Below are 72,089 nucleotides of genomic sequence, written 5' to 3'. Positions count from 1 at the left end.
GAGAGATTGTTTTGTAGCTTTGTTGTTTTATTAACACTGTTCTGTGAAACTCCATGTCCAGTACTCTATTCAACTGTTTGGGGTCTCAGTAATTCATTATTCTAAATTATAACTTGTTGCTAGAGGTCTTTCTGATCCCTGATCTCAGGATTTTCTCCCCTCTTAATCCTGAAACTGGGTTTTAATTGGCTGGGAAAGCTGCTTCTTGAAGACTTAAGACTGGAGTGAAAAGGAAGAGACCTCATTAGTTATTTCTTGTTCTGCACGTATTTGTTTCAGCAATGAAAGAGAGAAATAATGACTTATATGAGAACAATGTAGAATCACTTCTACCTATTAAATGAATTCTCTTTTCATCCTCTTCATTTGCCTCCATTCATTTTGTTGTGAGTTGATTTTTTTAAAGTAGTAACTATAAAGTACATAATTTCCAAAAGCAATCCTTATGTATGGTGGTCAAGGTTCAACACAAGATTAGCAGACCTCACTTTAAGCTGTTTTTCTCTGAAGGCTAGAACAGGATGTACCTGTCCCTCATGCCTGTGCATGTGTTCTTTCAGCATCAAACTAGTTCCCTGACTGTCTACAGACTATCTTCAAGGCAATCTTTGAAGGACCTCTCCATAGGAAAGTATGCTTCTGACAGTGACAAAATCTGTCCATCGTTCTAACTAAGCTTCTTTTCCCCTTAGGGCCACTAAGGAATTGATGCTGTTGACTCAAACATTATGGTCAGTTTGGTATTGCATTGGTGCCATTGTTTATCTTGGCTTGCTACCTCAGAAATAATTATATTCAAAAAAGGCTGATGCCAAGGTATCAAAAATGTACTGCAGGTAAATCCAGACAGATGGTCATCCTAAGTGTGTATGCCTGGACAGTGGAAATTTCAAGGCCTGTTTTTCTCAATTCTCTATCTGTATTAAAATATTGGCCCCCAAATAAATTTGGGTGTTTCAACGGTTTTAATACTTTGACATGTTCTCTGTTGTGAGATGCTACCTCCCTGACACTAGGAGAGAGGCAGCAAGGTGAATGCAGATTAATGATTAAAATAATTACTTGGCACTGAAGAGGAAAGTGTGACTTTGTCTACTTATGACTACTATTTACTTGATGATTATAAAATTTCTGACCTTTTGGACACACAGTCGAAATTGAATAAGGGGATACTACACAGGTGACAGGAAAGACTTTTGGGATGATAACTACAAGAAGCTATGTAAAGACAATCAATTTACAAACCTATGAAATTCTAAAGGCTCTGAAGAGCCATGAAAGTAGATGGCCTGAGTAAATCAGCTAGTGATCTACGTGGTTTTTATATAGTTGCATATAACAGAATTTGGTTTTATAATCACTGTAAATAACATACAAAAAGAAGAAAATTACAGTTGCAAATTCAAGCACATCAAAGGTGATGCACTCTTAAATCAGTTCCCATTTATTATATATCATGATGCAGCCTTTAATGACATGATAACATACCCCTACCTCATTAAGTGTGCAGAATGTACTGTGATTAAAGGAAGAATGTTTTACAGTAGAGAAAAAAGCACCTTCTGTTACAGCACAGGATGAAAGCCCAGGAAAGCTGGATGTACTCATGGTTCGATCACAGACTGCATATGTGATGGCTATCAGAAAGCAGATAAAAAAGGACTTGGAGTATGACTGCATTGCCGAACTTGTTAATTTCTGAATACTTTATATTTTCAGATGTATCCTTCTCTTAGCACCATTCTCTGTATGAAATATGAGCTACACACAAGCAAACTACAGCAAAGTTATGGGATGCTCATGTAGTCTTCTACAGGTGATAAATACTTTTTTATTTCAATGACATTAAAATACGTAACAGTTCTTAGGAATGGTAAGCTAGGAAGAGTCAATGCAAATTAAATTCTAATAAAGGAATGTAAATTGTTGAGGAAATTTAACCATTCTTGCTCTTTTAGCTCATCTGATACAGATTTATACATTGACTCATGAAATAATGGAATTTTATAGTATTCAAAATACAAATGCACTCAAACATTTGTTCTGTCCTGTTAATACTTTTCTGTACAAAGCATTTTGTTGGTAGACAGTCCCACTCTGCACAAATTCTAATTCTAGACTTAAAAATACCGTGGTTCAAAGTAAACGGTGCCTTCCATAGCTAAGCCATCTCAGATATTCTCCAACCAATTTTTCATTAAAACACTTCCTTTCATGTTTGTTTTCAAAGTATTGCAGAACTTGCTTCTGAAAAGCCACACAGGAGAAGGCATTGTTTCAGTTGTAAAAGATACTTCTTATACATAAGAGCAAAGATAAAGAAGATGTGAAAGAGTAATTAGTACACTGAATAATTCACGGTCATATGTTACAACATATAGAAACTTACAAATTTATATTCTCTGACTCACTACTATCTAATTTTATACAGGAACACATACATTTTTCAAAATGTTAGATGAATTGTAATTGGCATTTAAAACAAAAGTGATAGTAAAAAATTTCATCAACTGTTAGTGCAGCTTAAATGATAATAATATAGTAAATATTTTAAAACAATACAGGGCTACAATTTGAAAAATTATAAACCAGAAAAATCTGTTTTGATACGAATTAAGTTTCTCCAGAAGACTCTTGTTGCTCCCTGAAACTTAATGCTAGTCCTTGAGATCACCTCTATTTTTTCTACAACCCAAAATGTACGTAAATGCACACAAACACTGATTACAAATCTGAAAAATAGATGTTTTCAAAACTGTAATACTAAGGCTTTTGAATGCTGAAGAAATCTTTTTAGTAATACTGCAAAAAGCAAGAATTCATCACAGAAGAATATTAGAAAACCCCATGAACTAATTTCTGATTTATCAATTATTTTGGAGTAATATGATATGCAACCTGTGATCTTCAATTATTAATGCCCAAATAAATTGATCTACTAATAAGTATTTTTGTTCCACTTCAAATATCCTGGCTTTTATTGAGTTCATTATCATGTTTTAAAACTCATTTTAGAACACTGGTGTATATTTAATTTATTTCAGAGTTAAATCCCTAAATACCTCTGATTTTCTTGTAATTGTAATTCTATATAAATTAATAACTTCAGTCAACAGAAAGGAGTGACTGTTCTTTGAAATGTGGAAAAGAATATAAAGGCAGTACTCAGCAAATACATTTAACTGTACATTGTCAGTTGTTAATTTTAGTTAATGTGGATTTAACAGGGTTAGGAATTGTAACTTGAATTTTGAGTTTTCAGCGTTAATGCAAAATGCAAGAAAGATTTAGCACATCTTGGAATATGGACTTTAAAACAAGAAGTGCAGGGAGATATTCAGTAACAATTTATGGAAGATCCTAAGGTTAAAAAAACATCTAATTATGTTATTATTTCCACAGAACAAGTTGTTTTACAGCCCAGATTGTCTGTTGTCACACTAACAGTACACTTATTTAATCCTTTTTCCTGGTTTATAGCAAGCTTGAATTAGACTTCATCAGTTATACCATCCTAAGATGAATCAAGCTCCTTGACTTTATATTTCCTGTGAAATTGGTATTCAGGACACTTTCAGAGTTGAAGGCTGCCTATTAGAAGACAAAAGCTTTTCATTTCTGAGAATGGCTGAAAACGGATGAGATTCTGCAAACAATTTGTAATTTATACCTGAGGGGACCAGTTCATATTAAGTGGTTTTAATTGATGGGTCAGCAATTGGGCTCCACAAAACCATTTCTGGCACTTCTTCTAGCTGCCTGCCCTGCTTGTTCAGCATGCAGAAAGCAGCCAGCCATGGCTAGTGACCACGAGGGCTCCTTCCACAGTCCCTTGCAGTGGATGTTTCCAGGAGAAAGCTCTGCAGCTGGATGAAGCAGCACAGTGATGGCTTGTTTCAGGGTTGTGGGCACAGCAGGAAACGGATATTTGCATCCCCCACTGTGCACTGAATGCAGCTGAGCCAAGTCGGAGAATAAAAATCTATGCTGTACCTGCATCCATCCTGGACATCAGCAATGTTGTAAAACAAGGTGCAAAAATAGTATGGACAAATATTGTGGTTTTACATATAACAAAACGAGACTTTGGGAAGTCTGTTAGCATTTCAAAAGCTTTCAGTAAGGATTTGTTAGCAGCACATATTTTTTACTTAAAGAACCCAAATTGCTTCTTAAACAATGGGGGTGTCATCATTCCTGTCCGAACCTTTGTGGTACCTTCTCTGCCTCAAAGAGCTTGTAGCTTTGCTTGTAGCAAGTTATACAGCAAAAACTACACAGTATTAGGTAGGTGCGTGGGATCTTGATATTTTTTCCTTCTCAGGCTTCCTCTGGTAGTGAACCGAATGTCTGCCAATCTTTGGATGAGCACCTGCATGACAGAATGTTTCTCTCTGAGTGCTGAAAGTATTCTGAGACAACGTTTGTTTAAATCTTCCCTTTTTAGTAGAATTGCTGGTTGCTCTAGATTGGTAAATGTGTCTATACATTGAAACTCTAACTATTAATATTTGACCTGTGTGAGTTTGGAGATTATGTTTTTTCTACTAATCTTGTTTAATTTAAATTCCAGAAAAAAAATCTAAAACCTTGAAATTCTCTTCTTAAGCTCACATATCTGCTCAGCTGAAAATTAAGAGCTACAGGAGTCCTGATATCCACAAGTTAACTCATTGTATTTCCTGGAGATATGTCAAAACACACAGCAATGCCTTTCACTAAATAAGGTGGAGCCACAAAGCTTTCATACCACTTTTCCTTTAAAGTCACAAAAGCTTTTGCTCAAATCAGCAGTCACTATAAATGCATATAGAAATTTGTAGTCAAAGGCCATTCAGGTATAAACTAATCCCTAAATCTTCAGTTATCAAGCTCCTGAATTTCCATTGACTCTCAAAGGCTTTAATGACCTAAATGGCTTTGAATATATAGTTAGAGAGACTTCTTTTTTTTTTTTTTTTTTTTTTAATTGACACCAGTCCTCACAAGAAAGTGACTGTTCAAATGTACCTGTCCACCATCGGGTATTACTGCTCGATGCAAAGAAAAGAAAAAAAAAAAAAAAAAAGAAAAAGGAGACTCACGTATAATCAAGTATAATTTCATCATATAGGGAAGAAATGGAAAAGGAATCCTGCGGGATGGTTATGTCAAACCCAAATTTGTCACTGAGCATTCACAGTCAGCAGTGTGGAGAGTGGCTGCAGGGAAACCAATGCTAGATCTTTTCTGCACAAGTAACTCCAGAGGCATTTTGCCTTTCCTTGTGCAAGTGACACAAGGAGACTTTTAGCTTATACAGAAGATTTGAATCTATTGAAGTCTCAGTGTTTCCTTATTAAAGTTTTCCAGAATGGATGTGGCTGCTTGATAGACAACCATATGCAACCCATTTTTAACCAGTGTTCTGTTCTAATAGAAATTCCCTGTGTAACAAATTACGATAATTAATCTATTTTTATACAAAAGGCAGAAATAATTTTTTAGCATATCTAGCATGTTGGGTATAGACATGTCACAATAAATCTTTACAATAAAATAAATAGCAAAATTAATCAATACACTTATGCATACATCTTAGGTGGACACAAAAAAAAACAAAACCAAAACAAACTAGTTGTCATCAGTTCACTAACAAAGGTGAAAGATTACTTTTATATTTTTGCAGCTACATGCATGAACCTTCCTCACTCTGAGGTACCAGGGACTTCTTGGGAATGATTAGCAACAGAACTCACAGAGTGTCCCTTATTGAACACTCAGACAAAATGCCATACTTCAAAAACTACGAGGAAAAATATTTAGTGAATAAATAAAAAAGTTATGAAGCTGTAACTATAAATAGAGCTTAGAACATTTTACTTTTAGCTCTTTTTCAGCGATCAAGCAAAGCAGTTATTAAGTGCAAAGAAATTACCAGTTTTCAAATGTGGTTATTTTGAGTACACTTACTCAGTAATAGCTGTACTATTTAAGTTAAAATACATGCTAGTAAAATGACTATGAATTGCTAATAATTAACAGGAAAAATATAAAAGTAATCTTTTACCTTTGTTAGTGAGCTGGTGATAACTAGTTTTTATGGCATTCCAAATACATGTATTTAGAAACAATTGTGAAGCAAATGTTAGATAAATAGGATTATAGGAAATGTCAAAAGTCAGAAATATGCACCAGTTTAATCCTTTACTTTTTCATTGGATCAACACAGTAATGTGTTTTAAACATTAAATATTTTACAGTGTACTGCACACAAGAATACATAAAATTAAATGCCAAAAGATGATGGCTAATGATTTAACTTCTAGGATGTGATCTGCATTTAATAACATTGACAGCATCACTAGCAGCTTTAGGATAAGGAAGATCCGACTGCTAGCTATCAGAATTAGATTTCTTCCAGCTGTCAGGTAAACTAAAGTCTTAGAAACCCACATCCAAGTTGGCCAAAATTTTCATAGTGCAAATCTTAACCACGTAGTGTCTCTACAGACAGGTGCACAAAACTTGGTTGCAAGCATAGAATTGTCTCCCAGGTCTCAAAGATGACTTCTTTTTGTTGCAGTAGAATTAGGACTGGACAAATGTGGGAGCTCTGAAAATCTAAACTGATGAGTCTGTTTTGGAGCAGAAGAGTTCACTACCATAACTCATCTTCCATCAGACACAAAGAAAGTGGAAACAATGGGGAAGATGTATTTCCTCTTCCCCAACAAAAGTAACATGCAAGGCATTTAACAGTCGGTCTCAGTGAAATCTGAACAGCTCTCCAGCCTAAGAAAATGCATTTTATTATTTCAATCACTTCTCAAGAATGCTGCTCTTGTTAAAGACTCTAGTAGAGACCCTACTAACTTTTCTGCCAAATGGAAAGACAGTCTTATCCTTACTAATTCCCCATTAGATTGGTTTATCAAACCAAAAAAATTCACCCTTTTTTGTATGCGTACACAGATCATTACTACATTATTTAAGTACCTGAATTATTTTCACAGTTGGAGCAACAAAATTTCTACTGCTCAACTACTTCAGTGGTCTGTTTCCTGGGGCTGATCCCAATATCCCTCTGCACTCTTCTGTGTGCAATCTTTATTTAGAAGCACCAAGATTTTTGATAGAACTGATTTATTTTTTTTTTTTTTTTTTTTTTTTTTACACAGCTTTCCACACAGAATATTTACAGAAATGTAGGATTTCAGCTTGCAATTCTTGCACCTAAATATCTTGCTGTGAATGTATGGTCAGTAGAATAATTTGACCTATGACTGAAAGCATCTGAAATGATGGCATGGAAATGTTGTTATGGAAATGCCTAACATACAAAGCCATATGACAGTAATTTTAAACATACCTTGACTGAGAACTAAGGATGAATTCTCAGTTGCATCACCAACAGACATATGGTCTGAAATCTGTTCTGTGAATGTGAAAATTTTGCCAGTGGAATTTATAATTATTTTACAGATTGGATTAGTTGATAAGGCATTATATGTGATTTGTTCATATTGACTTTAAATCTGAGCAAAGAAAACAGCACCATTTAGACTATAAAGAAGTTATGACATTTTCAAATATGAGCCAAAATGTGAGTTAAAGATACACTGTAACCTCAGTTTAAGCAAATGAGTTGTTGTTAATAAGAGGGTGTGAATGCAGTATCAATGAATCTATGGGATACAGAATGGTCATTACTGAAGCAGAAATCACCACGTGGAAGCCAAGATGAGTTATTTAAGTAGTGAAATATATGTAGGTCATCAGTGAAAGATATTTGTATTCAGTTCCCCTTTTTCTTTTTTTTTTTTTTTTTTTTTAAGTAGAGAGGAGGATGGCTGAGAAAAAGGAAGCAGTGGCAACTCTTTCTGAGCTATTAGTAGAAATAAATCTATTCCTTACATGGGGGAGGTTCATATGCATGTTCTGTAATGGGGATGAAGTTAGAGGGGGAGGAGGCAGAGGCTGTGGCTCAATTTGCAAGCATTATGGTTTATTTTTAATGCCCACTCATCTATTGTAATTCCTGTCCAGAAGTGCTTGGAAAAAGTAAGAAGCCAGAATAAAGCTCTCCATAAATCTCTGCAAGATTGTCAATCACAGCCTGATATCTGAGACGACCTACTTTTGAAGTGGGAGAAGCAGAGGAAATAATTTCTCTCTTCTGAAACCCTCTTCATAGAGCTTCTGTTCTTGATCTTTTGTTCTCAAGACACTTGAGAGGTAAAATGTTTATTTGTAAATGTCTGCATGGGTAAATATGGACCCCTAAAGACAGATTTTTCAGGCAGCAAGAAGTCTCAAGCTTATTCACATAAGTGCTCTTTGCCACTAAAGTTATCCTGCATATACCACAGCCTCTTTTTTTTCTAGGTATCAGTGATACAGAAATTGAAAATCACTTCTCATGATATTTGGCACTGATCTTACTCTTAATTTGAAGCATGTGGTGCAAGCCAGAGATGTGCTTCTGTAGTCAGTCGCCCTTTAAACAAATAGACTTAAAGTTTATAGCAGACACTTTATCAGTAAAATTAACCATTTAATTCCACTTCACATTGATTTATTCCTAGGGGCAACTTATCATAGCAAATGTTAACTTTTCCAATTAGTGGAAGTGTTCATCTTCCAACAACAGTGATACACCCCCCAGATGCCTTCTCCTTTGGGCATGCTGTAACAGGCTGCTGCCTCTATCACAGGCTGTTCACTGCAACTCAGGGGAAGCACAAGCCTGGCAGAGCATTATCCTGATCTGCACCTTTCAAGGAACCTGTAATGGCTCTTAGTAATTTCTGAGAAACTCTCGAGTATTTTACCAGTCAACGAGTCTGTTTGCAAAGTGTTGTATGTTTGTATGCCTTTTCTTACATCATGTTGAAGACAACAAACAGAATGTGGCATTGTTAATTTCTCAAAACCACTGATGTCACTTAGAGTGAACAGTTAAAGGTAGTGAGGCTGATGAAAAACAAAGGAAATACCTCTCTTCTCTCGTCAGTATGTTGTTTTCCTTTTTAACAGGTTCACTTGCATGAGGGAAAAGATCTTGGAGGTTCCCACATAAAACATTTATTTCTAGATCTCAAATATACTATGGCATCTGGCTCACAACCTAAGGCTGAGGAGCCCAGTTTCATAGAATCATAGGATAGTCTGGGCTCGAAGGGACCTTTAAAGGTCATCTAGTCCAACACCCCACTTACCCCACCGCAAAGTCCCAGTCTGAAAACATTTCTGCCATCAACAGCCCTAACTACCTCTCCTTCCTACTCTTTCCCTACACAAGATGGGAAACCTCTCTGAGCCTCATTTTAATATCCCCAGACCTTTCCACACAACAAAGTCAGCTCCTGGAGCATTTCTCTAGCACCACACAACCTAGCTATTTCCCAGACAGAGCAGTGTCCCCCTGGAAATTCTCAAACTACTTCTGCTAGTACAAAGCATTTGCGATTATCACATTTCTACACACTGCGGGGAAAAAAAGCCTGCCTGGACAAATTCTATCAAATTACCACTGCTCAGTTCAGGTAAACTGACATCAAGATAGCAAGTATGCACATTTAGCCAAATAGCACACACAGAATGAATTTTAAACTAAATATTTGAATATTATCCTAACTGATTTACATCTAGTTAGATGTTTATATGGATTAACATTACCATAATATTAATATTAATATTAAATTTACAAAGCATACAAAATACAAAAGTACTCAGGAATAGGCTCAGTAATTGTACAATCAAAGTTTCCGTACTGCATCATAGGCAGTGTTATAGCTAGATATGTATGTTTTATTGTTTTGGGTTTCTTAATTCATATTTTTCTTTTTATCTCAGAGAGACATCATTTAATCTAAAGATACATTACCTTTTGGAATACCAGAAATGCCAGAGCAAAAGCATAATGTGTGACATGGTATGAAGCAGAAAGAACATAGGCATAGTCTTATCCACCAGATTTATTCTGTGAAACAGAATGCAATTGAATTACTTAACTATCAGATTTCAAAAGAAGTTATCAAGTACCTATTATTCTTACTAAGGTTACATATTTTCTTGAAAGAATTTACAATTCAGCAATTAAGATGCTTAAAAATGTTGCTTCTTACATTTTGCCTTTTCTTTATTGACATTTTTTATAATGGATAGAGAAATAGTTGCTGATTTGTATGCAATTTTTTCACCAGCTTTATATAATTCTATTTTCTCTTAAAGCCCAGATAACTTCACAGCAAGTTGAAAACCACTGCGTGATAACTTAGTTCCGCTTAAGTCAATGACAAATTAACAGAATTTCAATCACTGTGTAAGGGCATGCTCTTAAATTCAATGTTTACACTTAGTAGCTAGCAGAACTACTAGCTAGGTATATCATGGTGATAGTGATACAATATTACACATGTCAATGCAGAGTGGGTGTTCAAGGCCCACCTACACAACTAAATTGTTGAAACTTTGTGAGACAAGTTTATAATCTTTTAGACTGATAGAAATAACTTCCTAACCACATCTTCACATAAGTACTTTTTCTTTATGTGAAAACTGATTAACTAGACTTGTAGTTTTAAGCTAGCAATTTGATTCATGTATTTGGACCATGATTAACTTTCTCAGTCTTTCTCTAGCCACTTCATAATGAAGTTAAATTGTGAATTAAAAGGTATTCTTCTGTTCTTTTATTTCAGAAGTCCCAAGTTTGAAGCTATCATAATTAAATGAATTTTGAGTAATTCAGTACCCAAGCTAGATAAAGTACTAAACTGTATGAATGGTATCAGAAATCAGCAGTCATCAGTGTGTACTTGTAGTTTGACTCTGCACCTTGTATACTGTTACTTCATTAGAGGATTTACCATGTGCTATTTATTGCAATGAACAAAGACTGAGAGATCCTTCAGTGATTACAAAATCAGATTATATCACTGGGCAAAAAACTCAGTTAGATGTATAGTGGCAAAAACTATAGGTGTGTTCTTTCACATCTGACTTTAGCCATCAGAGAATTACATATTAGTTTCATGAAGAGGGAGAAACATCTTTGTATTTCTAAACTTTTCAATTTATATTAGGCACTTACAGATATTAAAGACCACTTTAGATAATTAAACTCAGGCAAAGGGAGCCCTGTGCCTAGTGTATGACTGACTCCAGAGCTGTGAAAAAAAATCTTGGGGAAGAGACCTCTTGTGGACATCTTACTTCCACAGATGTAGTGAGCTGTTGTGTGGAGTATCAAGAAATTCCATAAGGTGTCCTGCAGAATTCCAGTATTCAGGGTTTTATTTGTTTTTAGCTGCCATAGAGTACAAAAAACACCTCAGGAGTACCAGGTATTTGTATCATATCAAGGACTACATATTCTACTTTCACTTTGTAGAATCTTGGAAAATTGGATTAAATTATTTCATTTACTAATTCTCAAAACATGTTGAGGTTCTGTCCTGATAAAAATAATATATGAGCTCATATCTTACCTACAGATAATGTCAGCTGGCCTTAAAATAGAGAATGAGATACAGAGCTGACCATTATTGCTCACTTGAATAGAAAAAAGATTATATATTGGCCTTTTAGAGAAATTTACTAAATTAAGTTTTTCTTATCACTATTTCTAATTGCAAAATGTAATTGCACTTTGTTTTAGATATAATTAATAATCATATAAAAACCTTCTTGATAATTTGATAGTAAGTGGAACTAAAAGAAGCAATGCTCCTATTAGAATTCATTGAAAAGCAGAGTTCCTGTATTGTTCTCAAGTGTTATGAGTTCTATAATCCTTCCCTATAAAATTAGCAGCTTTATTTAATAGTCCCAAAGCAGCTTTTTTAAAGCTACATCAGCATACTAATTAGAGAACAACTTTGATACCTTTTCATCTTCCAGCATACAGGTGCTTCCTTGCAAGGAAGTAATTTCAGACCAAGTTGCTGTTATCAGCTGGGGTGCACACTGAGATGTATCAATAGACTATCATCTCCTTCAGAGACAGAGACATCTGGAGGGGGGGATTAGTGGCACAACAACCATTTTTAGCAGTTCAATGAGCTGACATAGTTTGGCTTCATCAGCTACAGTATAGCTGGGGGGTGTGAATCATCACCCCACCTTGGTATGTGCTTCTGGATGAAGTCTGGACAGATTTTCTTTCCTCTTCACTTTCTTTACTTTACTTTCTGCCCTGGACATCAAACATCTGGAAGCAGGGTAATGTTATGATGAGTCCTTCCAAAGCAGGGATGAGCTGAACATGAATGCCACCTCTCTAGAGCAAACACAAGAAATGGTTCTGGGGCAGGTTCTGTTGGCAGAGACGCACTGTCCAGAGCCCAGAGTCCAGAGCGACTGTCCCTTACTAGGACAACACGGCTGGTTTCCTCTCTTTGCTGGAGACTACTTTCAAAGATAATCAGAGGCTAAGCCCCCGGCTATGCACCTCTACTTTAAACTTGTTGAATTTATGGTGTCATACATCTTCAATCTTTACAAGAAACATCTTGACTAGTCTGTTAGTATCCAAATCAAATAAACAAATTTCATACTCTAAAAGAAAAAAATTAAGAACTTATTATTTTAAACTTAACATAATAGACCACAAATCAGTAAATAACATAAAAGGGTTTTTTTAAAGTAAAAATTTTAAACAGATAAAATTGTTGACATTCTCTATCTGTATCACTCTGATAAGCTGTTCAAGATGTCACCTGACATTATGCAGCTAAATTATTTCCAATTGCTCTTACTTCAGCTTTCTGGAGCCTAGAAATAAACTCAAAGAGGGCTCACTTGTCATTACCATTCCTTTTGCTTTTTTTTTGGTAAAAAGACTTTTCTCGGGATATGTTATTTATTTTGTAGTGTGCTCTGGTCTTTAGAATTTCCCAAAGACACCTGAAATTTCTGCTAAGATCAAAACTTTACCATGTCTGTGGTAGTTGGGGAGTGTTATACTGATTCAGCTTTCATTTCTAATCAATGAAAGTTCACTGGAGAAATTGTGCCAAGCCAGTGTTAATTCCCCCATCACGAACACTGTCAGAAGGCGATGTTTACACTTTGTCATCTAATTGTGCCTGGGGGTTGTCCCCAGAGCAGCCCTGAGGGTGGCCTGGCAGAGAAATCACACAGGAGCTTGAGTGGATAGGAGAAGGAACAGCTCTTTAAACCACCATCGCTGAATGTGTCAGGAAGCAGAATCCCTGCCAGTATAAAGTCAGGCAAGTTACACGAAGTAAGAAGAAATATATTGTCTAGCCCTCTTTTTAAAGTCTTAGATATCTTCAAGATGGAATGTTTTCTGGATTTATTTTTTTTCCTCCTTGTGTGTCTAGGACCATGAATAAGAATCATGCTGTTTAGGATAAGAAAAAAAAAAAAAAAAAAAAACATACCATTTGTTAAGGGGACAAGGAAAAAGGATTTGAAAATACCTTGGTTAGTTAGGAGTCTCCTATTGTGCTAGTCATCGTTAAAGAAAAAAAGTAAAATAACTACAAAGACCTGGGGCCACTCAGACAAGAAAATGATTGTGCATGAACTTAATGACTTTCTTTTATGGATTACATGAGAATACTAAAGATATATCATGGGAAAATATTCAACATATTCTATTTTTCTACCCAGCATGGGCAGTTTTGCAAAATAGTTCTTTTGACCAGCTTTAGATGTAGGACAAAAATTTAATTTCAAGAGCATCTTGGCACGTAGAGCAAGATTTCCAGAACAGACCACAACAATACTAATGTGGGACAGACTATCAATTTTTCTGCATTAAACTATACTGGTTGCAACTAAATTAGCTTTAAAAGCAGGTTTATTGTATTAAGAGCTTTGTGGAAGCCATTAGTAAAAAACTATTTTCCAAAAGTAGTAAGTAATATTTTCAGGGAGGGTTTTTTCCTCTGCTTGTTTTTATTTAAAAAGAAATACTCATGTGCAAATTTCTGTTGCTTAGGAGTACATTTGTTTCACAGAGATTTTGATTTCAAGTCAGGAAAAAGCAGTGGCAGCTGATAAATTCCTCTGTGTGCATTTTTATGAAAATATCTCTAGTAATCAATAGGGAAAAGTGATAAAAAAACATATATGCTCTAGAAACAGAATTATTTCTATATAAAATGTTTTCAGAATTTCCCATGAGAAGACAGCATTTTTTAAAAGTTGTAAATGCCATCCTTAATCTGAAAAAAAAAAAAAAAATCTAAAAATCTATGGCAAATTTTTCACAATATATTTATGAAAGGCATGGAAGTAAAGATTAAAGGGTGCACACACTGTCAACCTTGGAAACAGTGCCCGTTAATTAACTACATGCACAGTTCTATCTATTACATTGAAAATATGCTTCTGTGAGAGCATCTGGCATAGCACTCCCTGTCATCTAGTCACTAGGTTACTGTGAGGGAGAGCAGCTACTCCATCCCCCAAAAACTTTTAAGTCTTAAGAGCTTCAGCAGAGCCCAAACACTGCCCATGTTTTACTGCCCCTGCTCACTCAGGGGATGCTGCTGTGCTGGTTGGGATCCTCCCTCGAGTTTCCTCTCAAGGAGGAACAAGCCTTCCTGTCTTGTTCCTATCGCCTAATTGTTTTTCTCTCTCTTCCACTGTAACACAAATTTGTCCTTTCCCATTATTCCTGTCAAACCTGTGAGCTGCCTGGTTTCCACTTCAGCTCTCCAGAAAGCATATCATAAACATATAATGAATAGGGAAACAAAGCTAGAGGCAGGTGCACCATAGATTTCCATAATGGTTACATTTGCTTGCACAATTTCTTTTTGCTCAGAAAGATAAAGCCACCAAGTCATTCAAGAACAAATTTGCAGAAAACAGTGCAGTTCAAGCTATTTTAGACTTCTCAATTTAGCCATTCATGTTCAGGAATACATGCAAGAAATTCACGGATTGTCTGACCCATCTTTGAAGAGACCTGCAGCTTAACAAGCACACGTAGAAGAAAGGTTGAACTCTTCCTGTATGGCCTGTTCTCCAACTTACTTCCCCCCCACACACACATCTCTGTCACCTTGAGACTATTTTTCAAATTATTGCATTCAGTCCTGGTTTTCAGTCCAGTCCCTTTGAGGCACCTTTCTTTAGACTAGACACAAATGCACCTTATTCCACTGCAGGAAGCCAATGAGATGTACCCAGCTTTGACTAAGGTTTGATAGAGCAATTCCAGCTCATGGCGGATACACAGACAGGGGTATTCATCTGCACAACTTTAAGCTTCTCAGCTGCATACAATTTTGACCAAATACAAGACAGTTTTGAATCTAAGGCAATCTTCTCTGTCCAAAGAGCAAGAGTCAAAAAAGCTACGTTAAAAAATGAAAATGCATGCGCCCCTCCTTAACATATGTACCTTTCCTGTGCAACTGCACAGCTTGTTTCCCCTGCAGTCTGACTCCATGCCCCATCCTCCTCCAGCAGGTAGGTGCCAGATAAGTAGGAGGCTAAAGAAAACCCATATACCTTGAGTTTCTCCTCTCACAATGACATTTTGGCTCATAAACAACATATGCAGAGAAATAGCCCTTAGGCTGTCGTCCACAAGTACAGGGTGAACTGTATCTTTCTGATCTTAATTCCCCAAAAATCTGGCTTTATGTTCAAGTTAATGTTGAAAATTTCTTAATATCAACCTTAACTCCTCAACTGTATAGACAGGTTCCTTAAATAATTGTCTCAAGCCTGATCATTGATCAGGTCAGAGTGATGTTGGATTCACATCCTTTGTCCTTCGTCATTTGGGCAGAGTAGATAAGGTACAAAACAGCTCAACCTCAGACTATCTCCAGTAATAATAATAAAAAACCTTCATTTTGTAGCAATTTCAATATGTAGTCATTTAAAATATACACATACTGAAACTAATATATACTTGGAAAAGTATAGATTCTTTCAAAAAAATAAAATTTTAGGCAAGAAATTCTAAGACCAGTTCAATATCGATAGGAAAGTAATCAACACTGGGCACAAATAACCTCCTATCTTGACTTCTTGCATGCACTCTTTACATAAAAAGAAAAAAATCATAATATTCATAAACTTCCTGAACAAAAGCCCAAAGTAATAAGCAAACAGATAATCACCATTATGGAACCTTTACCAGGCATTTGACTGTAGGTGCCACACAGTTTTAGTGAGATGTGTCACATTTATCAAACATATCAAATAATCAGTTATTCTTTGGACTTAAAGACCATTGTTACTCAAAAAAAGAATTTTCTATTCAATTAAAATTTCAGATTGTGAAATGTCTTCTATTCAAAATTGGGTGAGGAAACTGTTTTAGCGATATTCATCTCCAAAGCTGCTTATGATAGTTAAACTACTGTAATTATATAAAATATAAGCAGCTGGGTTTGACTATTTTAATGTAATTCTTGATAATTTTTCTTTTCAAAGAGAAAAATAAAAATTGAAAATTCTAAAAATAAAAAATGTTAGTTTCATGTGTTTTTAGTATAAAATACCAGTGTAAACAGCTATTACCAAATTCAATATCATAATTTTGACCAATACATATCGGACCAAATTGTATTCTCTGATGGAAAATTGAATATCAACAAATTTTCTAATGGCTTTAAGGATCAGAAATTGGTCGAAAAAGAATGGAAGTAGAAAAATATTGTACAAATTGGATTTCAGTGGATGTACAGTTAGTGTAATTTACATGTATAGGAGACAGAGGGAAGTCATTAAAGGAAAAGCAAATTATGGGATAGTGTAAGTCAGAATCTGTTCCCTTAGAACTTGAATTAGCTACCCTCATCATTGCTTTTCTCTTGTAGGCATTTCTGCCACATCTCATTCACTCTACACCAGTCTACTGCAGCACCTAAATTCAGGGATAAATTACATGTTTTAATAAATACACCCATTCTCTGACAGGCTCAGTCTACAGCTTGTCACTCTTTATGATGTTGCTAAAGTTAGGCCAGCTTTGATGGAAGATTCGCTCACTTACCGCAGTCCTGATTTGTGCTTGGAAGCACGGTCTGAGGCAAGATCCTTACATTTTGTGGAAATGCAGTGAAAATTTTATAGCAGTAAATATTTATTTTTAAGGATTATTTTATTTGATTAAATGCAACAATGCATACTGTTGTGCACAGTATGATTTATACACTGTGTCTGATATTACATTTATTTCATATTGTCCATGCCATTTCAGCCTTCAATGTACCATAGGCTGTCATTTGTAGGTTTGAGTTAATAGTTCATTCATATGTGTAGGACACTTCATGTTCCTCAGCAATCATCCAGTGATGTCTTTAAGGTCTGGAAAGTATCACTACATCAGTTTACACTTGATTTATATTTTCAAGGCTGTCACCACAACAACAAGGTCTAGGATGTTGTTTATTTATTTGTCAACTGAAAGCTGTTCCTGGGCAAGAAGTGAAAAATATTTGGGACTGACTGTGTGCAAAAGTTTTTCAAAGGATGGCATTATCTTCAGCCCTGATCTTTGTGGCCATCTTCTTTGTCATTACCAATTTTTCTACATAATTTTTGACAATCCAGACTGGATGCATTTTCTTATATTGATTTTATCAATGCTATAAAGCATGTTATATTCCTACTCCTATCCCCGACTCCCACAACCACACATAGCCATTGTCTCACTCAGCCAACTCACTGTAACAGGCATTCAGAATTAGTCAGTTTTCTGCTCAAAAACATGAAACTTTCTGAAGTCACTCTTTGCCAGGAAACAAAGCTTCATCCTGTGCATACAATTTTATTCTTAAATATATAGATTGGCATTCAGAGTCCATTTTTTTGGAATGGCCAAGGCTACAGGATGAGCCAGCGTGCAAGTGTGGCTGGTGCATCCCTGCCAGGCTGGGCAGGGGCTGCAGCTGCTCCCTACACAGCAGACCCTGCCCCAGGGGCAGCTCCCAGTTGCCAAAGCCAGCATCAGCCATAATATCAGGAGAGGGATGCTGGAGCAGGTCTCACAAGGTATTTGTGAATGCACCAGTTTCCCTTTTAGCATGTATTAATAATACCTGAGGAGGAAAGACTTTGAAAAACAAATAATGAATTAAGCAATAAATCTCTTGCTATCTCTCTTTATTTTTTTTTTTTTTTTTTTTTTTTTTTTTCCCCTCACTGCAGTTCTCTCAAATAATCTATCAAATCACAGTAAAAACATTTGGGTCTGGTGACTATAACAACTATAATAACAATCAACAGTGCAGTTTTAATGTTCTCATATATGAAGACTGTTTCAACTTTTTTCAAAACAGCAGAAAAAATAGTAAAAGTCTTCTGAAGTGCTTATGAGACACAACCTGTTAACAGTTACTGCGACTCTTTGGCAAGTCACTTAATGTCCCCTTCTGATTTTCCTTTTTATAATAACTTATCTTCATCTTACAGAGTTAGATGTAAAGGTTAAATGTAAAAAACTGTACAGTACCTTAAGTATGGCAAGAGCTACCAAAAAACTCAGTGCATTTTTTGAATGAAAAATACATTTATATATCATAAAATTATTTGGTTATAAAATCATATAATTATACAATAAAGAACATACACTACAAATACTATCAATTGATTATTGAAGTAAATGAAACAGAACATTTTAACTGATTTTCTGTTAAAACAATTTAAAAATCAGCATGGTTTGTAGATAGGCTTCCCTCAAGGTTTTATATCTAAAAAATAAATTTTAAAAATGTTGTTCAACTTTTAAATTAATAGCATTTTACTGATAGTCCTATAAGTGTCTTTTAATTTCTTTATTCTCAAACCATAGGCAGTTGTTAGAACTTTTACGAGATCTGAAATGAGCAATATTTGAATATAAACCAATTTTAATCTCCTCTGTCCTAAAGTACTATATCGGGGAAACCTTTAACAGAAATGAATTCATTAGCTTAAGTTGTAACTACAATATAAACAGGGATACATTAAATGCCATAATCACCATGTTCGTGCAGTTACCTTTATGTTCGCGCTTGCAATAAGGTAAATTTACAGCTTCACAGAAATAGTAGGCAGCTCAAAGCCTGGAACCACTCACACTGTTAATCTAAATTTAGAGCAAAGTGGTGCAAGGGCTGACTTGCCGGAGCCCCGGTGAGGGGTGATGCCCGTGGCGAGCGTGTCCGGGGCGAGGCCCGGGCCCGGGCGGTGTGGTGGTGCCTGTGGCGGTGGCAGGTCAGCAGGGACGCGGCCTGGCTGGAGGAGGTGGGAGCCGAGTGTGCTGCTCGTGTCGCTTTCCCAAGAAAGCACCGAGACAGGAGGGCAGCCTGCGTATGGGGGAGAGAGGAGGGAGAAGCCCCTGGCCTGCTGCTTTCTTCTCCACGCTCAGCCTCAGACCCCCATTGATCGGGAACTACTCCACTACAGATGAGCACGAATGAAATTAAGGTCTAATTAGAAAGGAATCACTCAAAATTTAATTTCTGCTGTGAGGACCGAATCATGAGATGTGTTAAACATGTGCAACCACTTGGCCCTTTGTGATGGATCGGATGTCCTAAAACCTTATTGCTTTGTCCACAGCATGTTAAATCGAATGTGTCACAAATTGCAAGTAAAAGACTTTTTACCCATGCACACTATTGCCATGAGATGTTGGAGAAGTCTGACATAGGACTAATTATTTTTACTTGCTAAAACTTACAGAGCTTTTAGAAAAAATTTAGGGGAGGGGATAAAGATGTGGGGAGAAAATGTTGAAAGGAGAAATAGATATAATCAGGAATCACTAGGAAACCTTTGCTCACAAGGGTACTATTGCTTCAACTATGAAAATGTTGTTTAAATGTCTGTCATCCTCCCACTTTGTCTTTATTCATTGTTTCTTCACCTCTTCTTGGTGTGTTCGACCTTTATTATTCCCCCCTGCCTATGCCTCTTCATGGCTTCCTCTAACAACACAGAGGTACTTTATAGACAATGCCACTGGCTCATTTGAATTTAAGGTAATGGAAGCAAATAACATTTTAGTGGCAGAGAAATGAGTCCAGAACTCTTACAGCTTATGCTTTTATATATTACTATACTGCAGTGTTAACAATGATGGCCTGTAATTACTTTAAAATACAATTTCCACTTTGAACGTGCTAGCAAATGCTTTCTACTGGGCGAACTCTTAGCTCTTGACCTCTGTTCTTGTGCACAGTTGTGAATAGCCATCTGGAAAGGTTGTATGTACTGCTGCTCTTCCTGCCTGTGCACATGATTACTGACACCAAGGAGTACATAGGAGTGACCTTTTAATGCTCCTATGCTGGGGAAACTGTATTTCATTTTTAATTTAATATGGAATAGGATTTAATAATAATCTCAGAATGAATTTGGGAAGGAATATAAAGTCTAAATGAGGAGAAATCATTCACTGAAAACCATTCAGATAACATACAGTTTTATCAACTCTGGTAATTTTACTACTATGCAAATGAGGAATTTGCATGGTGATGTGTTTTTTGGAAAAATGATTTGCAGCACGCAGTCTTAAAAACATACCTATATAAAAGTCCTTACACTAATTTAATGAAAGTCTTTATTCATGTCATTGCTATTCATTTTAAGGGTATATGAAGTCACTTAAATACCTATGTTTCCTTCTTATCATTGTTTTTGGTGTATCCGGTGAAAGAATTTAAGACTGCATCAACCAAAATTGCTATAAAATATTCCACTGAAAATATTCAATCTAGTGCTCCAAAACATTTCATCCTCATAAAAACAGACTGCTAATGGGATCACAAAGTTCTGAATAAGAGCCAGAAATAAAATCAGACTAATCTAATAACTTCTTCATGAAAATTTTAACAAAAGACAAATTAATTTAGTTAAATTAAGTACGCTCATAGTCTAGGGTAAGAAACTTCAGAATGCTTCGTTCACTTTGTTCTAGTAAACTAAGTGGAATACACACATCATGAAATGTCTGAGGTTGGAGAGGACCACTGGAGATTGCCCAGTCCAACCTTCCTGCTCAGAGCTGGGTCACCTACACCAGTCTGCTCGGGGCTGTGTCCAGATGGGTTTTGAATATCTCCAAGAAGGGAGACTCAATACCCTCTTTGGGCAACCTGTGCTAGTTACCCTCACAGTAAGAGTTTCCTGATGCTCAAACAGAACCTCCTGTATTTCAGTTTGTGCCCATTGCATCTGGTTCTGTCACTGGGCACCACTGGAAAGGGTCTGGCTCCATCGTCTTTGGACTCTCCCATCAGGTATTTATACACATTGATAAGATTCCCCTGAATCTGCTCTTCTCTGGGCTGAACATTCCCTCAGCTGGTCACCTCATGAAAGATGCTCCAGTCCCTTAATCATTTTTGTGGCCCTGACTGGACTCATTCCAGTACGTACATATCTTTTGTGTACTGGATAGCCCAGCAGTGGACCCAGGACTCCAGATGTGTCTCACCAGCACTGAGCAGAGGTGAAGGATCACCTCCCTTGACCTCAGGGCAACACGCTTTCCTAATGCAGCCCAGGTGGCTGTAAGTCTTCCTTGCAATAAGGGTGAATTGCTGGCTCATGGTTAGCATGTTGTCCACTATGACACCCAGGGTCTTCTCTGTAGAGCTGTTTTCCATCAGTCAGCCCCCAGCTTGTACTGGTGTCTGGGCTTTTTCTTCCCCAGATGCAGGACTTGGCATTTCACCTTGTTGAACTTACTAGATTCCCATCAGCTCATTTTTTCCACCTGCTCAACACCAAACCCATCATCTCATCATAGAAGGCTATCAGGTTGGTTAAACAAAATTTCCTCTTTATAAAGCCATGCTAACTGCTCCCAATCACCTTCTTATCCTTCAGATGTCTGGAAATGGTTTCCAGGAAGATTTGATCCATCATCTTCCTAGGGACTGAGCTGATGCTGCCCATTTCAGGTTCTCCAGATCCTCCTTCTTGCCCTTCTTGAAGACAGGAGAGACACTTGCTTTCTTCCAGCCCTCAGAAGGCTCCCCCAATTGCCATGACCTTTCAAAGATGATTGAGAGTGGCCTCGCAGTGACATCAGCCAGCTCAGCATTCATGGGTGTGTCCCATCAGGTCCCATGGATCTGTGTACATCCAGATTGTTTAAATGTTCCCTAACCTGATCCTCCTCCACCAAGGGTACATCTTCCTTGCTCCAGGCTTCCCCTCTTGCCTCAGGGGATGGAATAACTGAAGATCAGTTTTACCAGCAAAGACTGAAGTGAAAAAGGACTGAGTACCTCAGCTTTGCCGTGTCCTTTGTCACCAGGTTCCGCTCCTGATCTGGTCAGTTCTGAAGAGCACAGAGGGGATTAGGTATGTGCAGTAGTGAAGGGGAATTGGTTATGTGCTAATGGGGAACCTGAGAAACCTTTTTATACCCATATTGAGTCTCTCTCAATATTTTCTCCATTGTGTCAGTTATGCCCTGGCTCTGGGGGAGATGAAAGTCCAGCTGGCAGCCGTCTTCCCCCTCCGACACCTCACCTGCCAGGGCACAGACTTTGCTTCCCCCTGTTGTGGGCTATACCCAACCTGTCATAACCCATTCACATTAGGGGCATCCTGTGAGCACAGTCCTGAAAAAAAAAGTGTTACAGAATGCAGATTGGTGGACTTAGTAGTGGCACCTGGTACAGGAGATGAAAAGCTGAAGGGAGGCCAGCTGATGCACAACTTGCTTGTGCTGTATTAGAAATACATGAGACGGGGACAGATAAAAAATATCTCATCTATTATGGGATATTTCAGGTCTGGTGACACAGAGAAAACATCATGGATGCTGCTGTCATCCCTCTTTCCTCCTGCTCCTCGTTGTTCCAATTTCTCAGCCCATCTTTAACCTGTTTTCCGTGGCTTGCTACCTACAAAACAGCTAAAAGGAAAAAACCTGTGGACACATCTATTTGTACAAGTTTCCAGCTGCTTTGAGGGGTTGTTTTGTTTTATTAAGGCAGAAAACAGCTCGTGTGGGAAAACCAGCATTTTGCACATATAATTAGGAAGGTAGGGCACTCTATTTCTGGAGATGCACAGTCAAGAGCTGGGAGATTCTGGCGCTTACTGAAACTAATAGCTTTTGAACATCTGAAATTACTCATGAATATATTTTGATTACAGTGTGAGCATGGTTATAAAGGAGTCCCTTGAGAGAGAAAAGATTTTGATTCAAATATTAATATAGTTTGGCTGGGAACTGATTATCTCCCAAGATAGAGCTGTTAGGTTTCTCATTGATAAACCTTTCTGCTGGCTTGTGGAAAGTCAGAGTTGGGGTTTCCTTCTGCAAACAGGGTGCTGAGCTTTGCTTTGGGCAGAAACAACAGTTGTTCCCACAATGGTCAGTGACAATCTCTCTTTCAGCCTCCAGTGTGACTTTTGATTTTGATCTTGGACCCTTTGCATTTTGCTGTTCTTTTGAATCCTCTTCTTGACTCCTGTAGGCATCGCTGGCATTTGTTGCTATTCCAGATCCTGGCACTGCCTGTCAGTTAAGATATCCCCGATACCAGTGTCAGATCTGCTAACACAGGGAAAGGATCTGTTTTATTGCACTGGCTTGTGGAGTTAAAGAGGAGCTGAACTTACAACCAAAAGTCTTTTCTTCTTTTTAAAGGGGTTTGGAAACTTCATTCTGCTTTTCTGGATAGAGACAGAAGTCTTTCTCTCCATTTTGTGCCTTGTGACCAATGGCTGGGTTTTTGGACGTAGTCAATATTTGTTAAACCATTGTTAATTCTGCCAGCTGCATCACAAGCATTTTTGATAACTGCATGAGTTTTTTGTTATTCAAGCCCACTTCTGGGGCCAATATTTTAAATATTTTATTAAAAAATAAACACACTGTTACTGAAAAAAAAAAAAGCTGTAAGGGAGAAGCCAGATGCCCTTGAAGTCTCAGTACTCAGTCAACACTGTCCCTCAAACAGCACACCCTTTTTTTTTTTCTAATTTCCTAAATTTTAGAACAATCTGATGATTTTTGAATCTTGGCACTGTTAAGGCTGATATTACATTAGTCTTTTAGAGCTTCAGGGATTTTTTGAATGCTCTCAAACTGCAAAACAGAAAACAGTTTCCCCATCCGTAATGTGAGTACAGTTCATTAAAAAAAAAAAAAAAAAAAAATCTATTAACATTAATGAGGTAGTTAAACTAAAAAAAAAAAAAAATATAAGAAAATCTCTAAAAATTATGTAGCTGTTTTTCTGTTACTAGTCACTCAGCCACTGTTTATAGAAATTCAATAAATTTATTTTCTAAAGCTAGAATCAGAGCATTGAAAAACAACCAGAGCTGAACCCTGGCCTCTGTTCTTTCAGAATTGTCTTTAAAAGAAAAAAAAGAGGAAAAAAATGAAAAGATTTGCACTCTAATCAGCTTCAGTAGCTTCTCTCTCCACAAGAGTTGGATAGTTTATCAAATATATCATGTAGCTTCTTCATCCACTCAACAGAGACAAATCTGTCTCTCATTTCTTAAACATTATTGGGAAATATTATGCAGAAATAATATAAAAATTAGAGAACATAGCAGCGCCACCATTTTGTACAGTCTAATACAAAGTGTACACTCTTATATAGTCAGCAATTAAATGGCTGTCAGCTGGTCTGAAAAATTAAAGCACCCTGATCCTCTGGATCACCTGTTTATCTACATCCATCTCTACATGTAGCACAGTAAAGCTCATTGTGTTCATCCAGGTTATAGACAGACATGAAGTCAAGCACACAGAAAAACTACGAAAGGGCTAGGACAGAGTTCAGAGTCAACTGAAATGATTTTGCCTTTGAGAAACAAAGCATGCATACCTAGTAGTAAAATTAGGATAGACTAGCAAAATGAAATATATGTAGGTATATGTATACAGTCTCATGCTAATAATTAATTTGTCTTGTAAAGGGTAAGCACTGTTGAAAGTACTTTAAAAAAATTACTAACAACCTCAGATGTAGGTTGCTGTCAAATAGAATAGAACTAACTGCGATTGAGATCTGTGGCAGTAATTGATATAAACATTGACATTAATGCTGAGATACTTACATGGAAGAATTCAGCACCTCATAAACCTCTTTCCATGCAAAAACTGACCTTTTAAGCTAATGACAGTCGCCTGTCTCTTGCACTGGAACTCATCCTACCCATCACTGCTTTTTCCCCAACTACCAGAACAAATTCCTTTTTCATCCTTATTCTATATCCTTTTTAGGATGGTTGCAGCTCATGATAACGATAAAACAATAACAAAATGGAATACAGTTAGTTCTTTAATCAATAAAATGTCCTTTCCTAAATCTTGTCTGAATAGTTTGTGCTAGAAATTGGCTGGGATCACTGCAAATCAGTACAATAAAATGATGATGACCAGTTCCTTCGTAGAAAATGAAGCAATAAAGAGCTTTTGTGTTCACTTTATGTTTTTATTGATAGATACCATACTGGAGACCACACACATTACTGTTATATATGAGAAAAAACATAGCTGTTTCAACAGACAAAAAAGAAAGTGTAGCTGATTCATCGGCTCCTTTAAGAGGACTGGCATCTGGACCACATGCACTTCAAAGTCAAATGCTGTACTGAGATGTGCTGCTTTGAAGTACAGCTGCTGATCCAGACAAATTTTGGAGCCTAAACCAGCATATGAATCTGCTGTACTCTGAAAAAATATCTATTTCAGGTGCCAGTTTTGACTCATTTTAGAAAATTGCTGTCTGGATCGGCTGAACTTCAAAGCAGAACATCGCAGTGCAGCATTTCTCTTTGAAGTGCAGCTAATCCAGATACGGGTTTTTTTCTCCCCCTTTTTTTTTTTTTAAGTAGTTAAAATTGGCATCTGACCTTAACAGTATTTCTCCTCACCCTCTGCACATTCTTCTTCCCTTCTTCCTTATTTCCTCTTCTTCTGACCTCTCCGAAAAATACAGCAATACTCACTATCTTGTTAGCTCCTGCATTACCAAAGCTACCATAAAGAGGGTTGTTGTGGGAATAGCCTACATCAAGTCGTGTAATGGACAGTGGCCATTTACTGCACATAGCTTGACACAAAGTTTGTTAATAAATAATGCTTAATTTTACCATCCAAGAAAAATAAAGCTCAAAATAAATCCCCTGTAAATGCTTGTATTCAGAGTATTCATGACCATATTTCCATGAGCTTAATAGTATTTCAACTTTAAGAAATGTTAAGCTTTTTTTGTCACAGAAAGATCTCCTTGTCAGCCAAGTCAGGAAGGCCTTAAGAAAATGGTTTTACTGGGGAAGAAATGAGATTACTACAGGCAGAGTTTGCACAGCTTCTGGCAAGGGGAGCCAAGGGTAAATGCAGAGTGCTCACCAGGACAGCACAAAAGAGGAGCTAAGACCTGGTTGGCCAAGCAGACCTTCGTGCAGTGGAGTGGACCATGTTTCAAAGCAATCTCTTCCTTACTCCTGTTGTTGCCGGTTCCACAATGAAAGGGAGGCTAAGCGGAAGGGATTTCCCTCTGGAAAAGTCAATAAATTATTCTTCTCTCTTAGTAAAGTGCATAAAAGTCAATAAATTATTCTTCTCTCTTAGTAAAGGCAAATCAGAAAACGTGTTCTTCACGTTGAATATAATCATGGTGCTGGCTGCTCAAACAACCACCTATTAAAGAAAAGTCTTGAACAGACTAAAAATATTCCCTGTTACACTGACCTGTCAAAAGGTTTTGATCTTGCTGAGGTACTGAATCCTGCTGACTCATTTTTGCAGGTGGCTTATTAGGTCCTTACAGGAGTAAATCTCTGAGGAGAAGGAAGTAGGCTGAACAGTCCTCAGGACAAACCCAGAGGAACGGGAACATCTGGTTTTATAAATAAAAAAAGAATCCAGAAAAAAATATGAGTAAGCTCTATCCCTGGGCAGTGTTTGTGAATTGTATTTGGAAGAGGCTTACATTTACTGAGTACCTTAAGTCTTGCCAAAGCAACGTCACTTTGCAGACAAAACATGGGAGCAGGGTCTGGAGCACATGGAGATCCACAGCACCTGCCAGGCTGTTCAAGGCACACACACAAGGAAAGGACACGTTTTTCCCTAGCCCCTCTGTGCTCAGACCTCTGAAATAAGCATTTTCTTTTCACATCACAGCTTGTGGGTTAAAGCAGCCAATATTTGTGAGACTTGACAGAGAAGCCCAGAAGGAAATTAATTGTTACTTCTCTCTTCCTACCAGGGAGGGAACAAAGTAGGATTTGTGTCCATACACCAAACAATGTGACTAAAAGAAAGAGAAGGTAACTGCTTATTTGGTGACTGCAGGCAACTGAATGAAAAACTATCATGCATTTCAACATTGCCATAATTTGTTTTTGCAACAAATCCAGATGAATGTTAGAGGGGCATCTTTTATTCTGACAATTCCCAACTTCTGACTGAGTGACTTTGCCACTCCCAAGATCTTTTAGCAATGCTCCTGTCTTATATACACATAAGGGACACTCCCATTTGCTACTAAATTAAAAAACAAATCGTGAAGAAATGTTGAACTCTGTTCAAACTGCAAAGACAAAGCAAAAAAAACGCCCAAATAAATGCTAAGAAGAGGACAATTTAATGACAGCATCTCTCATTTGCTGAGAAATAACTTTGGAGAGAGAAAGGACTGGACAATGACCAGCATTTTATTTACACAGGTCATGAGACATGTCACTTGGGTGATCTGTTCTTGTCAGGCAGTCCTTAATTAGAAAATTCCTAGAGAGAGCTTCTGCTCCCACTAGGTGCTTATTAAAATCTAAAGACAAAAGGAGTTAGTAGAAAACCCTGAGGAATGGACGGAGAACTCAGGTTACGCTGGAAGGCAAGAGTCAGCTGCTGCTAGCATAGGGAGAAGTACTCAGGATGGGATTCTGGATTTTGAATGAAAAACTCTCAGTGCTGTTATTAGTGAGTATTTTTAGCATTAAAAAAATCTAATTGGATATATATATAAATATTTTAAGCTTGTTTAAAAAACATTTTATGGTTTGCTTACAGTAATGCTCCCAAGCTTAATGTAAAACTTGCTATAAAATATTCAGCAGCCTTTTTATAACTAGTCTTAAAAACAATTTAAAGTCTTACTGTTTTATTTTTAATTATTTTTAAGTGTGTGTACTTTAGTTCTCAGATAAAGGGAACAGGGGTTTGCAATTGTAATTGAAATTATATTCTGAATTATTTTCAGACGCTTTAGTGAATTGAGTATGGGGGGGCAGAGAAAATAATTTCCTCAGCTTTTAACTCCCTCCATTTCTGGAATTCTTTAATTTTAGTTTTTCTTGCCTTTTTAGCAACTAGGCTAAGCCCTGTGTTTAAGATCAAGTTTACCTTCACACAGTAAATGTCATCTATATCGTCTCCTAGGGATGTGAGCATAGGACCGTAATCCTGCATCTGATAAAAGATAGCCTCATTCCAGCAGGCATTTGTGATTTCTATCATCTGTGATCAAGAACTGCATTGCACACTGATTTTGAAGTATCTCTCAGATACTTTTAAAACTGTAACCATAACTAGCTTCATATGCATTAAAAAATACTGTGTCACTAATCTGTAGCCTGTCTGCTTTGTAGCTGGTATGGCTGGGACTGAATTTCTATTTGTTTATTGATACTTTCCACTGGTATGAAGACGAAGATGCTTACGTTTACACACGGATTATGCTGGGAGTAAGTTCGAGCTTGATTGTTAAAGGGCTCCACAAGAAGAATGTATTCATAGTCTGATTTTATTTATACCCTTCATAATAATATTTTTGATGCTTCAACAGTAAATTTCCCATATAAGAGTATTATGTTAATATAGTATTTTCTTTCTTTTGCTTTTCCTATACCAAGCTTGTAATTTAATTTCTTTATACCGTTATATGTACAGTCAACCCTGGCTTGGGCAAGGGCTTCTGCAACGTGCCTTAATTTTAACTGCATGCTAATCCTGTTACCAGTCAGTAGAAACCTTACTTCATTCTTAAGAGGAGCAAGCATTGTAAGTATCTTTTCTCAAATAGCCATATTATCCTCCCTTTTTTATTTCTGTAGTTCAGCAATATTATACATATCAAACATTTTCCAAGGAATTTTAATTTTTGATAGGGAAGTCTGTACACTATTGCCTAGTTATTACCATTTAAATTGTCAGTATTCATGACTGAAGAGAAATAAATGGCTTGTTTAACACAGTGCTCTAGATGCAATGCTGATTTTGGCAGCCACTGCACAGCATGGTGTCATGAAGTGAAAAATGAGGAGCTACAAAAAAGGGACGTAATAATGCAACTTGGCCAAATGGAAAAAATACATATCCATCATGTGTATCCTGTGTAGTAGCAAAGCGAAAATTGGAGAAAGAAAATGTACAGATAGATAAAAGTGTCATAAGGATAATAAGGAAACATGTCTAAACTCTTCTGCCTGAGTGGACACCATTCAGGTCTTCCTTTCTTGTAAACATGTTTTTGTAATGTAGTGGTCATCTGCTCAGAGGCATTTACATTATCCTTGGTATCACGCATAGGAAGTATTTAAGGCTTCAGTTCTACTAGCTATAGCTTCAATTTGAAGTGAATTATTGCAGTCAAAGTAATTCCAATACTACATTTGGGTAAAAAATTGCAGATCACTTCATGCCTCCAAGAACAACAGGAATTTGGAAATTGTAACATTAATTTATTTTATTGTAAGTTGGTTCTTATTTCAGTTCTGCCTTTTTTTTTCCCTTCAGCATCAGAGTTACATTTCAAGCACTCCTTAGGCTGGGAATCCACACTCTTTTATCATTGTTTGAGTCCAGGAGCTGAACATTTAAGAAAAAAAATGTCTTGTTGGACCTCTGAATCAGTTTGTGAATTAAAATAAAATATATGCATGCCCACTTAGATGCTGAGTAAGAACTCAGAGAACTGGAACACTTCTTACATAGAATCAATATTTTGATCTTCTGGACAATATTCTGCTCTTCAGGAGCATGGTACAGAACAATTTGACTGGCTATAGTATGGTCAGTAGTGGGCTGGATCCAGTGGCTCTCTGAGGAGGTGCTCTGTCTTGCCATTGCACCCCACGGTGCTCCAGGTTTTTGGTAGATTTTTTAGCTGGGAAACAACATGGATTGATGCCAGGATCTTTGGCATGGCACCGCACCAGGTCAATGGAGCAATCCAGACACCCACAACACCATTCAGAGACTGAATTAGGTCCACGAGGGCTGTCTAGGTTCCAGCAGAGTGTGTTAGTTTTGGCTGATGGCTGCCTGCCGCGGCCCCAGGCTGGCTCCGTGCAGAAGCACCCAGCTGGCCACAAGCACACCATCGCTGAGCATTCCCAGTAATGGGAAGATGGCTCAGTAATACATAAGCATGCGACCACCTGAGGTCTAGACAGCCTCACCCTCCTGGGGTGTGCATTTCATGAAAGCAGTGAAAGTGTTCCCATTGCAAGCTGGCTTTGCCAGCAGTTCAGCTGTGCTCATGCAGCTAAACCTAAGCTTGCAAAGCAGTAGTGGCCCAGCCTGCTGTCCTTACACTAGCAAATTAGTTAATCACCAGCCCAGAGAAACCACTCACAAATCACAGTTACATGTAGCAGTTCCATCAAACCTGGTTTTGAGCCTCTACATAGGTGGATACCTTAAGAAATCTTGGTATCTCACTATGCTGAAGTTACCCAAGCCCCAAAGTTAAGGCTAACCCAAAACTTACACTGCATTCCTTCAATATTCCATTTTTAAATGTATTGAACTTCTCTCTTCTCTCCAAAATGTGAGCTGCAAATAGTAATAGGAATGATATAAACCAAGGTCTTCTTTTTCACCAAGTGCTGTGGAGGAGCACTGAGGAGACAGCTTGACAAAAACATCGCATTTCACAAGATGGTTGCCTATGGAATAGCTGTAAATGCAAGTAAGCTTTTTTTTTTCTTTGCCTTTGAAATGTTTTGAATTTCACAGTGATGCTGCCTAATGCTGTAATCCCCATCAGCTCTGAGACGTGCTATTTTAGTGCATCATTTGGTGACTGCAGCTTTAAATAGGTATAGCAGTCCCATCTGATTAACCATTTGTAATCTTTTCTGCTTGAGAAAAGTTTGACTGTTAAGTCAATAAACTTTCAACCTGGATATTAACTACTAGTTGCCATTTAGTTAATGTGATCAACATTTGTGCTCTTAACATTTAATGTAAAAAACTTTTATTAAATCCCTAAGTGTAGATGTTATGGGAGATGACATAGTATTACAGTCTGATTTCCTAAGAAAATGGTTCTTATAAGTCACACTGCTCATCTGTCCACCACTACACCTTTTTCAATAATTTTTCAACCAGGTAGTAAATTTAATCTGAATTTTAGACAAGGAGCTGTCTCAAAAACATTAAATTCTTAATTTATTTCTTTTTAAAAATAGGTGATGGGTACAGGGAACTAATGGTCCCCTTGAGAGAAAAACTACATCTTGAGATCAAAAGTTATCTATTTTGCTGGTCATAGTGACTTACTGAGCTATAGGTGTTTGTTTGCCTGGCTGGGAAGAAGACATGGTCATTAAAGGACCTGGAGAAGACTGAAGTTTGTAGGAAATCAGATGGCATGAGGGGAACAAGAGACAGCGTGTGTAGAAGGGATGTGCAAAGAGGGGAGAACAAAAGGCAAAACTGAGGAAGCACATAGAGATGGAGAGGTATCTGGGGCAGATAGTTCTCTTAGAAAACGTGAAGGAGACACATGAGTTAATCAGAGTTATCTGCAAGCATAAGACATTGCAGGGTAACAGTCCTACCCCCAGGCTGTCTGGGTGGGTCTTGGTCCCAATATTTTTTTCAGTCTACATGAGGGAGCTGCTTTTATGTGTATAGGCTGTTAATGTCTCCATGCAGTGAGACAAGAATATGAAGTCAGAATTGCCATCAGGAATCAATAGCTAAAATTTGTCCTTTGTATGGAGTGCTAAAGAGTTCAGAGGGAAAGGCTGGGGGGATGAGAATGTACATCTTCTGGTGTATTATGATGATTTACTTATCTGTCATGTCCATTCATTTATCAGAGTTCAGCTTCAGCATAAAGCAGATTCCTACAGAACGCAACATTGCTTCTTTAATTAACAAATCAACCCAAGAATGTAAATTAACCAATTTCTACTTGGTGTATAATTTGTCATGCTCCAAAAAGAAAGCAAAACTGCACAGTCAAACCTTCTATGTTTTTTGTTTTTACATTAATATAAAAATGTTTGCTAGTGCATTAAGGTGGACAATTTGGGATGTGCAAGTTTATCAGGGAAATGATTACTTTATGGCTTCAGTAATTCCAAGGAAAAAGACACAGGAGCTGATGGGAAATGGCAGAAAGCACCATTATGTAATTCTGTCACTCTCTAGGGAAAAAAATGAGGGTTCTTTGTTGGGTTGTTATTTGGGTTGGGTTTTTTCCCAGAGTATAAAATGGACAAATAGTTGATGAGATATTTGTGGAAGAAAACAAAATACAGTGAAGTCTAATGAACAAAACATGACAACTTATGAACACATGCTTCCCTTACAGACAAGTGAGAAACAACTATCATATTTGGCTAAACACTACATCACTGTATAGTCAGACTTGGGTAAAGAATGGCTAGAAACTCAGTTGCATGTGATTAAATTGCAAATTCATAAAAAAAATACAATCTACAGCATGTATTGTGACAGAAAAGCAATGTTGCAGAGTAACAAGTTACCCATAAATATATTGAGTCCCTTTTTATAAAATCTAACAGTGTTAAAATGATGTGTAGATACAGTTTTCCTCTCAACTGACATATTATTTATCCAAGTACTACCTATATTGCCTTTTGTTACACAAAAGCATAGTCAACTCCTATTAGTCTATTGCAATTTAGTAATTCTTAGTTAAATGGATGTTCTCCCCTGTATGATCAATAGCCTAAACGTGGTAGCAAGAAGTTAAACCAATTTGCAGATCAAATCAGCAAGCTTAGCCTCACAATATAAAATTGTAGACTCCTTTATTATTAAAGTAAGATGTATTCATCTCAGCTTGCCAGGTGGTGTTATTCCAGCATATTTATTTAATAGGGTGCTAAAAATAGTCAGTGCAACATTAGTATTGTCTGGCTTCTAGCAGGCAGCCAGCTCAGCTGAGGTGCGCGTGGCCTTGGAAAAAGTATATCTGTACCTTTAATTTTTCATCAGCTCTAATACAAATTCAAGAGCAGGCTTTAATTGGTCAGGTCATAAAGGGATATAATTAGAGACTAGTGGAAGAGGGAAGTTGGAGGAAAGAGAGAGGGTAAACAATGCTATCTATAATCAAGGGCATCATTGAAAATTCAGTAAAGGGAATTCTGCTTAGTTTGGCTTCCTGCGTTCTGCATGCCTGTCTGTGATAAGAGTTGTCTGGGAGTTATTCACCCACTAATAAATCTTCCTTATAGACCCGTAACTCTGCTAGAATAAAATCATAGTTTCATGCACTCTCAGTTTGATCAGTGCAAATCATTCTATGCTTTCTAATGCAAAAGAAACTTTTCTGATGAGAGGCAGTTGTCTGAAACGTAAAGATATCTACAAGAGATAGTAAACAGAGCTCTGTACAACTCCTCCCTCTAACTGTATTGTTTTTACCATCATAAGAAAGTACATTTGTACGTTTTCTGAAATGGGGAGTGTCGGGGGGGGATATATTTTATTTTTTTTACTTTGGCATATGGTGCATATCTTGAAGAACAAACTGCTTCTTGTGTTGTTTTGATGATTGCAGAAAGGTTATATAGATATATTGTTCCAACAGTCTTTGAATTATGGTATCAATAAAGCTTAAGCAATTGAGGGAAAATAAGGGAAGCACATCAAGGTTCTTTGTAGTTAGGCTGTTTGAAATGGTGGTTTCTGCTCCTTAAAAATTTCAGCAGTGAGATTTTCTGTAAAAACATGAAAAATGCAGAATGCAGACAGAAGTATAGTGGTGCCAGGTGTGTTTGGCTTCTGACAAGCACTGAAAATCTATAGCTAAAAATACAAAACTCCTTTGCATTTTCAACCACATTTTGGTAGTGGTTGCTATGTAAAGGGTTTTGGTGATCTGAGTAACATTTTTGTGTAAGCGATGAAGTTTTCAGGGAAGCAGATGCCTATCTTCAAAAGAGGTTTACCTGATATCTCAGTGTTGTACATTCAGAAATTACAGAAAATCAAATTTCCATTAAAGTGCTTTTTTTTTTTTTTTTGGTCAGATTGTTTAAATCCAGATTTAGTGCAAGTATTAGGAAGGAAACTACATTAAATTAAAAATTATAAGCTTCCAGCTGGGATAAAAAATGGTCCAAGTCATGTTCTTCTTTGATGTTTATAACCATTCTAAAAAAAAAAAAAAAAAAAAAAAAATCATCAAATGTAAGTATGTGTGTGGTCAGTAGTGCTGTAATTTTTGCATAATCTGCACTTTTTTAGTCCACAAAGACAGCATGAGGCTGAGTTAAGGGTTCTGTGTAACTAGAAAAGGCACGAGGCAGTGGGTGGCAAAAGAACCCAGGCTTGTTCAGGAACAGACTTCCCTGTGCCTCGATTAGGTGTTTGCAAAATTGTTCTCTTCACTGTGGGCAGAAAGGTCACGATTCAACCCCTTTGATTTTATCATGATGGGTTGGTTAACCAAAATATTTAACAGCTAGCAGCAAGCTCCAATTTGATTATTATCCTGTACAGGCATGCAGAAAAAGAGATAGTGAAATCTTTTTCTCAGATAAACACAAGTAATTTCTGTTTAGTTCAATGAGAGTTGTACATGCTTCACTGAAGGCACAATTGGCTCAATAAGACTAGCTAAATTGACCAGACTTTCAAGATAATTTAATTACATCTCTTTGTATTTAAGAATACGTACAGTAAACACCATGCTCTAATACCAACCCTTTTCCTCCCTCCCTCCTTCCAATAAAACCTTTTATTTGGTCTCAGAGGTGGACTAGATAGAACATCTCAGGGTCAAATACAAATTAATGTATGTTAAGTGCTTCAGAGGTTCCAGATGTTGTTAAGAACAGTTAAAATCCTTCAGTCTTCATACACAGTTATAAAAAAGAACTTTGTTTAAAAGATTGTATGATTTACTCCACACTTTATATCTGACCCTGCAGAATGAGGAGAAAATGGAACTGAAAATCCTGAGGTGTAGTACCTTAAACTTTGCCTTCATGGTTAACTTAGATAAGTGATGCAGGGAAAAAAAAACAACTGTTGTAAGCTCAGATATCACAAATCTACATATTAATTTTGGAATTGCTTACTAAATTCTATACACTGCAGATGCAAAGGACCTTCAAAAATTCACTTTAGGGATGTAAAATATTTTAGCTAATGGCAATGTATCCAGTGCCAAACTTTTTAGTCTGCTACAACTATTGTACATTAAATGAACCACACTGAAAATGGAATTAGAACTTTGCATTACTCTTACCATCCAGCCATAATTCACTTTTAGATTGCATCATTTTTTCCTAGCAGCACACAAAAAATCATCAGAAGTATTAATCTAATAACACTCTAGGCAATATTTAAGATCACGAGAGACTCGGGTAAACCAACATATTCAGTACATCATGAATTTGAATGTTAATATTTTCCAGTGTATCATTATACTCTGTACATTAACAGCTACCATTGAATAGCTTGCAGAAAAGACCTCTCCTGTTCATTTTGGAAGTCTTCTACACTTGCAATATCCTCTACCTGTTAGATGAAAGCTGGAGGGAATGTCACCTAAAAGGGAAGATGTGGTAAATCCCGAAGAAGAGGGTATGATGATGTTTCCCTTGACAGTAACACAGCAAAGCAGAATGATATGCAGATGGACAAAATGGTGTCCTTTAATAGCCTGCAGAAAAATCTTACTAGGTTATGTTGCAGAAAGTGGATCTCTTCTTCCAGGGAAAAGTTGCAACATGATTACTGTTCATTAAACCTTAGGCTTGAGACCTTCTTGGGAAGGCATGTCTATTCAACACACAGCTTAATCCTGTTCAGGACTGCAAATACTCTGTTAGGAAATGTGGACTTCTCTCTGGAAGAAACTGCCACCTCATTTCATTCTCAACACTCAGCATATACCAGATAGCCCTAGGTTTCCCACCACTGCTGACATGACTGGAATTTGTACAAATCATGAGAAATCCTGCACTTTGAGGGAAGTGCAAGGTTCCGTAGCCTTCTAAACAACAGAAATGTCATCATTTCACATGAAGATTTCACAATCTGCAGTATCACTTTTTAAAAATGTATGTGTTTTAAAGGTGAAAGAGGGTAAATGTGATATGCTCTGAACACAGATTCAAACTGCCACCTCCAGTCAAAGTTGCTATTTTAAGTGAGCAAGGGTAGTCCAAAACCAGAAGTTTATATGCTGCAAGGAACCCTTGGTAAAACAACACCGTGGTTCACCACTGTGTGAAACTCACCTGGTCCCAAGGCTATGGTGACTATTATATCATACTGGAGTTATAAAGAACATCCTGCAAGGTATAGAGGACAAGACGCCCAAGTACCATTACTGGTTGCACCAGTAATCACTAACAGATGCCAAGACATGACTGCTTAGTACAAGTTCATTCAGAGATTCACTGTTAGAGCTTTCCATCTCTCTCCTCTTTCCCTCAGTCTGGTACCGGACTACATGCAGCATGTAACTCCACAACCTACCACACACAGTGGTCCGTTACCCCACACTCCCATCCTCTAAGTGAGCTCCTTTGGACGCCAGAGAAATCAGGTCCTCGTCAAGCAGTGAGTTGGTTCCCTTCCAGCTGGATTTGATAACATCCTTACCAGGCCAAAACATCTGTTCTGAAAGGAGCCCCTTGTAGGAACAGCTGCCCCCTGCTTCCCACTCAGCACTTAAAAGTGCTGTTACACTTAAATACATAAACAGTGTTTATATACTGCTTATACATCAGTTGTACACTGGGGAACAGATTGCCACAGCCCCCACACAGCTGCCACCTAAACCCTGCAGCTCAGAGCCTCTCAGGCTTTTGGGTTTTGACAGTCTGAATCCACACATCCCACTTGCTGCTGTGGTCTTGTGCAACCTTCCTTCCAGCGTCGGGGTGCTGTCGAGGTGCTGGGAGCACCCTCTCATGCGTGGGTGCCAGGAAGCCTCTCCCGTGTGACTCTGGCCAGGTTGTTTCACATGCAGCACCTAATCCATAACAACGCACGCAGGACATGCTGGGTCACTGAGTCCAATACCCTCTAATGCTCACAGTCACGTCATATACGCTATTTCATAAAATGACCAACCTTCAGCTGAAAGCTGCTTAGATTGCTTGATCCCATTATCCCATTTATTGAAAGGTTATTTTAGAGTCTCATTCCTTTGATGGCTTGAATCTGTCTTCTAATTTCCAGACTCATTTTATCTCTGTGCAGTTCATACCCATTTGGATTCGGTCTCCATTCTGCTGAAGCTATTCCAGCTTGTATAAATAATTTATTATTCATTGGGCCAAAGATTCAGAAAAAATGGGAGCTTGATTTTGCAGTTTGGGTGCTCAGGATATTCACTTGGGATGCTTGTGTCAATAAATATTTGATTATTTTTATTAAGGGTTTCATCAGAAGACAGTTCACAGGAGAATAACCGGTAAGCCCAGTGACTAGGAAATATGATTCGGTTTAAAAGCCTACTTTAAATTTAATGTAACAAGAATTTTAAAATATGTCTTTCATCTCCCGGTGAGTATCTAAGCATGGGGAAATGAGGCAAAGCAGGTGTTAGGGAGTGGCAGGAGGCAGTCCCTAAGCTAACATTATGTTTTGAATGAAGTGCAACCTGACAGTCAATCAACCACAGCACATCTACAGCTCTAGAAGGGTCACCTCAGAAGAACAGAGTGAAAATAACCTCTCTCTAGCCTGGACACATGGGCTAACCTACTGCAGAGGTCAAGAGTGCAATCTTCTACCTTTTTGCACTGGCTGCTTTAAGCACTTTGATGGCCAGCATCCTACCTGAACTCATATTGCCATGCCCACAGCTCTCTCCAGGCACTGCAGAGGAGCTGGACTCCAGCATGCAGAAGACTTAGCAATACGAAAGTCCTTATGCATTTAATCCTGTTTTTTCATCTATGATCACACAGTGACTAGCACAGTAAGACATTACTTTTGTGCAAATAGTTACAATTTAAAAAAGGGGAAAAAAAAAAAAAAAGGAAATAAGAAGAAAGAGGAAAGAAGGAAGAAGAAAAAAGAAAGGAGAGACAAGAGATAAGAGACAAAAAGAAAAATAGAAAAGAAAAGCAAAAAGAGAAGGAGGAAAAAATGAAAGGAAAAAGAAAAAGGAAAAAAGAATCTTCTATTGAGAGAATATTGTTCAGGGAAGCAGATCATATTTGATTTACTACAAATACTGCCTTTTAGGAAGGTTTTTAAATGGTCAGCAACAAGAAAAGATAAACACTGAAGGAGAGATGATAACAAGAAGCTAGTTATAAAAAACAGAAATAGCATATCTTAATAGCTCTACTGTAAACATATAATTGTTTTGCATTGTAATTTTTTCATCCTTTGGTGTTTAATATTTTGCATTAATTACAACTTCCCTTTAATGGACTTGAGAATCTCTTATACTGAAAACTGAAACTCTACACCTACCATGATTATGACTTTATCTATGTTAGCCGATAATAAAACAAAGTCCTTCCTTTTTCCCCTTGTTTGAAGTTACCATCTTTCCACTGAGGAAAATAATTACATGGGAGTTCTTACTTCACTCTAAGGCATTTTTCTAAACTGACTATTTCATATACCTTTTGGAGCAGGCCAGAAGTAGAGGTGATATATAATGCTCACGGCAAATCAGATCTAACACTGATTCAGATTTCACCCTTAAAATCATAGTTCCTGTGGTTTCCCCAGGCCCAACCTGTGTAAAGTGATGCTATAGCTACTTGTTAATAGAGGACAGATTTTGGATGCACCTCTTAAATATCCCTGGTGCAAGTTGCAATCTGGTATATGCCTAAATCAGACAAGTTAGTGTCCTGCATAGCAATATTAGACCATGGCACATCCTAGTATATTAATAAAAAATGGGGATTTTAATTAGTTTACCTCAGTTTGAACAATTTAAAATCAGAGAAAAACATCTTTATAACATCTCTCAAGAGGTCCTTCTCTTCCAGATTACACTGGAGCTGTTCCTATCCTCTCTTGTGAATGTGCAACAGCTTCACATTAGACATATATTTGATAAAATTTCCCTTTTATTGCCAGTTTAACCCATGCAAAGCTCTCAGTTTACACCCAAGTTTTTCAAATAGTTCATAGTGTGCTTAATGAAGTTCCTTCTGGCACTGTGGACACATATGAGTGTGTCTGTAATTTTACACTACTCTTTCTCTCATGCAGCCATCCATATTGTTGCCCACTTGATCAACGTCGAGAGGTATCATACCAGCCAGTCAAAGGAAGCTGGGGAGTTACGGAATAAACTTTCTGGCCTTGGCAAGAGCCCAAATGAAAGCTACTTGAACCCAATCAGGACCTATGAAACGGTAAGCTGTCACTTTTTGCTTTTCCTCATCTAAAAAGTTTTCCTCAGTGGATTCTATTGTCGGTAAAACTGTATTTCAAAGCCTTTTAACCAGACCAAGAAGGTGCTGCCAAAGGTTAACCTCAATTTCAGCTAAAAACACTTACTCAGAGCTGCAATTTTCAGGTTACTAAGCTCAAAGAAATGTCTACAGTATTTTAATTAGTTTGTCAGGAGATAGCTGGGGATGGGGGGGGTGAAGGATAAGGAGTGTTGTGAATAGTAGACAATAAAATGAACTGCAAAAAAAATAAAAAAAAACTAAACTAAACTATCAATACATGGAATAAACACAGCTTCTTTCCAGATAGGAAAAAAACCCAACCAACCAACCAAAAAACCCCAGTAATAGCACTTAACAATATTTCTTTCACGGTTGCTATTTGTCTCTCCCCATGGTTGCGCAGCATCTTTCCAGGGTGGGGGTTGATTCTGCCTCGTTGCATGTGGAGTGTGGCTGCCCTGGGAAGAGCACGTGCAAAACCACCCAGAGGCTTTTGCTTCATATAGGAAGCAGTTCACGGTGAAGCTAGTGCTGCTGTGTGCTCTTCAGAGCCAAGCAGGACTATGGGCACCTCAGCCCTGCAAATAAATGGTTCTGCTTGCTTTGGGGAAAAAAGTGACTGTGTCTCCTGTCCACTTCTCACAACAGCATTATAAGTTCTTCCTTATAATACTCATAACGTAAAGGAAAACTGACCCTTTCTGCAAATTGTGCATGTAAAGCATGCGAAAGTTAATCAGCTTTTTTCTTTATTCCGTTTTAGTATACATTACATTTGTGTTATATGTTTGCTTGCGTATACTGTTGTATACTGTTATATACTCCAGGGTTGAAATGGCCCTGGTGAGACTCCCACACATACTGTTCCTGCTTTTCAGAACATTCCCACATAGCCAGCATGCAATAAAGACTGCCTGAACACCATGGAGCGGGGCTCTTTTGATCAGTGGTGTGCTCCACTGAAACAAGAAACAAAGTCAGATGATGGCTGGACAACCATCAGTAGGATTCGATAGTACTTTTCAGTTACAAGGCATTTTGTCCTGCTTTTTCTCAGTTCCCTTCCAGTCTAGGTAGTGTGATTTTTGCATCTTTCAAGACAAAGAAGTAAACAATTCTCAAGTTTGAAGAAAATCAAGCAAATTAATAGTCTCAATGGTATGAATGATCTTCGTGTTAGTGTTGACAAAGTAGTCAGGTTTATCTGAAAAGGATAGCAACCCAAGGACACAGCTGCACAGTTTCTGTACACCCGGTGTCCACTCTCAACGCACACAAGTGGGGTGCTCCCCAGGAACAGAACAAAGCTCACAGCTCTGGATGGGAACCTGACATCTTTCAGCATGTATTTTTTTCTCCACTAAGCCTTCCCGTGGTGATATAATTGTGAGGTAGGCCTCTAATTAACATTAAGATCCCAAATACCTTTGAGGAGAAAGGCTAGCATTTTTTGAGACCCTTTCCCAGATTTTTCACAGTAATATGCTCCAAAATTACCTTCCAATTTACAGCCTAGATTTTACTCTAACCTCTAATATTTATATTTCATTTATCACTCATTTGTGTCTCAGTAGCTACACTCGGAATTAATAAATTATGAAGGAAAACAAATAAAAGATTGTTTCTAACTTCAGAGAAGAAAGTTCTGAGAGCAACAATTCAGGCTTTCTTTTCAGTTTCATCCTACCCCTGTAGTAGCAATGTACTAAGTATCTTTGACTTTTTTCCTTGTCTCATCTCAACATTCAAACTAGCCACTGTAGTGGAAATGTTCAAAATATCACCTAGATCAATCCTGTTAATATGTAATGGGATCTGAACACACTTTTCACAGGCACCAATTTGAAAATGTACTGTGTGCTGTCAAGTGTGAACATCTGAAAGAATGATTTTACTGTAAAAAATTACTGTAAAAATGGCATTGTGGAATTTTATCACCTCTAGGATTTCCATATCAAATGAATGCACTTTACAAGTACAATATAGGGTTTTTTTTTTTCTCCTAGTGTATTAAGCAGTAGAACCAACTCAGGATCCAGAAAGCATGCTGAGCTCCTCCATTCCTGCGCATCAGCACCAGGAAAACAGATATACATGTGTGCAGGCCAAATGGGGACTTCATTTACACTCTACAGGCATATTTAGCTTGAGTCTCATCTTGTGTGTGAGATTTTTACTGCTGTTCTTGAAGATTTGCACTTTATAACTGAGATCAGCATCTGACTGTTGTGTTCAAAATACATCTTCATTCTCACTTCAGTTTATTTTGGTAGGTTTAGACAGATGTAACAGACCTGTGCTGCTGTCTGAGTCATGAACAAGAAGGAGTATGTTCTAGCCCAGAATATTAATGTTTCATCACTGACAAGTATAAAAATGTAAATATAAATATATCTTTTAAAAAACAAATGCAAGTATTATCCAGTGTATCTCCAGATAAATATAAGGAACAGGTAAATGAGCTATGCTGTTTAGGTAAATGAGAGCATGCCATTTTTATACACCATTTCAGGGCTGCTAGAAACCCACAGACTTTGAAGTGAAATAAGCACAAAAGAACCCCATGCCTTTATGGTTGCAGGTATCTTAGCACCTCGCTCTATCACCCTCACATGAATAAGCTAGTTTCTAGTGCTGTTTTGTTCATTACATTGATAGATTTCATCTTCTCATTTCTCTAATAATTTTCTTTTTTTTTTTTTTCTGGGACACTTTTACTTAAGCAAAATAGATTAAAGTGATAATGAGACTGTCTAATTTCCTCCTTTCACTTCCTGAAACAAATAAGTGACAGCAAACATTTACACATCTGTCTGGCATAAGCCTGAGTGGACGTTTTTCCATGCTCTACTGTGGCAAAATGGAGATTTGCCTTGCCTCCATGTCTTGTTCTGGTTTTGTTCCTATACTGAAAATATACATTGTATTTTGGCTTCATATATAATAGCAGCAACAGTAACAATAGTAACAGCAACAAAAGTAGTAATAAAAATAACAATTATAACAACAATAGCTACTACTACTACTAATAATAATAATGTATTCTTATTGTAGAACACAACAGGAGAGGTACTAACCACCATAGCTGGAATAACTGGAGTTGTGATAACTGTGGCGCTAATTCTGATCATGACTTCATCCACTGAGCTCATCAGAAGGTCATGTTATGAGGTGTTCTGGTATACCCATCATCTCTTTGTGGTTTTCTTCATTGGTTTAATAATCCATGGTATGGGGTAAGTGTCTGCATAAACTACATGGGGTATATGTACACAGTTTGAGAAGAAACACAGTTCAAATCTATAATCCTATGCTTTTCTATTAACAAACTGATGGGATCTTTGCTCAGACACAGATTGCAAAATGAAATCATTTTGAAACTAAAACACACCACTTTTCTGAGGACTAGAAATGTGTTGTAGTTCTTTCAATTACCCTTCTACCATCTTACAACCTGCCTTTTATCAATGCATTGGTCTGAATGGCCTTTCATCCCTGGGAACCGGGGGCATTACAGATTAGGAATCAAACCTTTGTGGGTCCAGAGTAATAAGGGATAGACCTTATGCTCATAGCTCTTGCAAAGCATTCTCCAAGAGAACTTGTACACGCTTTCAGCGTGCCAGCTACCCTGTGGTGGATATCACTGTGCATGTTGTCCTCTTCATCCATAAATGTAAAGTGGTTTTGACCTTTTTTCTCTGTGGGGAAAAGAACCCCAAATTTCCTTACCATAGAGAAATACTGTACAGTAGCAGCAGGCACTATATTACAAATCAGGTTTTGATAACTACAGTAACAAACAACTCAAACATAGAATCCTAGAATACCACATTGGAAGAGACCTCAAGGATTATCTGGTCCAACCTTTCTTGGCAAAAGCACAATCTAGACAAGATGGCCCAGCACCCTGTCCAGCTGACAAGTGTCCAATGTTGGGGAATCCACCACTTCCCTGGGGAGATTATTCCACTGGCTGGTTGTTCTCATTGTGAAAAATTTTCCTCCTGTGTCCAATTGGAATCTCCTCAGGAGTAACTTGTACCCATTACCCCTCATATTTCCATGTGACTCCTTGTAAAAAAGGAGTCTCCATCTTCTTTGTACCCACCTTTTAAATACAAGAATATGGTGATGAGGTCACCCCTAAATCATTGCTTCTCAAGGCTGAAAAAAGAAACAATACTCTCAGCCTTTCCCCATATACAGGCTTCCTAGTCCTTTGATCACCTTTGTGGCCCTCCTCCAGCCTGTCCACATCTTTTGTACAGCGTAAAACAAAACTGAACACGGCCTTCCAGGTGTGGCCTGACAAGTGCTGAGTAGAGTGGGATGATGACTTCTTTATCTCTGCTGATGATGCCCTTCTTGATACAACCCAGCATCCTGTTGGCTTGCTTTGCCGCTGCAGCACACTGCTCACTCATGTTGAGCTTGTTGTCTGCCAGAACCCCCAGGTCCCTTTCCACAGAGCTGCTCTCCAGCCAGGTAGATCCCAGCCTGTGCTGCACTCCTGGATTATGTTTCTCCAGGTGCAAGACCTTACTCTTGTCCTCGTTGAACTTCATACGGATCTTGTTAGCCCACTTTTGCAGCCTATCCAGGTCTTCCCGCAGGTTGGCTCTCCCTTCTGAAGTTTAAACATAAACTCAAGTTTATGACTAGTCCAGTCAGGTGGCTTTTATGTAGAGGGATGACTGATAGGTTGCTGATTGTCTCCCTTTTCCTCATCACAAGAGGAAGGTCCATACTGTTGGTACAGGGCTCTGGTTCTTATATTGAGGGACAGCAGAATTGGGGGAGATTCCCTGAGAAGCTCAGGGGCTGATAAATCCCCTGTCCATGCAGAGTGAAAGCAAGCAGGCACCTCATGCAGAAAACGTTTCCATTTTCTGTTTCCAGCTCCACTGACATCTTCTGCTTCTTCTCCCTTGTGTGCTTTCCCCCATTTCTTTTTCTCATTTCTTTGTGGTAGTGTTAATGCGAATCTACAGTAATGCATCTACATTGGCATTTTAATTCAGATAGGGAGTGTAGTTTTGAGGTAAATCTCATCGTCCTCATCTCCTAGATTTGGCTCATACCACAGCGTAATCCCTGGACTGCATAGCACAGTCCCAACAGAGCAGGTCCCTGTTGCCCCAGCACATCCCTACCACCACCTCATCTATGAAAAGGAGTCAAAACCCAAGGTTTTATCCACTTCCCATCTCTTCCTCCTTTCCAGGTGACTGAACAAAACTTACTCGAGCCTGCCTCCTTTTCTGTCTGTCTGTCTGAACTGGTGGCAGCTGATAACACTGCCATGTAGAAGTTAGACTAGTGGGCAGGACAGGCTAACATTGTAGAGCCAAAGTAAGTATGGAAGGGAAAATTCAGGGAAACTATATGAAACAAATAGGGTTTCCCCATAAAAATCTTCCTTCTCTACCCATAATCAACACCAGCTGAAACCCATTTAAACTGAACAGTCAGGATTGATATGTTTGAGAAAATTGACATCATTAACATTCTCAGAAGTAAAGAAGCTAGAATTTAATATCTTTAGAGAGTACACATCTAATTACAGTCCTCCAACTTTATTTGCAGCTTTTAGAAATACATTTAGAAAGCAGCAAAGGAAAGAGAAGGTCTGTCACTATTAAATTTTATTATTTTCCTAAACAAAACCACATGCTCATATACAGAGGTCAAAGTGTCTGCTCCAAAGAACTTTGAAATCATTCCAATTTTGCCACAAACAGCAAAATGTACATTTTTCTACACAAGGATTCTCCTCATTTCAGCTGCATTAGTGTATACCAATACCATAACACACTTCCTGCACTTGGTCAAAAAGCCATGGCAAAGCTAAAGCAAAGGTAATTTGAACAAGAGAGCTGAACAGGATTGAAATGGCCAGTTCTTGAACTTTCAGTTATCTCCAAATCTGCATTCAACTACCAGTGTAAAACCTATAGATGTACGGAAACCTTGCAAAGAAGCATATCACTGATGAACATTTTTGTTTTAAGTCAGCTTGTCCGAGGTCAGACACCTCAGAGTCTGCTGCTTCACAATGTCACTTACTGTAAAGATCACTACTTGGAATGGGAGAACGCCACTCAGTGCCCTTTGCCACAGTTTTCTGGCAACAAACCTGTGGTAAGACTGATGTTCATCTTCTGTTTTTAACTTAATATCCTTCCTTGGGAGGCCAAATGTCTTAGGAAGCAGGGAGCTGGAGTGTATGCTAGTGACTGGCACTTAGTGTCATGTTTAGACAGTACTTTCACATTTGTGTTCCATGACCTCTCCCTGTGCATTCAGCTAGTGATCCTGACCTCCTCTATAATCAGTATAGACAGGTACAGATGAAGAGTGATGTATAAAATTTTGGTGTCATTAATAATAATTTTTATTTCTGGAAGATCCTTTAGTTAGGCAGCAATCCCTTTGAAGGGCATGGATTCCAGAATTGAACTCTATTTAAATCTGTTGTGTACATTTATTTTTAATTATTCAGTATCATCAATATCCCTGATGTGTTCATTGCACAAACACAGCCTCCAAGAGAAAACCTTACGAAGGTTGAGATACAGAAAATACAATGGAACATTAAAGATAGGCATGCAAATTACTATTATTATTTTAACTAATATTACTTTAATATGGATAATCTAAATACCAAGGGAGAATAATTTGGAGATAAAATTATGTCCTTGCTTTGGGGTACATGCTTCATATTGTCCAGCATTGATGTTGTAAGTTGGGTAAAAAGAAGAGAATTAGAAACAATGAATTATGAAAGGGAAAGGCAAAAGGCAGGAAAAATGTCCCACGGAAGGGTGGTTTTGCTGCAACAAGATTGCAAATCCACAGGGGGTAATTAAGTAGCAGATTTGTACAGTATGTCAGATGTCTAGCATCCAAACAAAATCATTTAACATTTACAACTCAAGATTTAGCTTGCTCATATGCAAGTTTTTGTTGTTTCTTCCAAAAAGAGAAAACATACCAAAGGAAATCCTAAAGTAAAGGAGAAAAATTAGCATTCAGTGTCTTGTAGCTCTTTTAATGGCTGACATAGATTTTTCTAAACTAAACTATTGTTAGCCACTATCCAACCTGCATATTAATGAGAAAATGAATGCCTCTCTAAAATTTCAGCTACAATGTCGCCATAAAAATCAATACATGGCTACGCACCATGAATACAGACACAAGCTTGCTTCCAACAGCATGTCCTGACATTCATTATCATAAACCTAACTGGAGAGAACTTCTACTTCTCTGTGTTAAGCCTATTTTGCCACACTTTCCTGCGTACCCAAGGCCATACTTGCAAAGTCACATTACTTTAAATGAATTGTGATAATACCATATGGCATATAGATCATCTATAAGAGCAGTGCTTTGCTGGATGGATAATGTGCTATGGTGCTACCTGCTAGACACAGCAGATAGATAGCACAAATTCATTCAGAGGCTAAAAAGCCGTGGCAAGGCTTGTGCAGCCCCAGTGGGGGCAGGGGTGGGGACAGATGGGGCTGAGCAGGGAGGGGACAGCCTTGTGCACAGCTGGGATTGTGTGAAGTGACACCGGAGAGCAAGACCTGCTGGCCATGGCTCCCACGGAAGGCTGCCGTGGCAGAGCACCTCTCTCTCAGTCACGCCGTGTCTGCCTCACTGCTCCATATTTCAGTGTGTAGGAGCCTGATCCGGCTCCCACTGAGGACAATGAAGCACTTGTGTTGCACCCGAGGCATCTCGACTGCTATCCTCAGAGCCTCTCCTGAGCCATCGCTGCCCCATCTCAGTTCATTCTCATTATGGGAAGAAACACCACTTGGGCAAGAATACCAATGCCCTGATTAGCCGGCTGGGAGCCGTGATGCCTAGCAGCCCATTCCTCCTGGTGGATGCCCTGTTGTCCCAACCTGGCCAAGAGATCTTTTGGATTGAATGCTCCGTTGCATGGGAGTGATGGCACATTTGAAATCTAGGCTAGCCTGCAAGCTTAACATTCCCATCACGTGCTTTTATTTACAGGTAGCACAAATGCAAGGAAGGAAAAACAGGTCTCATCATTATTGTGGCTTGATATATGCAAATGTATTCAAGATATGAGATTACCCACTGTGCAGAGACACCTGTAGTATTTAGGGCCAACGGATGTGTTGAGTTTCTGCTTTAACCAAGAATCTTCTGTCTTATGCTGGGTTCTTCCCATTATTAAATCATGCATTTTTTTAGTTTAATTTTCAAGACTTAACCTTGGGAAATTGCCACTCCATCCTCTTAGCACTTTCTAAGGAAGCCACATAATTTTATGGCTTGCTTCTCATAAAATATACTTTATAACCCCTGTTACCCAGCTTGTGGAGCAAAGTCAATGTTTCAGCAAGTGAAGTTACTCTTTGGAGATTTTAAAAGCCACATGATTGTGAAGTCTTCAGTTTGCTAGAATGAGCTGTGTGATTAACAAAACTGGAAATAAAACAGTATCTCTTCTAGGAAAAAAAAAATCATGAAGGTTCAATTACATCTAATTATCTTAGCTAGCAATGCAACTCAGTGAAATCATCAGCTAGTATACTTGAATAGCCAAGTCTCTTTGATTGTTATAGTGATCAATACATACAATTAGTAAGTACATGCACAGCAATCATATGCAATACTTAAAGTATAACCAGCTTAGTATCTCAGAACACAAAAACATATTTATTGATACAAAGCCAACTAATGGATTAAAGGGAAGTGTATCCCATTGCTCTAATTGAATATTTGGGACTTAACATTTTCTAATGCAGCATCAGAAAACTCACGGCTGACAGCAAGAGCTACTCCTATCTGACCCTTCTGAAATACTGTAGGCTTTGAAGAGAAAAAAAAAAAAAAAAAAACAACTAGTAAGGCTATGGGTAACAGTATATCAAAGTATGCATTTATACCTCTTCAGGTCTAATGACATCTATACCTAACACCGAAACAGAGTAATTCTTTTGCCTTTTACTAAGAAAAGATTTTAAAGGACTCTTCTTGGCCAGAATACAGATAGATATTAGCACTGCTTTTGGAGTGTGTCTGTGAAGAAGTCCCATATGTCTGTTCCACAGGAAAGCCAGAACTGCTACAGTAGCAACAGAAATACGCTCTTGAAAAGGGCGAACCAAAAATCACAGACGAGAAATCAAATAATTTCATTTTAAGCTACCTGCTGATTTAAGGCAGAAATGTAAATTATTTTTGTAGAAATTCAAATAAATGTTGGTTTTTAATATGCAACTTTCTACAGGCTTGGAAGTGGGTTTTAAGTCCTATGGTGTTGTACATCTGTGAAAGAATTGTTAGATTTTGGAGATTTCGACAGGAGGTGTTCATTACTAAGGTATGTAACATAGCTTGCATGTCTGTGTAAAAAAAAAACCAAACCATTATGTCAATTACTTTTTTTTATCTTTTATAGGTAACTTCGCTCCATTATGACTTCATTTTTCATTCCTAGCTCTTCCATCATTACCATAGTTTCATCCAACTATTGATTTTAGGTTTTGTATTTATTCCAACAACAAGTCCATAAGATTATTCCATACGGGACCAAAGTTGATTAATGAAGTACTAGACTTTACACCACCATAACACAAACATCTGCGCAAAGGCTGTCTCTTTTTAATGAACTGAAACCATGTTCCACTGCAGTAAATGCCAGAGACACCCTTGACTTCAGTAGGACACAGATTTTACTTCCAAGTCTGGAGCCTTCCAGGGAGATTAAGGGTTATATTATTAGTTAGCATAAATAGTCAAAGCTTCATTAATACGACTGTAACAATTGATCCCAGTTGTAAATATCTTTGTATGCTAAGGGCCTATTTAAGTCACAGCAGAATGAATGGGGAATGCTGCTACTGAAGCAGCCAAGTCCACACATATCAAGCTGGCAATCAGAAACAGGCTTATTTTGTGTGAGGGGAAAAGCATGTCAGATAAGTCTTGCTGCTGATTTCAGAGTGGCTGTGATCTGAGAATCTCAGTATACTATGTGTGACATATAAAATGACTGCTCAGCTGAGATTACCTCTTAATAAAAGTATATTAGATTTGACCTCACTGAGCTTTTTTCTTCTTGCCAAACCAACAATAATCCCATACATGTTACTTACGTTACATGAGAGTAAAACGGGGAAATTATTCCAGTCTATTAAGGAATACTTTTGCATAGGCTTTACTAAGATAGAAAGCTGGCAAACTGTTGAATTGTTACAGCCTTTCCTCTGCCTCTTACACTCACAAAGCAAGCTGCCCCTCAAAACACACTGCATGTACTCTCAAGCTATTGGGCAGAAACAGCACTGCAACATGCAGTTTAGGACATAACCTACAAGACTTTTGAAAATTACTGTGCTTCCCAATTTGCATTAACTTGTGGTTGAACTCTGGTAGAAATGACTGCAAAGTCACCTGTAACCTAACAGAAACAAACAGTTACTCTTTTGAAGGAAAATAAAACAGGTCCTTTTATTATTGTTTAGGTGGTGGCACATTCCTCTGGAGTCCTTGAGCTTCACATGAAGAAACATGGCTTTAAAATGGGACCTGGTCAATACATCTTTCTACAGTGTCCATCTGTCTCACAGCTGGAGTGGCACCCTTTCACCCTCACCTCAGCTCCAGAGGAGGACTTCTTCAGTGTTCACATACGGGTCGTTGGGGATTGGACTGCGGCCCTCTTCAAGGCCTTTGGAGCAGAACAAAAAGCTTTCAAGGAATTGTGGATGTTACCAAGGTTTGAACAACAAACAAAACATTTTAAAATGTTAATTCTACATTTTAAAATAAATGTTAATATTTTCATTTTAATTAATTTTGTGTGTGTTCTTTATGGTACAATATTAGATCATAGTTCTGGATCCATAAACATGCCACTAAGAAAACCACAAATAATCAGAGTCATGAACTTAGGACAACAGCTACTAAGAAGACGCAATGACTAGTTCAAGTTTTAAAGTCCATATCAGTATCTGTATCTCTGTCACTATCATCTAAGCCTCTAAAATCTATATCTACATCTAAAGGTACCCATTTAGGGGCCCCAGAAACTTCTGCTTGAACCTTACTCCTTTCCAGCAGCCTCCCTCAACTCTGTCTCTGTATTCCAAACCCTGCTTTATGAAGGTTATTGGCGTTCAAATTCTGTATCTGTGGCATCTTAATCCAAGCAAAATGTTGATCCTTTGTTGTTGCAAGTCAGCAGGGCTCTGCTGAAGTTAATGGAGCCATCCTGACTTATACCAGCTAAGCACCTGGCTCTATATGTAATGGATTCAAGCCATGTAGCTCCTTGAAGGCATAGTGGAGATTTTCAGCAAAGAGCCTGGCACAGGATCATTTCAATTCTGGTGGAGTGTGTAGGGCCTGGGACCGAAGGAACTATTTTCCCGCTGGAAAATTGCTTTTGATGAGGGCGTTCTAGTAAAACTGAACAGCAAAAGGCACTTTTAAAACTACATTTATATAAGTTAATGGAACTTGGATGTTGAAGAACATTCCCCTAAAAAGCTTATAGGCACCACTGAGCTAGAGGCATACTAGAAGGTGAGGGCAGAGAAGAAAGTCTGGTCCAGTCCTTGCATTATATCAGTTAATAAGAATTAGAAATGAAAGCTGTGCCTTTGTTAAAAGCAACTGGAAAAAGAAGTATGCCATTTCAGCAGAACTGGAGCAAAAATGGTCCGAAGTGATTGACAGCCAGTGTATAGAATGAGAAAGAGAAAAATGTTATCAAACGTTGCTGGCCACAATGCAGAGTTGAAATTAACAGCACTGTCATATATAAAGACTCTTCTTTTTAATCTTGTTAGGGTGCCTAATGCCATAATTCAGTTGCTTTCATGCAATATATTAAAAAGAATATTTCAATAGTTAAGCTAGCAATAAAGCAAAAAACAAGTCTTTTTCACAGGTTTCAATATCTAAAGATAAACACAAAACTGGTGATTATATTAAAAATAACATAGCAGAAACTGAGCAGAAGACAGAAGACATGTAGCAACTGAATTATAAGGTAGGGTTCTAAAAATAAAATATGTATATTGTAATTAATAAAAGAAGACTAAAATAAAATGTACGTGAATTTATACAGGTAGCAAAGACAGTTGTGATTTCTGGCCAATTTGAGAGATAAAACCACAGAATAGACTATTCTTGTGAAAATAATCAAGTTCCACATTATGTCTCTTCAGGATTTTGTCTCACTTAATTGCTGTTTTAGCACATTGTCCCAAAAGATAACTTCTCTTACAGTCAGGAGTACTACACAATCATGCTGATCAGCAAATGTTTAAATTTTAAAAATAATACAAGAATCCACTGATGTTACTTTTCCAGAACTACTTTCCCTACCTTCCCCAAAAGTAATGCTTTCAAATGAAAATGTGTAGATTGACACAAAGAATATGGGCAATCTAAACCATAGGTAGAAACAGTCTATAGCCCTATTTTCTACTCCTCCCTTGGCAAATGCAAGTGTAATATTTTTTATCTCTTTGTTTACTATCTTCCTACCTTCCTCCACCCTTTCTAGATCAAATGGACAGGCTGTATTCAGTTTCTCTTTCTCCGCTTTCTCCTCCCTACTTCTCTGGGTCTCTGTATTTAGCTAAGCTCTCTAGCTATGGCTGAGCAAGGCATTCAAACCAATGATGGGATCTCTGTCACCTCGGAATTTAGGAGCAGACTGACAAGACAAATCTCTGTAAGGAATGATTCAGAAATAATTTATCCTGTCTTGTAGCACAGAGACAGATTAAAGAATCTCTTGAAATTCCTTCCAGATCAATTTTTTCCCAATCTACTAAGAATAATGAGAATTGCTCCCAAGCCCACATTGAACTACATAGAAAGCTTACCTGAAAATAGTTCTTAGGTACTTTGCATACATATCCTAAATTAACTGTATTTTACAGGAAGTTTTGAGTGCTCAAAAAGTACAGAGCTGGGCAATAATCTGAAAAGCAATACATATTACCAAAAAAAAAAAAAAAATTTTTTTACAGCTGAGGCCAGATTTCCAAAAGTTATCCCTGAGTAGCTGTTTCATTTGTGACCACACTTGCAGAGCATTTGGAATACTGAAATAAAAGTGAAAAGTACAAATGAAAGAGAAAATGTTTACTAGGACTTCAAGTACACTTTAATAAAGCAACAATAGGGTTTCAGATACATTGTGTCCCTATATGTGTGTATACCATTTCTTGGTGATCCCCCTTTCTTTTCCTGTTAAAACATTTAATTCTTCTTATGTCTGTGTATTTGTTTGTAGTATTTAAGCTGGATTTTAAAGATGATTCATGCAATTAAGAGCACAAAACAATAGAAAATCTGAAAGAAGGAAAAAACTAACTCTTCCTAAAGACTGGGTGCTAGTAAAACCATCCTCCAGAGCACTTCCATTATTTAAAAACAGACTGGACAGATCACTCCAATGTACTCTGTGTATTTACATTCCATGGTGCTAGCGGAATGAATCTGATTATTTAATAATCTTTTTCATGTCTAATTTTAACCAAAACGAATGCCTCAGCATCAGCAACAATGATTATAGGAGGTAGTAACATAAACAAGCATTTCTCCTTAAACATTTTGCCTTTATGTCAGGTACAGTATTATTGCCAAAAATGTATTTCTGAAGTATTCCTTTTTCAGAAAGAGCTGAGAAAACAGTAGTTTCCTTGCATATGATGATCTCTTTCTTGCTTTCTCTTTTATTACTTTAAAACATATAGAGAACTTTTCAAAATTATTAATATAATCCGTTCCTCTTTACTTTGATATATACAATATAGAAAATAAAGCTCTAAAACAGGATGCTTTTCAGTAATTCGTAATCAAATATGCAAATTCCACAGCTAAATTTGGACATGCAATTATATGACTAATCACATTTCAGAAAGCCAGAAAATTGCAATTGCATGCTTAAATAGATGGCCAGGCCCCAAGCCCACATGGGTGCTCTTGTTCTCTCACTTCAGAAAAAACAGTTGCTTTGCTATTAAATGGCACCCACTGAAAATTAAATGTGTTTGTATGGGTAATTTGTGTGCCAGCTTAGACATGTCTTTTCTCTTTTATTTGAACAGAAGTTCAGTTTTGAAGATATGTAGCCCAAAAAAATTTAACCTTTCTGTCATTTTGTACACTGCTGACCCTTGACTAAGTGTCTTTTTGCTGTAGACTGGCCGTGGATGGACCATACGGATCTTCAACCACAGACGTCTTCCACTACCAAGTGAGTGTCTGCATTGCAGCAGGAATCGGAGTGACGCCATTTGCCTCTATTTTAAAATCCATTTGGTACAAATGCTGCAACCCTAACACAGTACTGGCGCTGCAGAAGGTAGGTGGGAAAGTTTATCGCTCCGTCAAAAAGTTCCGCAAATGAGCCTATTTTGCCAGGTGAGAGAGGCAATTCAGAGCTAGAGACTCACTTGAGCGCTTTAACTCGCTCTCAGAAACAGTCGCTTGCTTTCCAGCTGCCTCAGGAGCTGCTGTGGGTTAGGGTCCTGAATTCACTGTTATTCCCTGAGGAAGAAGGTAGCTCTAGCTGCAGTGTTTCTTAGTAAAAGCTGAAGAATCAGATTTTCAATAGCAACTGGCAATAAACTTGGAATGCCTTTCATAGATAGACAGGTAGTTAGAGAGCTAGAAGAGAAATTTGTCCTCTTTCCTACCAAAAATAAATCCTGCTAGGCCATCTTAGACAGAAGGAAAGGGCAGCACTTGCTCCTTGTTCAGCTGTAGGTTTTGTGAGTGCCCTTTGGCTTTGTGTCCCGGTCCAGAATGCTGCATTCAGTGACCATTAGCTGATTTTCTCACCTTGCAAAGTCAGGATATTAGCCAGCATAGAAGGAATGAAAAAAGGCATTTAGGCTCTGGATGAGACGTATGTATCACGATGCATATTACTGCCTCAAACCACTTCAATTATTTTGTTGAAAAAAAATATATTGGGGTCTGTAAGGCATTGATGGCACCAATTAAGTTAACGTACTTATCAGCTAACCTGTTATATCTGCTAACCTGTTAGATCTCCTAACCTGTTATACATCTTCTGCTAAGGATATGTGAGGCAGCACTAGGGGAGGATAGGTGAAGGTGAGATAATGGGTGAAGTAGGCTGAGGGATAAGAAGGTAACAGAGAAAAAAAGTCAGCATTAAACATTCTCTTCCCTATCCACCATGGCAAGTGGTAGCTTGTGGACCTTACAGCTTCTTTTAGCTCATTTTCCAATGTAAAAGCTGAATCAGGAACTGTTCAACATTTCACATTTAAGGACAAATGCTGAAATTGCATCAGAGTGGACAGATCTCTGAGAGGGTCAGTACGTATGGAGCGGACTGCAGGACCAAGGGGCTGATCTTTTTAAATGAAAGAGTGTTAAAACTGGCATCTTAATGACAAGCTGCCACTGAAAAAGCATCTGGGATTTTAGTAACTGTGGAGTTGAAGACAGGTTCAAATTGCCAAGGGGGATCTTTGAGGCAGAAAAAGCACTGAGGAGGGAGGGAAATAAAAACGAAAATACGTGCTAGATGTGAAAAGAAATGTATTTGCAAATACTACAATTGTACCAGAATGATCTTTTCCACTGGAAGGAATATATATGCATTATATATGTATATTTTACATATTCTATATGTACACAAGTAAAATTATTATTATTGTTATTGCTGTTATCTTAAGGGGAAAAAAAAAAAACCCAGAATTTATCTATGCACTGAGAATATAGTATACCTCAGGGTCTTCATCCACAGCTTAGGGAGAATCTTGGGTAAGTGTGCCTGAAAAGATAAATGCATGGTGCATTCTGCCATGTTTTTTTGCTATAGAGCTCAGATTTTCTGAATATCTGTGAAATACAAAAGTATCATGATTTCTATATGTCTTTTCTCTATATCTTGGCTTCCTTATTGGTGCAGTGGGAACAGTGATGCTTATTTTTCACAGGTGTTATGAGGCTAAATTTCATTGGTGCTTATAAAATATTTTGAAAGCCTGGATGAAAGGTCCTGGGGAAGTTCACAGCATTACTTAAAAAATTTATCAGTCATCTTAGTGAGAACGATTAATCTCAGGGTAGCTCCACATTTTTTTCCATTGGTTAAAAGCTTCCACTTGTGATATAATTACAAATAATTTAATCTTCCTCAAAGTATTCAGCACTCTCTTTCTGCCATGATGAGTACCATAGAAATGTCTATTAAGGAAATAAATAAGAGGTTTTTCTTTTTTTAACAACTTCGTTTTGATTTGAGTACAGCTATCATTACGCTTATTGAACTAATATTTCTTAGTGTTGCCCACATACGATTGAGATATAAATACTCATAGCTTCCATAATGTCTGCAGCTGTATAATTTAAAAACCCCAGCAAATCAAAAGGAGTACACATTTATCTAATTGATTCTTCACAATTAAATAGCCTTAGAGCCTTCATTTCCCTATCATTTTTTTGTGATGAGGAAGGGCACTACTACTAGTCATGGCTGGAAAGTTTCTACTGGCTTTAGTTATGCATAAAATGATTTTTTTTCACATTAGTGGTCTCATTTTTCAGATCAACTGCTGCTGAAATTGATAAAATTGTACCGATCCATCAGATGCTAATATTAGCAAACATCTACTTTCTCTTTTACCCTATATAAGGACATAAGAAAGGTCTTACTGAGTGTCACCAAAGATCCATCTCGCCCAATATCCTGTCTCCAACAGTGGCTCTTCATGAATGCCTAGGGAAAAGTATACAGACCAAAAAATCATATGGTGATAAGTCTTTAGTGTATACTTTCTCACCTTTGAGCAACCTGCAAAAAATGTCTTCATACAAGAGCTGTATCTCTGTGTTTCATATCCCTTAGCAGATTTTCCTTCCATGAATTTGTTTAATTGCTTTTTGAACCCATGTAGTCTTTAGACAACCACAGCATCTTGCGGCAGTAAGTTCAGCTACATACTGTGAGAAAAAAAAAAAAACAACAGCCTCTTCCATTTGCTTTGAGACTGACCGTCCCTGCCTTAGGTAACCTTCTGCTTCGAGCCCTACCCCAGCCCATAGCCTTTTTCACAAAACATCTTCTCCCAAAGACCTAAAAATCTGGGCTATTTTGCTTTCAAACATAAAGACCTTTCTGAGCTGTGTTTGAGAACAGTTTATGCCTTTTGCTTCAAATTTAGGGGTATGAATTTGAGACTTGTCCTGCATTCATACGAAAGGCTGCCTGCTGCCACCCTAGCTCTAAGTCAGTGCCTCATGCAGGCCACCAGACCCCTGTCCCCTGCAAGCCCCGGGCCGCAGGCACTGCTGCACCTTACCTTGAGTGGCCCACCGGATCAATTAATTAGGCTGAGGAAGATCTCTGATCTTTTTTGGTACACTACAGCCCATGGGTGATGCAGTATGGTCAGGAGCAAGAGGGACTGGGGTTTTGCAGGGAGGTGCCCAGCTGCAGGTGTAAGAGGGTTTTGCAGGGACTAGTCGTGTCTAAGAGGGAGCAGCAAGAGTCAAGGATGAAGGTGCCTCCCTGGACACCCCCTGTTTCATCATCTTTAACAGCCCTTTGGTGACAAGCTGGCTTTGCCCAGATCTGTAGCTCCACCTCTGTCTTCAGGGAAGAGGGAGAAACAGACAGATGGTCATCAACAGATAATTATTAATGACTTTCCACATGACGGAAACTGATTTACGAAGTATGTTCTTTCACCTTACAGGAAAGACGTAACAGAGCTCTTGCTCTTGTCTGTTGTACAAAATTCAGGATGTGGGAAACTGAATGATAATTACGCATGCATTGCAAGGGAGCAGAGTATTACAGAAATAAGCAACTACTCAAAACCCTGCATTACATATCTGATTAATAGCAATACTGCATCTAACTCAATTTGCAAAAAGAGCACTTGGAAAATTTAAGACAGTTTACTTGGGCAAGCCATCAAGCTGATGAATGTCGTTGATGGGGGTGGGGTGGGTGGAGACTAATGAAACATAAATCTGAAACAGATTTTTAAGGGTCCTAAATAATTGCAGTCAGTTAATAATATGAGGCTTACAAGAAAAAAATACAGGATTCAGAATAATTGTTTCATTATAGAAATGCACTGATGCTGGCTTTATTCTACAGTTTTTATAAGGATTAATTTTATTGTGCATTTATTGTATTTTAATTATACATGTAATATGTTGTGCTATGCTATGGGCAGTCAGTGTAAAGAAAGGAAGACTACTCTGTAGACACCATTTATTTTAACATATTATACTAGAAGTCCTCTTTAATCTAAGGGAAACGGAGACCTTTTACAAATAGGCCATCCTTCTTCACTACCTCTTTTCTTTCTAAGATTATAATCGTGGCCAAAAGTACTTCTCATAATGACAGTCTCTCTTCATTACCAAGTGCTCTCCGCCTCTAACGTGAAAATTAGAGGCAGTGTTTCTTCAGAACTGCACCAGGAATGAGTTTAAGGAATTTCTGCAGATTCAGAAAGCTACATCCTTTCTCCAGAGGACTGTGTCACAGGTGGCTTGACCCAATTTGGTTGAACTGGCTGTTACCATGACAGCCAGGTCTTCAACCAGATAAAAACACTCCTTCAAGCTCCGTAGCCTGACATTCCGGAAACCAGTCTCCCATTTCAAAGACCACACTGTCTCAATTTATCGGCTAGCTTTTTTTCCTCCTTCCCTGAATATGCTTGGCTCCCAGTCCTGTCCACATGGTCCCAGTTGCTACCCCATGCACAATTCATTACACATTTAGAAGCACATGCCTCCTCTCCACACATGTGTACTAAATATACATTTCCATAAAATGAACTACTGAAAAGACTTGAGAAATAAGATGATCAAGTAGAGGCTGGGGGAAGAAATTTCTCACTACAAATCAACAGCCATGGTGTGATACAGACTGACAGCACTCAGTGGGCTGATTTTCGAGATGCTAAGGATGTGGAACAAGCAGGGACTTCAGGATTCAGACACAAAGGACTACATAAAGGTTAAGACTATAAATCTTATCTAGTTTTGGTAATTTAAAATAATGTTGTTGGTCAAAAACTGAAAGGCTATAAAGTCAGTGGGCTGGCTTTTTCCTCATAACCTATGCCAGTGTAAATCAGCAGCAACCCCCCTGTAAAGCAATGAGGTTATATTTAAGGCAAAACATTGAAACAGAAGGGGAAAAAGAAAACAGCCAAGATGGTTGGTACTAAAGTTCTGCAGACAGTCCTATTCCTGGGCTGTAAAAATACCCTGCTTAACCCTGAATGCTTTATCTCTGTTTTCTGGGATCATACTTCATTTATATTTCTTACAGAAACCACAGATGGTCCTTTACAGTACACTCAGATCTAGGAAACATCACAAATTACTGTTAGTCTCTTTTACCAAATCTCCAGTGAAGCATGGTGTTACCATATTTTTCTTCCACACCTTACCAGAAGTCTGACAACCTAGTATATTAAATCTTTGGGAAATCTCTTTATAGCTTTCTGGTTTATTCTCTGATTTTTCACTTCAGAAATGTCTAATATGCATCTTTATCTCATTGATGCTATGGAAAAGGGCTACAACTTCCAACTCATCAGAGCTCCCACAAAGATTGCCTTGGGGATAGACCTTGAAGATTACTTTTGATAGTGAATTATAATAAAAGACAGAGGGGCTGGTGAGCACAGAGAGAGATGGGTTAGAGGAAATTAGGGGATATTGTAACAAAATAAAAATCACAGTCACAATAAAACAAGTTCCAACCATCCCTTTGTTATAATCTTATACATTGTCCTCCATGCCGTTGCTCTTTCATCTGAAATTGTGTATTTTTACGCTTCCTCCATGTTTGTGAATTATTTCTTTGGAGGCACTATAAAAATAATTACACTCAAAATTACATTGCCCACAGTGGCCCATTCAAGGTCTGGCACCCTCTGTTCAAAAGTAATGATGTATTTTGTGGCAAGAGCTACAGAATTTGAGTTATAAGAATGGCAGTCAGGTTTGGCTTATAATTGTGGTTCAGTTGGGCACCAGGGAAGTGCCTGGGCAGACACCCAGGGGACATCAGACATTCATCCCCTGGATGGTACAGGAACTCCCATCTAATCATCTACACAGCTGGACTGGCTCAAGAGAAGGGACTGAGCTGAAACCAGGGGACGGGCTGTATCCCAATCCCCTTCACGGTGCAGCATTGGTGGAGGAGATTTCCAGGTGGGAAATTCTGACTGTCCTGAAGACTCCCTAAGGTAGCTCCTGCTTGGCTTAGGACAACTGTATGTCTCAGTGTGTTGATTAAGATCCTGGGAGGGGAATCACACCAGTCCTGAGACTCCACAGGCCGTTCCTGCTGCAAAAGTGATTAACTTGTACACAAGTATGATAATTACAAATGGTCAGCAGAAACTGTTCCTGCAGATGTGATCACACAGGACGTAGTTAAATAGCTAGAAGATGCTTCCCATGTAGTTAAGACAATAGATTACAGTAGATCATGCACATAGTGGGGTGGTCACAAAGGTCCCTGGGCAACAGGCTATAAGAACTGTGCAGAAAAAGGGGTTTAGGGAGTCTCACCTGATCAGCTAAAGATGTGACAGCAAGGACTCTCAAAACAGAAACTCTCATCATCATATGAACAGTGACTAACCACCTTGTCTAAAAAATTTTATTCTCTATGCAAGCATTACACTATGCCAAGATCCTAATCAGATTTTTTTTTTTAAACAAAGTCTCTGCCCTGTGTGTTACTGACTGCAGCAGAGGAGGAATAGATAGAAATAAGACATAGGAATGATTACAGGATGGAAAATTAGCCTCTCAGTGACAGATCACAGGAATGTTTGGTTTACTATAGACAGTATTATGGGATGACTTGATCCCAGACTCTATTTTCTACCTTTAGAAACAAAACTTTAATAACAGGCTCTCCAGTCTGATAGAAAGCTAAAACAAGATCCAGCATATGGAAGATGAAGTTAGAGAAATCTGGATGAGAAAAACTGTGTAAATTTTTCATAGAGAGGAGGTTTTCAACTGAGAGAAAACCAGTCATGGGATAGTGGTTCATTTTACCCCTTTGGCGACTTCAAAATTACAGTTTCATGTTTCTCTAGAAATTATATGCTTCGATTTAAATGAGAAATACATTAAAAAAAGTAGTAACATTCTATAGCCTGCTTTATACAGGGTATCTGACTTGAACACAACTGTATCTTTTGACCACATCAACTGTTAACCTGGCATAACGTCTTGAGAAACAGGAATTCCATGCCTCAGTGTTGAATGAAACTGAAATTCCATTTTAAACATACCTGAAAATAAATCAGAAATTCCAAAGAACAATCAAGTTATTTGCAAGAAATGCAAAGTAAGGTATTGTAAGTCAAAGCTGAGATGCATTGGCAGGGGGAGATGGGAAACTTGTACATTTCCTATCTTTACTAGCACATTAATATATTCACTCAGTGTTTAAGATGAAAATGAGATTTTTAAAAGGTAGAAACTACATCATCAATATGATGTGTAATTATGTTTAAATTTACAGTGGAGTCACACACTATGTGGTTAATGACTTAGGCCAGTTATTAGGAAGTTTTATTGAAAGTTTGTTTCTTGTTAAATCTCTTTACTTTTATCTGACAGGTTTATTTTTACTGGATTTGTCGTGATCCATCAGCATTTGAGTGGTTTGCAGATCTTCTGTTCCATTTGGAAACAAAAATGGCTGAAAAAGGAAAAAATTATTTTCTAAGTTATCATATATTTCTTACTGGCTGGGATGAGAGTCAGGTAATAATGAAATTCTTATGAGTCTGAGTTAATGTACCTTGCTTTTCCAGTATGGTAACATATGGAACAGGAACAGCTGAATAAATGATGGATGAAGCAGAGAGACAAAGAACTGTAAATATAAAGACACCAAGCCGTCTGTTTCTGACTCACAATTAGGAAAACAGGAATGGAGAAATCAGGCCAGTGATCCTTTCAGTCCTATATCTTGTCTTGAGCAGCGCTGATTACCAGATGTCTCACAGAATAGTTAAGAGAGCCTTTCAGGAGGTTGTGAAGGGACATTTTGTCCATGTCTTTGGAACAGTCTTTAAATAGATTCTGGCATTTTTGTACTGAAACATGGAGGCTTGTATAAAAAAGTGTTGGTCTGGTTTACTCTTATTATTTACTACGATTTCTGTTGTTCACATATATGTCCAGTGCACTTTTGAAACCTGTTGTGCTCAGAACATTTTGGCAACAAACCCTATGGTCTAATTTAGGTTGTTTGAAAAGACATTTTCTCTGATTGACTTGAAATTTGCCATCTCATAATTTCATTGGATCATCCCACCTTGAGGAACTCAATCCTTAGATTGGGTCAATTTTATTCAACTGCTTTAGTCTTTTTCAAATGGATCACTCAGATTACACTGTGATCAGAGTTGGGTGTCTGCCAGAAAAACTCTCAGAGGAAAGTCTTTGCTCTACTGTTTTATTTCCTGCTGTCTCTGTTGAATGAAGGACTGTCTAGTAGAGATTAAACAAATAGATTTCATAGAGCTTTTCCCTTCCTATCTCTGCTGCCACCAAAAAAAAAAAAAAAAAGTTTCTTTCTGCTTTCCTTAGGGCTTCTGTCAAGTAATGAGGTATGTGCATAAAGCTGTATTCAGAAAAATCTACTCCTATCGTGAAGTAAATGGCAGTTATAGAAACTACCACTCTGAATTAGCAATATCACAGGGTATTACCTAAAAGCTGCTTTGAAAGAAGCTATTGAGGAACCTAACAAAACACAAAGTCACCCTCATCTCTCAGCTGTCATCATCCCACTTCCCTCTTGGGCAAACATCAGGCCAGAAATCAGGTAGGGAGGCAACTATTCTTGCTGGGATGTCTGACTTCTGACTCTCTTCACTCATATGCTCTGCACTTCTCTTCAAACCCCATCAGCCAGTCTCCTGTCAGCACTGCCTCATCCTGTGTTGCTCATTAGGTGACACAGGAGCACCCCTGAAGCAGTGCTCCCTCCCTGCCTACACTGGTACAGATCTTGTTCCAGGATCTCCCCAGCATCCCAGCTCTAAGGTTCTGTGGCAGAAGAGGAATGCTTTTCAGTGGTTGCTTCTCCTACTCCAACCAAGCCCAGGGAACTGTTCTAGGTAACAACTTCACCTTCTTCAGACATCCACAAAGCTTCCTCATATTGTAGGTCTTACTTACCTTTAGTAAATTCCAGTTCATTGCTCCTCAAAATTTGAGCTTCAGCACCAGCAATATTTGGATGATGCTTTACTTCTCTCTCAGCAAACACTAAAACTGTCATACTCCCCATTCTCTCCCTGTCACACCGAACAGATGACCAGTAATCAGGTGAATTTGAACCCAAGTATGACAGGCAATTTACACTTTCTAGTGCACCCTCCACTACTGGCAGGTGTTTACTCCTCAGACATGTTGGTTCAATGCTTCGAGCTCTATGTAGATTCCATGTTGGCAACAGATGGTCAGATATGGCACATGTCTTCCTCTGCTTGGACAAGAAATTATGCTTCAGCCTATTGCTGCTTGAAATGCCCCTGACATTCCTAGGCAACTTCAATGCTGTGAGCTACAGCAAGGGCTAACACCAAAACTCCTGGAAAAGTTCCACTTAATGTGAACAGAAATAGTCCATCTGCTTGCTCAGTGGCACAACTTTGCTATAAACAATTAAAAAATCCTGTAGTTCCCCACCTCCCATTCCTACCAAACACTTTAAGTTCTTTCTTATAATATTTCAAGTCCTCCATGATACTGGCCCAAACTAACAGGAAGAACCCTTTAGAAACATGATCTCTTGTGACAACTGTGCTTGACCAGAATAATTGAGTTAAGCAACGTGGAAGACTCATTAGCCCAAGAAATATACAATATTCCCAGGAAATGGATCTAAATTTCAGCAACCACTTCTGTAAGAGATGACAATGATGACTAGCTCATGCTAGGGCCTGAAGTAAATTCAAGGCCTATGGTTTAACTTAGCTTTCCTCTGGTAATTTCTTGACAGTGATAGTAACGATGATAGTCTGTAGTGAAAACAAGCATATTATTCCTACACAATAGCAGCACAATTAGGATAGACAGTGGTTTTGGTTTTAAATGCATCTGGGAAGTACTCTGATAACATGGTAATGGGTGTAGCATAGGAGCTGAGAGACAATAAATGCCCATGAGAATCAGAATTTGTTTTCTTGGCACTGGGAGCTGTGCAGCTCGCCTAGTTCAGTGCTTCACCTGAGCTGATCCACTTTCTGCACCTGCCTCCACCTGAAGAGAAGAGTGAAAACACTCAGGGTTTTACCCCTGCAAAACGGGTACATCCGCTGTCTTTTCCATCAACAGCAGAATGCTCTGGACTTACCTAAGGTGCATGTAAAAGATAATATTTATTGTCAAACTCTGTTAAAGTACACTTTGCTCCCTTTCCTAAACTCCACGTCAGCCTTAAAATGGTGACTGTCACTTTGGGATCAGTCAGAAGAAGGAAGAGTAGGGTGATATATTCAAAGGCTGCAAAGAGGTTTAGGAATCTAAGACCTGCCTGTGACTGAGGCACTTAGGCCCAGGCCAGTAAAGACAGTTATTTATTCCCAACCCATTTCAAACATTCCATCTCAAGAAACTGAACTCCTTTGAGGTCTTGTGCAATTTTCAAAGTGCTTTTTGCAGTTCTAGTAATATTGTGGACTTTTGAGTCCCTCTCCCTTTCCTTTCCCTCTCCCTTCCCCTCCCCTCCTCTCCTGCCATTTGACAATTACACAGTTTCCTTTTCTTTATTAATATTACCATGTTTCACAGAAAAGCGGCATTATTGCTTTCTCCTCTTACTTGGAGTGTATGTTCTGGACTCTAAAATTATTATCTCATAAATTTGCCTTTAGGCTACTCACATAGCCCTACATTATGATGACAAGATGGATGTAATTACCGGCTTGAGACAGAAGACCTGCTATGGAAGGCCAAACTGGGACAATGAGTTCAAGCAACTAGCTGAAAACCATCCTAGGTAAGGCAGGTTGGCTTCTAACCTTGTTAAGTAACTCTTCTTTCAGCATAAACAGTGGGAGAAGGGGTCGGCAAGCCTTTCTAAATGACCCTTTTAAAATAATTTAGTTTTTTTGCTGTGTGGAAAGAAGATTTATGCTTAATGAAGCTTTTAATGAAGAAATCTCGGAAAGAGAATGCCAATAAAATCTAATTTTTGGACAAGAAAATCTAATATTTAGAAGTATTTCAATATCCTGGCCTTTGTCCAGATATAATTGAAACACACAATCCAATTACTGTTCTGCACAAAGGACAAAGTAGCATTAATTTCCCTTGAAGATGGTTATTAAAGAGATAAACCGTGATTTTTTTCTTATGATGTCAAGGATATGTTTGTTCCCCTAACATATTTGGCTACTCTTGCAAGACTATGCTGTTCTGTTATTAGTTCATCTCTGCTGGCAAAGACAGTTCATTTGAACTTGGTGGATTCGCTAGTGGTCTGAGAAAAGCTTCTTTGTTCCTGAAAGCCTTTGAAGCAAGAATTTGAAATATTTTGTGTTCAGAGGTAGAAAATTCCAGAATCTTTGTAACTCTTTATGATTTCCAAACATTTACCTGCTAATGCAAAATAAAGGCTTGCACTTGGGAGACAGAGATACAAAAAGAAAAAGATGAAAACTTTTTTTTAAAGATGAAAAACACCCAAGAAAAAGCTGAAAGGGAGGAGATCAAAGAGAATACAGTAAGCTACAAGAATACCATAAAATTGCAAAAATAACAGTAATAGACAAACCACTTGATGGAGGTCAAAATAAATACAATCAGGAAATGTGAAAGATTCAAAATAGAAAAAGGCCAAGAGTAGAAAATATGATTTATGGAAGATAGGCATTCTATTGCCTAAACAGAGCTTTTAAAGTTATAGTTGAAACATTACTCTTTGTAACTTTTGTGAAGTACAACTGATAAATATATGGTTTTCTGATGCTCAGGGAGGGAGATGGATATTAATTAATTTTCTATACTGGATCTTGTGGTAGTTCCTTAGAAAGCCAGTGCTAAAGTGTCAGAAAATCCTGCATTTGTTTCTGAACCTAGATCCCCATGTTTATGGTCAATGTTGAACCTTTTAAAGAAATCCTTGCATGATTCCTTATGAGAAAAAGATACCCTACCTACTCTTGCTCTGAGTTACAAGAGGCAAAGAAACTCAAGAGTTTCTACTGTATGATGGAACAATTGGCTTTTATGAACTGACAAAATTTTGGGTCCCTGCACCTAGGTCCACGGAGTTTCCCTTGGCTGAAACAGTGTCTTTTAGTGGATTAGCAGGAATATACCACTCCAGGTTAAACCTAGTACAATCGAGCACCAGAGCAATATGGGCATTACTTCTGGGGACTGTGGTTTGGGCATCAAAATCATACCTACAGTCTCTCCTTTGCAGGAGCAAACTGTCTGAAACTCATGCTGTCACCTATCATTAGCAATACATTTACATAGATTGAGCTTTCCCCAGCAGCACAGCACGTGCGTGTATCTGTGTGTACATATATATGTTTAAAAGCAATATGAGCTGTGTACTTAGAAGCAAACCCTTTAAGGTATTTTGTAGCAAGTAACCAGGTTTCCAGCTCCCTGTAACAGACTTGGGAACTTATGAACACAATTGTTTGTGACATTATTCTTGTTCTTATTTGATAAGAATTACCTATTTACAAATTTTGTTATTAAATCAGCCATTTTAAAATTGTCCATAAGCAGAAAATTGTTAAAATTAGGAAAAAAAAAATAAGAAAACTTAGAAGTAACTGTGAATTTTAGAAAAAAAAAAAAAAACAAAAACAAAAAACTCAGCTGGAGAAAAAGCACTGAAAATTTTCAGCACAAGCAGTGTGTTTGCTCCTCTGATTAAAAAAAGCTATGAAGATCAAAACCAAAGAAGTACAAGTTAAAGTAGTTTGTGACCTCTAATATAGCAATTGAAATAAATAATGTAATAAGACATAGTGAACATTGAAATAATAAAATTATACTGTAATGCTTTGTGCCAGCAACACAAATTTTTTCAAATGTATTTCTCAAGAAGTCATTTCAAAAGATGCAAAGCTGGAGGCAGCCAAAATGTACTGTTTATCCATTTAGTCTGTTACTCTCATGTTTTTGTTGTTATTGCAATTACAGCAACAGTATTGGAGTATTCTTCTGTGGACCCAGGACTCTCTCTAAGATCCTTCAAAAGACATGCAACTCATTTTCATCAGTTGATCCAAGAGGAGTTCAGTTTCACTATAACAAAGAAAGTTTCTAGGCTGTACTTAACCATAAAATAGTTATTACCAAACTGTGTATGTTTTCTGCACTTTCTCCTGTCCTCTGCCCATTCTGCAGCATTTGAGCCAGATATTAGGAGCTGTAAATTGAAGTAGGTGAACTGACTTCAGTAAAAAAATGCCATCCTATGCCAACTAAAGATTTGGACCCCATACTTAGCTTTTCCTTCAGAGAATTCAAGGGTTGATTCTGCATTGCTTACTTAGTGATGCAGTGAATCCAACTATATCTGTGTGAAAACAAGCACAAACCACTAATCGTTGAAGAAAAAGGTGTAAGTAAAGTGGACATTTAAAACTGTACCTCACTGTTGTGTATGATCAAACTACTACTGCAAGTGGTACTCATATTCCTGCTGTTTAAATCATGCCTGGGCATTCAAAACATTTTCCTTCCTGGTGTTCTGATTCTGCACTTCTTTATAGCCTCCCAATGCACACACATCCACATCACTTTTTGTGCCATAGCGATACTGTTTACATACACACACTGACCAAGAAATTCCTTTTGCCCTACCAAACTATGCACCATTTAAATCTGCCCTTTCCACAGCAATGGTGGCTGTACATGCCATAAACTAGGATGTTCTGAGAGTTATTATGTTAAGAAGACTCCAGAAATTTTTGCACTCAGTAAATGGATCTCCTGAGACAGTGGAAAAAAGTTTCAGGTATCTTTTAAATGTCACACAGCTTCAGGGACACTGAAGAATGGGCTTTAAATGGTACAGAATCACAGATATATGACAGAGTGACTGGGTGATAAGGCACCTCTGAAGATCATCTATGCCAAACCCCTTGCTCAGAGATGATTCTGTGAAGACTTGAGTGACATTTGCATTCTTCCAGTCCTCAGGAACTTCCTTCCATCACCATGACCATTCAAAGATAATGCAGAACAGCCAGCTCCTTCAGCACTTGTAGGCACATCCCATCAGTTCCCATGGACTTGTTTAAAAGTTCCCTAACCCAATCTTCCACTAAGGGTAGGTCTGAATTGCTTCAGGTTTTCCCACTTGCCTCAGCAGCCTGGGATATCTGAAGACCAGTCTTACCTGTAAAGACTGAGGTGAAAAAGGCATTCAGTACCCCTATCTTCTTCATGGCCTTGGGCACCAGGTTTCCCCACCCTATTCAGAAGCAGACCAGTATTTTCCTTGTCTTCCTTTTGCTATCCATGCATGCACAGCAGCCCTTCTTCTTGCCCTTCACTTCTCTCACCAGATTCAATTACCAATGGGCTTTGGCTTTCTTAACCCCATTCCTGCACACTCGGTGTCTCTGTATTCCTCCTGCATCACCTATCCTTTTGTGTACACCTCCTTTTGTGATTGAGTTTTGTCAGGAAGGATTTGTTCATCCATGCAGGCCTCCTACCAGCTTTGCTTGACTTACTCCCAGCAAAAGGGATCATTTTTGAACTTGGAGGAGGTGATTCTTGAGAATAATCCAGTTCTCCTGTACCCCTCTTCTCTCTAGGACCATATTGCGTGGGATCCTTCCAAGCATGGTATTCCTCCTGTGTTCTCCCCATGCCACATGGGTTAGTGTACAGGCACTTCAGAGAGGCATCCAGTCATGTGGGGTTTCCAGAAGGGTGTTAGAGCTGTCCTGTAGCCGCTTGCTTGATTGTGTGGATTCCCTTGGGGTGGGACCCAAGGACCTTCTGCCCTATTTTTCTGATTGTGACATCTCTCCTACACACTTTGCTTGTCGCCCCAGTCAACCACTTCCTCATTTGATTGTTGGTCATCCACTCCCTCCCCATCATTCCTCACCAGAGGCTGGCCAGCCTTTGACCCACTGCAGTGGACCCCATCTCTTCCTAACAGTCCTTGATCCTCAGAGCAGGTGTCATGGTTGTAAAAGCCAGATCCTTGTTGTCAATGCCAGCTGCACAACCAGTTGTTGAAGGAACGACACCCACCAAGTTCCCCCTCATACTGAAAAGCCTTTTGTTTAGTTGGTTGTTCAATAATCTCTGATGATGTGGTAGAAACTGTGTTTGGCCACGATTTTGTCGTACGCCCAGCCCAGCCCAAGAATGATGTATGTGTGTAAATCGTGCCCATACATATATCGCTGCTTAACATTTTTAACAAAGACTAATTCATATCTGCATTTCTTGTTTTTAAATCTGCCTTGTAACTGATCCAGCCTTTCCTCAAAGGTCACAGAATATGTTACTCACATAGCACTGAGAGGGAGGTACAACACAGTAAGTCGTCTTTTCACCTCTGCAAACCTTCTGAGGCAGCTGCTGGGAGTCCTGAAATACAACTGAGGCCAGCTGCAAAGTTGCTGGAAATGCTGTTGTCCGACAACTGTGTTTCAAACAACCCATCCAGGGCCCATGGTGTGTTCCCTGGAGCCCCATCTTCTAACATGCTGGGACTAACATAAAGCAATGCATGCCATCTGTACAACCACTGACGCTTTCTCCAAGAGAGGACTGTCTCCAGCTGGTTAGGTCAGCAAGCCTTACAGCACATTCTATATCAAAGCAATGAAGTAATGGCCTTCATGTGACCCAAATCTTTACCCATCTTCTTGCAGCTCTCACTGGCACTAGAGCTGCCATGGCTACAGGTACTATCCCCTAAAATAGTCCTTCCCTCACTGCTTTGTATTGCTTATCTTTGATGTCTGAGAGTATTATTGCTGAACCTGATTCCTAGACCTGATGTTGTCTTCCACCTTCAAGTATTATTTGTACATAGCTTTGTGACTTTAGCACTGTTAAGCACGTGGATTGCAAGATAATTCCAGAATGAGTGAGAAACAAGATAAAAAATATGGGAATGTTGTAACATTCACTTAAGCTAGAAAAGTGAGGAAAATACTTCCCTATTCTCCAACACTGAAAGTTAAATAAAAACTATGCTGGAGTTGAACTGAGGTGTAAAAGAGTTCACTAGGACCACATAACTCATTTACCCAGCCACACAATAAAAATGGGAGGTAGAAAGCATCCTCTGTGTGACACCATTCGAATGACATAAATTACAACATTATGTAAGTGTACTTAGACACACACACACAAAAATGCCCACTAGAGACAACATAATTGTACAGACAAAAGAAACAGAGTAATAAAAATTATGTCACAGAAAACTCCAATATTATCTTATACCTCTTCTATTGGGGAATACAGAATGTGTGAACTGAGATTGTTCTGCAAAATACAGTTGTATTAAGTTTAGGGCAATGCATCTTAGTTTCAAAATTGCTGAAGTTTTTTTAAACGCCTGCCTATGCAAAATGATTAATACAGTGCATACTGTGTAGCAGTAGAATGAATGGAGAATTAGAGCCTCTGCCAGTTCACCTAGAGGCATTTATCTTTTTTTTTTTTTCCCTGGTGCCCGTGCTGAGCCTCAGGGTAAGCTGACACATTTTTTTAATATAAATTAAGCTTCTTTTTTTTATGCGTGTTGAAAATCTTGAAGGAAATGAGAAATGTGTGTAGGCACCAATACCAGCTGCCATTGCGTGAAAGAAAGAGGTGACAATTTCCCACAGATTCTGAATGATTGTTTTAATGGGGTTGGATCGGAGGTAACGAGCACAAAGATATTGTGCTGCCAGAAAAACAGTATCTGTTCTCCCCCTAGCCTCATGCAACAAGATGTAACATTTAGCTTCTGGCTCAACATGGCATCTCTTCACTGCTTTGATTTATTCCCACTTTTGCAAATCACTGTGGTATGCTACAGGAGATGCATTTAGAGCCCTTGTTATAGTTCATTGAGCAGCACTGCTGTTATCACCACCAGAGGAGAATTTCACTTGTATCAGGACTGAGTGACCTAAAATAAAGGAAAAATAATAATAATAAAAAAAAAAAAAAGAAGTGGGGAGGTTTGTTGGACTAGGATGAAACTGCATTTCGGTTGAATGAAAATCCCTTTATTACAAATACAATTTAAATAAAAATGGGAACTAGGAAGATTTGGCTTCCTGCCTTGTTTTGAATAACATTGAGCACACAGTAGCTATGATAATGTGAGTGCATATGTAATGACTCTATTATTATGTTTATACATGGAAACATCATTCACTGTCAGGGAAAATGAAAGATATCTTCATGGATTTGTCCATTCAGCTTCTTCAGCAGGAAGTGTTCAGCACTGTGTAGGAAAATATTATTAAATAAAATATAGTCATAACAGAACAGACTCACCACATCCTGTGACAGAAAACTAATCATAGACAAGGATCATAAATATACAGATTAATTACTTTGGCTCTTACAATAAAAAGAGTGGTATTATAATGATTGAAGCTGTATTACAATATTTTAAGTTCATTCACTAGTAAGTGTAAATTGAAATACATGGGTTTATATGTTCTAGGTTTCCTCTCCCTCCCCTCCCCCCCATCCCCAAGTTATCCATGTAGTAAAAATGATTTAAATAAGTTTGCTCCTTAGTTTACACAGAAACATCAAACAGAAACTGTGACTCTTAACAGAAGGCCCATCACACAGTGCCTGTATCATATCATCACCATTATAAGGACTTTCCTGCTTATTTCCTGCTTTTAGATATAATTAAATGGTTAAGAGGAAATACTGTTAACTGCAAAAAAGTGACAAACTTCATAGGTTTGAGTAGTCCCGATTAGCAGGAGATTTTATAAAAACTGCCTTAAAGGTAGCTCAGCTGCTCCGGAAAAGTAATAAACTAAATGATATGGTAGGCTTATAATCTCAACTGGTCAACAATTTCAGTGATTTTTGGAGTTTTTCTGAAGGGAAATGACCTGAATTTCTTCAAGAACTGAGAAAAGGAAAACTAAAATGTGACAGTGTTTCCACCCAGCTTGCCCTATGAATACCAAAAGCTTAAATGAAATATGCATAGTCAGTCAAGTAATGAGGAATGCAAACCCATGACAGTCAAAGCAACATAGAAAGCAATGGACTGGAAGGTGCAGTGCTGTGTGCAGCAGAGGCAAATTGTCCCTAGGCCTTCATCTCTTCTCCTGACACTCCTGAGCGGAGGCTTTCTCACCTCAGTTAGGTTACCTATTCTGCAGCAGCAACTCCAGCTCCTTGTGTGTGATCACTTCATTGTCTGAGAAATTCTGCATTTCTGTGGAATAAAGTCAGGTGTCCATTTCATTAAAGCTGAAGCCACA

The 72,089-nt window shown here is 38.2% G+C and overlaps 1 protein-coding gene across 1 annotated transcript; it reads left to right on the top strand.

Moving 5' to 3' along the window:
* The first annotated feature begins 27,835 nt into the window (after positions 1–27,835).
* NOX3 (NADPH oxidase 3) lies at positions 27,836–66,957 on the top strand. The gene is made up of 13 exons (XM_033011691.1): positions 27,836–27,880; positions 28,549–28,644; positions 28,850–28,960; positions 30,788–30,872; positions 39,371–39,516; positions 42,613–42,794; positions 45,573–45,702; positions 48,836–48,928; positions 50,073–50,326; positions 53,773–53,935; positions 61,234–61,380; positions 64,506–64,630; positions 66,799–66,957. Exons 1-13 carry the CDS (start codon positions 27,836–27,838, stop codon positions 66,923–66,925), a joined length of 1,704 nt encoding a protein of 567 aa, XP_032867582.1. The 3' UTR covers positions 66,926–66,957.
* The last annotated feature ends 5,132 nt before the right edge of the window (positions 66,958–72,089 follow it).

Source organism: Tyto alba, unplaced genomic scaffold (assembly GCF_018691265.1).
Source record: "Tyto alba isolate M040663 unplaced genomic scaffold, T.alba_DEE_v4.0 Super-Scaffold_22, whole genome shotgun sequence".
Taxonomy (NCBI): domain Eukaryota; kingdom Metazoa; phylum Chordata; class Aves; order Strigiformes; family Tytonidae; genus Tyto; species Tyto alba.
Note: the sequence above shows the minus strand (reverse complement) of the source record. Positions and strands in the feature narration are given on the sequence as shown.

Bases quoted from the DNA above. Each gene is read 5' to 3' on its own strand.
- NOX3 (XM_033011691.1), top strand. From the start codon at position 27,836: ATGGGATTCTGGATTTTGAATGAAAAACTCTCAGTGCTGTTATTA. The intron at 48,929-50,072 runs GTATGTAACATA...ATTATTGTTTAG, and splicing joins AGGAGGTGTTCATTACTAAG to GTGGTGGCACATTCCTCTGG. The intron at 61,381-64,505 runs GTAATAATGAAA...ATTTGCCTTTAG, and splicing joins CTGGCTGGGATGAGAGTCAG to GCTACTCACATAGCCCTACA.